Genomic DNA, 62,651 nt, shown 5'->3' with positions numbered 1-62,651 from the left:
ATTAAAAACTGAAAAGCAACTAGCCTGGCTCTGTCCTTAGATACCAAAAGCCACCCACTATTGGTATTAAGCTCACAGATTGACACCTTCTGCACCTCATTTGTTTAATCTTTACAAAATTATAAAATGGTTATCATGAGCGATTGTGGTAGTTATTCATATATATTTTGTTACATGCTAAATATAACAAAAGATATGTACAATATTTGTCACACATATCACTCCTTTAACTCAATACTGTAGCTAGCATTCAACTTTACAAGACTAGCTAGCAAAACTAGCGTAGGCTACTTAGTTTCAGTCCTAAAAGTCACCTTACTGAAGCTAAAGTTGCCTTTCTTAAAGTTTTCCCGTGTTAAAGTTGTGGTGTAAGGGTACCAAACAAGATGATTTACATTTTAGATGTGCTCTTAAACAAAGACTATAATACGTTAATAATTCAGATTTGAAGGGCGCTGAAAGTTATTTCTTTCTTTTTACTTTTGGACAGAGCCAGGCTAGCAGTGTTTCGTCTTTATGCTAATCTAAACCAAGCTAACTTCAGATGGTATTGATCTTGGCAAGTGAGAGAGTATTCTTCCCAAATGTAAAACTGCTAATTTAAACTACTTACGCCGTTCAAGAGCTTGTACTTTGATTTTGTTGGTTTGTGACAATGGATAATATTGTATTGCATATTTCACCTGCTGTCTTATTCTTTAACTCATGTATGCCTTAGAATGGAATTTGAAAGTGGGACAGTCAAATCCTCTCCGAACGAAACAATGTTGTATTGTTTTTTGTAAATTAACGTGTTGCTGGGCTTCACAAAGAGTTAATATACTTATCTGTGTTCCAGTGAAACTTGTTAGCAAAGAATGAAATACTTTACTGCAAGCTTTTCCTGATCTTGTTTTGTCTTTTGCATTGTGTTCATGAATTGATTTTCCAGCTCTTGTTCAGTGATTGCAAAGTATAAGAACTGATTATGGCTATTGTGCAATGGCTAACTTAAGAAAAATAAATGTTGAAAGCAAAAATGTTTTTTACCTATTTGTTATCAATTATATGTTGTTAGATTGACAATACTGAAACATGAATGCAGCATTTTATTCGTCATCATGGTTGCATTGTGAAGGTTGCTTTTCTGAAAGCTTAAAAGCCTCATTACATCCAAAATAACAAGCCTTAACAATAGCAGCAGTTCACCTCAAAGTATCCTTTGCATGTTGGGGCAGTTTTGTTTCAGTATGACTTACAATACTGCATGACCCATGACTTAATTTTAACTCTTACAATGCATCATAATTCATCTGTGGCCCGTGACAACATTGCATTACATAGCTGAATTGCTGTTTCAATATTTCCATCCACAGCCGGATGAAATGGAAATAGTAGGTTAATTTCTCAGCATTCCCCTAATTTCGCTCGTTGCACCTGGTGCTCCAAGCCTAAGCAACATTTTCATATTCCATTTCCATCCGACACACAATCTAATATAAAAGGTTAAACATCAGCCTTTGCTTTATGATTGTTATTTTTGCACACTTGGATACACCTGCAGAAGAGCAGTGTATTCATACTGGAGTTAGAGGTTGGGACTTCCGACAAATTAGAGTCCATTTCTAAGGGTTAAACAGCAAGAAGTCACACATGCACCAAAAGCCTCTATTATTGTCCCTAGTCACCTCTCATTGGGGAACCAAAATCATTTCATGAATAATTCATTAAATTCAATAATTTAATAGGCAGCTCTCTACCTGTGGCAACATCTGCATTTAAATAACGTGATGCATTTTCATGAATACGATCTAGCTGCCACAAGCAGAGTTCATAGTAACAAATAAATGAAATATTTGTTCCCCTTATCAACAGAGTGTGAATATGTATGTGCTTGGTGTTAGGGTTTTTAGAAATAGCAATCATAGTTCAATAATTGAAAAGGATGTCTATGATATTCAATACATGACCAGAACAGGAGTTTGTTGAGAGCTCTGCTTTTCTCTTTCATTCAAATTCAAGGACAGAAAAGACCAAGACAATGTTACAGTGGTTTGAAAGAAGGCAGGAAAAACAAATGCATATATCAATAAAGTGAATGTTCAGTTGGGATCCATAATGAAGGACAGTCATATACAGTACATCATTTCTCAGAGAAAGCATATATTTCCCTTGCAAGACATCAATCATTATGCTGTCACTCTCTGTGCTCTTTGTTTATCAAGAGCACAATCCTATCTTTGTCCACCCAATTGATACCAACTTTTCCATTTAGTCTTTTAGTATTCACATTTTTTTTTACAACACCTGACATGTCCCAAGGACATACCAGTTGTCTTTAGGTCGAAGCATCACTGCAGTTCAGCTCGAGAAAGTCGGTCTGCGGGCTATTCTTACCACATTGTACGTGTTAAGTCCTGGTGCATCGAAGCCAGGGGACAAACCACGCTTGTCAAATATGTAGAAGTTAAAAAGCTGGCCATCTTGGGCTTCCAGGGACACTGAGGCTGTGCCTACTTGCAAAACACAAGGGTACTCTTTTTCAAAAACAACTCTGAACACCCGGTCCACCAGGTAGTTCAGCTTTTTGTCCTGTACTTCTCTGGGATCAGCTCTTCAATTTGAGGCCCAAACTGTTGCATGATCAGAACGCCGTCCGGCCCGACTTTGATCTCATAGAAGGGATGTTGCTGTAGGTGAAAAAGCCGATGTAAGGTTCTGGTTTTGGCGGAGGATTAAGGACCTTTGTAGCATCCCTAAAGGCTCTTTCTATAGCTGGTATGATGTAGGAGTAGGCCTTAGTGACCAGGTCCTGCTTCTCAGACCGGCTACCAGCCATTAACACCACCAGACCGAGCTTCAGTTTTGACACCAGGGAGAAGGTGGCAGAGTACCCGTCAAGATCACCATCTTTACGAACCATCTCGTAGCCCATGAACTCATTCACCTCCCATGGCGTCCCAGTACGGTTGGCAAAGTAGTCCTTTTCGCACCTGAAGAGGGGGGTCAGCATGATCTTCAATGAGTCTGGCTCTAGCATCTTGCGGTGATATGCGCCCAGCAGCATCATAGCGAGCTTGGCCATGTCTGCAGCAGTGGAAAACATCTGACCTGAGGGCCGGTACCAGCCCAGGTCGTAGAGCGGCGCCGGCTTCCCGTTGGAGTACACTCCCACGGCCACCTGGCTCTGGAGCCCTGGGGTGATGTCGAAGCCAGTGTCCTCCATTCCCAGCCGATCCAGGATGTTGTCTGTGATCCAGCGCTGGTAGTCCACGGCAGCCACTCGCTCGGCCATCACATGAGCCAACAGTGAGAAGGCGAGGTTGCTGTAATGACATCTGTAAAGAAGCAAAAGAATGAAAGAAAAAGCTGGTTATTGATGGAGGAAGTAAGAGTAACAAACTATTTGGTAAGTATCTTGATTAAACAATTAATTGTTTTCTTTTGTTTGTATTTCTGCTTATTAGCATTAATGAGATGGTTGATACAACTCTTCTATATGGTTAACATGAAGCTGCATACAGCAGCTGCTTAGCTATTATAGAGTAAAGCTCTGTCTTTTAACATCTGCCTATTAGCGGTTCTAAAACTCAATAATAACACTGAAATGTAAAAATGTTAATGTAAAAAGGTTGACGATTTACATGGCTGAAAACACTTCCAGATTGGTTTTCATCAGGAGGTTGTCAGGTTGAAACAGAAAATTAGCTTCAAACTAACTGTTTTTTTTTACATCAAATTGGACCAAAACGCAGGACAAAACAGGCAAAACGGAAATTGAAAATGTAGCTTCTTTTTTCGAGTGGACCACAGTTTCAGAAGTTGTGGGACCATGAGAAGCTGAGCTTCTGTGACCTGTGACAGTAATACCTCCCTGCTCAACAACCTCAACGGCTTCTAGCACGCTTTGAAGAAACAGAACAACACACCTGCGCAGAAACCCCCCCCCCCCCCCCCCCCCCCACCGACGACCAGGCTTTGTGTCTTTACCAGCCAGTGTGAGGAGCACACTGTTGAGGATTAACCCCCGCAAGGCTGTAGGACCTGACAACATTCCTGGTCGTCTGCTGAAGGACTGCGCGGAAGAGCTCACAGATGTCCTCACAGACATTTTTAACATCTCCCTGAGCCAGGCTGTTGTTCCCTTGTGCTTCAAGGGAAACCACCATCAATCCAGTGCCAAATAAGTCATCTCCATCCGGCTTCAACGACTACCGCCCCGTCGCACTAACTTCCACCATCATGAAGTGCTTCGAAAGGCTGGTCAAATCCACCCTCCCCCCATCGCTGGACCCGTTTCAGCTAAACGGTCCACAGAGGATGCAATCTCCTCCACTCTCCACCCAGCCCTCACACACCTGGACACTAAGACTAAGACTAAGGACCTATATGTCAGAATGCTATTCATAGACTTCAGCTCAGCATTCAACACCATCATCCCCCAGCAGCTTGTACAACAACTTACAGACCTGGGCCTCAGCCCCTCTCTCTGTAACTGGTTGCTGGACTTCCCCACAGAGAGACCACAAGCTGTACGGGTCAACAATAACACCTCAACCACCCTCATACTGAGTACGGGGGCCCCCCAAGGATGTGTGCTCAGCCCACTTCTCTTCACTCTGCTGACCCACGACTGCAAACCCATCTTCAGCACCAACCACATCGTGAAGTTTGCAGACGACACTACTGTGGTGGGTCTCATCAGCAAACAACGATGAGACTAACTACAGGAAGGAAGTGAACCAGCTGGCCCTGTGGTGCCAAAAAACAACACCCTCTTCCTCAAACCTGGAGAAAACAAGGAGATAGTTGTTGACTTCAGGAGAACCCCACCGTCGGCCCCCCTCTCCCCCTGACACATCAACGCCGCTGCTGTGACGCAGGTGACCAGCACCAAATTCCTTGGGGTGACCATCACTGATGACCTCACCTGGAAAATAACACCACCGCATATTAGCGAGGACAGCTCAGCAGCGCCTGTACTTCATCACGGAAGCTCAAGCGAGCCGTAGCATCACCCCCATCATGCTTGTCCTTTTACCGAGGCGCCACCGAGAGCATCCTCAGCAGCTGTATCACGCTGTGGTTCGGAAGCAGCACCGCCGCCGACCGCAAAGAGCCTAGCAGCGCATAGTGAACTCTGCCCAGAGGATCATCGGTGCCTCGCTCCCCCTCCACTACAGGACATATACAACCACCCGCCTCACCCACAAAGCACTGTGCAGTAGCATTGTGGGTGACTCCACCCACCCCTCCAACAGCCTCTTCAGCCGCCTGTCTTCAGGAAGAGGTTCCGCAGCCTCAGCTCAGCACCGTCAGGCTGGGGAACAGCTTCCTCCACCAGGCAGTCAGGATGCTGAACTCTCCTCCCCCTCCCTCCCTACCTCCCTCCCCCCTCTGACATCTCTCCCCTGAACTCTCCACCCTGCCTCCAACCTTTCTCCCCTGCCCCAAATGGGTCCTGGACACACACACACACACACACACCACACACACACACACACACACACACACACACACACACACACACACACACACACACACACACACACACACACACACACACACACCACACACACACACACACACACACACACACACACACACACACACACACACACACACACACACACACACACAACCAACCTCCCTCCCCCAGCACCAGTCATTTTTCTGCCCATCTCCGCTGCTAGTGCACTGAAACTGTGGTTGAGGAGCTTGACGCTCGTCAACTATCAGCTGGAGGGCGGGGGAGCCTTGCTGCGGGGAAGCAGTGTGTGGACCTGTCAGCGCAACTTACATGATGCCAAATTTAACAAACACATTTAATAATTGGTTTAAACGGCATAATAATAATAAGACGATCGTCCGTTCTGTGATTCTCCAGAGCACACATGTTATGATATTAGGGTCACGCAGAGTGAGATGAGATCGCTGTCCGAGAGAGAAGAGAGAGAGAGAAGAGAAAGAGAAAGACGAGGAGAGAGAGAGAGAGAGAGGAGAGAGGAGAGGAGAGAGGAGAGGAGAGAGGAGAGAGAGATAGAGAGACTGAGAGAGAGAGAGAGAGAGAGGTGGCTTGTGCATGTTTGTGGATGGTTTAGAGCGACAGTGATGGAACATGTGTGTGTTTCTGGAAGTGAAACGAGGAAGCAGAAAAACAGAGGTCTGTGTGATGTATTTTGTGAAACAGAAGAACAGCTAAATAAATGCAACGGCCTCCCAAGAAGAGCTCGCCCTCTCTCCAGTCATTTAAGCTAAAGTGGGTTATTGAACCTGAAGCTTGTTGCTTCTGCCCTCCTCGACTACGGTCTGGGAGCCGACAGGAAAGTTCAACACACAGATGGCCAGTCCGCCCCTTTGTAGCATATTATTTCGATGAGAGATGAGCAGATCGCCACTGGGCTTTCAACTAAAGACATAGCCACGCAAAAACTGCGGCATTTGTACAGCTCCTTATGGGTACTGCAATTAGTGAAGTGCTTTCTTCTGTGGTGAAACGATCAGCACTGCACCACGGAGGAAAGCGGCAGAAAATCTCCTGGAGATAGCGGGGCTGTGCTGCGTGCATGGCTTCCTTCTGCAGGTAACGGGGAGACGCGCTCTGGCGGCGGTCTCGTTCAGGATCCGAAAATACAATTTAAATATTTTGCACACTTATTCCACTTATTCCTAGTGTGCCACTGGTTACGGTGCCGCGTGCCAATGCTGGCAGTGGCATGCATGGGCGCGGGAAGGGGGGTGCTGAGGGCGCTGCAGCACCCCCTAACGGCAGGCAGGGGGTGCGGAGCTCCCCTGTCTGAATTATTATTTGACGGTTATTGCTGCTCCCGCTGTGTAATATGTAGCCAATAAATTCCACATTGTTGGTAAAATAATATTTTGGCCGGCCCCGAATGTTTTTTCTGTAGCCCCGGACAATTCTACCTCAATAATATACATTAACCGTGCTTTACGTGAACCTCATCATGACACTAGAGAGGACGACAGGGCTGTAATTGTTGCATTCACCCGTGTTCAGTGAATGCAACAGAGGCAAGACACCAGACCAATCAGAGAGTTGCATGGAAATAAAAGTGTGCTTGTGTCATTCAAGCTCGGCTCTGTGTGTGTGGTGTGTGTGTGTGTGTGTGTGTGTGTGTGTGTGGTGTGTGTTGTGTGTGTGTGTGTGTGTGGTGTGTGTGTGTGCGGAAATAGCGCATTTAGTGTGTGTGTGTGTGAGAGAGGGAGAGAGAGAGAGGGGCCGGTGCCAGCAGCAGGGACCGTGTTGTTAGCATCTGGTTAGCTAGCTGCACTAACGGACACAAGGAGCTGTTGGTTCCACAACAAGCTGGAGGAGAGCTCTCGATCCTCTCAGACTGAGGGACTCAGGTGAGCTAAAGCAGTGGTTCTCAAACTTTTTTCAATAATGTACCCCCTTAGGAAAACAATGTCAGCCAAGTACCCCCTGATCAGCGCAAACACGATTTGTTAGGGAGGAAAAGCCTATATAAAGAGGTACAGTACAGTGCTGCACCATCAGTGTCTGATTTATTAAAACAACAACATTGTAACTGATAAACACTTAAATGCTATCTTTCAAATGTTTACAATCCATCACTAAATTCATGGCAAACCAATTTTAATATCATGCAATAACACTGAGACGACATTAGTTGCATTGAACTGATCTTTTTAATAAGTTGTACTTACAATGTAGTGAGAAACATGGGCTTGTGCTTCACTGAGGATCTTTGTCATTCTGACAGGGAGGCAAACTGCAGTTATTACACTTCGCGTTTTGAAATATGTGTAACTCTGTTAATATAAAACCCACACTGCTCAAACTTTGTTAATTTTCCTAAAATTAGTATATTTATTTATTTTTGGGCGTGGGGAATGAAGAGAAAAAAATATGAGCATTTTATGAGCATGGGATTTTGACCCCTCATATAAACATATGCATAATGCTGCGTTATACTTTGCAGCCACAAGCCGTTGCCAAGCAACGCTTATTGTTTAGGTCCTTTGATAAGCAGGCAGTCATATAATTAGCTAGAACTAGCTAGATCTGATAGATTTAGACATAAACGCGAGTGAAGTATAACCGGACGACGTGAGACAGAGATCAGAGATCAGATCAGCTGCTGCTGACGGAGAAAACGCAGCTCTGCATGATCACAGCTCCGCCGCTGTGACGGACCGTTGAGTGGAGCAAAATACACTAAGAGTTAGAACACACTTAGCTAGTTTATCTACTCTGGAACTAGCTAAACTAGTTATAAGAAATATATTTATTCTTTACTGTCGGGTCACTTATTACAGGTTCAGCGAGCTGCACGAGACTGACGGGCTGTCAGGTGAGGGAGAGGAAAAGAGAGCACCCCGTTTATTTTCCCCATTTTATTATCCAGAATTACTGTAAACCTTTGAATAAAGTAGTTAATCTACTATTAGTAGTTTGTTTAAATGCATTACTTATGTTGTTTTTTTCATTAACATAAAATAAATCTCACGTACCCCCTGCAGTACTCCAACGTACCCCTAGGGGTCCACGTACCCCCATTTGAGAACCACTGAGCTAAAGGACTCTCTGAGTGTTTAGATAGTTAACTTTAGTCTAAGTTATCTCAGTGGGTCTCAAACGGTTTGGTCACAAATTATTCAAAAGATTATTTCCGCGGTACACTTTCATATGATCATTATCGTTATAAAAAAAATAAGAGAATAAAGTAAAAACAGTTATGAAATACTATATGGCAGTAAAACAAGAATACAGTTTGAAAGGGGAGTGATTTGTAAAATATCCATAAAGAAAAAGAACATCTGCTTACAGTTGTGTTTCATCTGGGTGTTGAGAGATGTATCCATAGATCTCTTAATGTTGCTCTCAAAGTGCACCAGATTGATGCTTTCAACTTCAATATTTAAAAAAAATCTTCCTAGAGGAGCTGAGGTCCGCTCCCCACTCGTAAAAAAATAGCACTTTACCCCTGCCTATATGCCGTGAGCTGATTATCGAGCCTTCATTGTAACAGTCGCGGGTGTACTGTGTGGGGAGTGCTTATGTGCGTGCTCTATAGTGCCCGTAATAGTGTTCACTGGAGTCCAGCACCTCAGCACCCCCACTCAAAATACCTTCCTGCGCCTCTGGTGGCACACGTACCAGGGGTTGCCGACCCTTGGGGGGTATACTACGAAGCAGGATTTTCGCTTAGCCGGCTAACTTCAGGGAAAACTCTGGGTTTCCGGTCCTACGAAGCTGGTTCTCTTTTTAGCAGGCTAGATCTCCCATGGTAACTTATGCTGTGCGGCTAACCTGCTCCGGAGCAGGTTAGGTTGCAGGCTAAGAGCTCAACTCAGTGAAAGCACCGCCTGCTGACCAATCAGAGCTCAGTGTGTGGAGTTTAAAGCAATCAAGTCATATTACAGGAGAAAGGAAATACAGAAAAACTGCCGTTGCAGGAAAGACGGCCGGCAAAAATCACAGACTGTGTGAACGTGAAAATGAATAGAATATCACCTCCCATCGTCAGAGCAATCTGACTATTATAACATTAGCGTTAAGAAAGCTTACTTAAATATCTGCCACAACATAAGTAACCGGATCAGAGTAACATTAAGTACAGTCCGCGGCATATCACATCATAATGTATCATATATTTCCATATCTGAGTCAGCTGAGCCCTATCTGGCCGTGCAACACTCACAGTGTCACAAACTGTATGCAGAAGTATTATTTTAAGCAACACATTAAGTTGAGGAATCACTCGAGACAAATGTAATTAAAGTCAGATCCACTCGTGTTTTAGACGGGGCAGTGATATCATAAACCTGTTAATGTACGCATTCAAACAATTTTTCTTTTACCAGCTGTATTCACCTTGCAGGTGGCTATGTGGCTTTTATCCTGGATAAAGTGTTTAAGTCATGGATGTTTAAAGTTTAACGTCTTCATATTTGTCTAATTATATAGTTGACTTTTCATTCAGGAAGTATGACGCTGCGCTGTCAGTATGCTTCTCCATGTTTGTGATTGGTCGAATGCTCCAAATACCACACCTTTCATGTGAACGCACACCTAACTAAATAGGACACGGCTAGCTTGAGCGATTCACTTGATAACCCGCGTCGTAGTACCGTTTAGCGAGAGCGCGTATGTTTTGGATTAGGCCAACCGGCTAACTCAAACATATCCAGGTTAGGTTGAACCAGCTTCGTAGTACAGGCCTCTGGTCGGGACCAGGTTAGGTTGCAGGCTAAGAGCTCAACTCAGTGAAAGCACTGCATGCTGACCAATCAGAGCTCAGTGTGTGGAGTTTAAAGCGATCAAGTCATATTACAGGAGAAAGGAAATACAGAAAAGCTGCCGTTGCAGGAAAGACGGCCGGCAAAAATCACAGACTGTGTGAACGTGAACATTAATAGAATATCACCTCCCATCTTCAGAGCAATCTGACTATTATAACATTAGCGTTAAGAAAGCTTACTTAAATATCTGCCACAAAATAAGTAACCGGATCAGAGTAACATTAAGTACAGTCCGCGGCATATCACATCATAATGTATCATATATTTCCTTATCTGAGTCAGCTGAGCCGTATCTGGCCGTGCAACACTCAGTGTCACATACTGTATGCAGAAGTATTATTTTAAGCAACACATTAAGTTGATGAAACACTCGAGACAAATGTAATTAAAGTCAGATTGTGTCTTGGACGGGACAGTGATATCATAAACCTGTTAATGTACGCATTCAAACACTTTTTCTGTTACCAGCTGTATTCACCTTGCAGGTGCAGCTATGTGGCTTTTATCCTGGATAAAGTGTTTAAGTCATGGATGTTTAAAGTTTAACTTCTTCATATGTCTAATATTATAGTTGACTTTTCATTCAGGAAGTATGACGCTGCGCTGTCAGTATGCTTCTCCATGTCTGTGATTGGTTGAATGCTCCAAATACCACACCTTTCATGTGAACGCGCACCTAACTAAATAGGACACGGCTGGCTTGAGCGATTCACTTGATAACCCGCGTCGTAGTACCGTTTAGCGAGAGCGCGTATGTTTTGGATTAGGCCAACCGGCTAACTCAAACATATCCAGGTTAGGTTGAACCAGCTTCGTAGTACAGGCCTCTGGTCTAGACTATACGTTCAGCTCCCCTGTTGTTTAAACCTCTGGCGACCTCAGGAACTTAGGAAGACAGTGGCATGGTGGATATCAACTTTAAAAGAACAGAGCCATTGCTTGAACCAGTTGGGAGATAAATGTTTTTTGGCAACTCGAGCAAAGGCATGTTCAGATATCGACACACAAACCATGATATGAGTGGCTGCTTCCCTTAGCTGCAGTCTCGTAAAAGCAAAAACATTCAGTGGAACATCAGACCAATTTTTTGCCCTGCATTTTGGAGAAAAGGCTGCTTTGCATTAAAAGTATTTTTCCCAAAAACGACTGAGAGACAACTGTGACATCTGGTTTCCTTTTGAAAGTGAAGTGTCTTTATGAACAGTCCGTGTGTCAGCAACAGATACACAGAGCCAATCCCTCTCTTGCTCAATACTATTCACAGCTTTACCAGCAGGACACACACCCAGTGACCTCTTGTCCCACATGAAAGGCACTTTGCATCCTTAACAGGGCACTCATGCCATCGGGTTTGTATCAGGAGCTTTTTGGAGTTTTGCTCTGACCGCGTCTGGCTGTGCTGATTTGTCTTACAGTTATGATGGGTTATGGCTTTTCCTTTTTTGATGTGAGCCTTTAAACACTGTCCACAGACCTGGCATATATCTGCTTAGCAATGCTTGCTTCACTCTACTGCTGCTTATTCATCTCTTCTAAATTATGTATTTTCTATGTCTAGATTTTACTCCATTAGCATGCATTCTGAGAACCGTATATTAGCCAGTCCTATCACAATCCTGTCCCTGATAAGCTTGATATGCATCATCAGTGCGGAGCTAATGCATACTGGTGTGTTGACTGGTGAAAAATACATCCACAGTCTCAAATGCTTTTTGCTTCCGAACGAGCAGGTTTGTAAGCAATGCACATTTCATTACAAAAAAAGCCATTCCTCGTTGAAGGGTATTGTTACTGGTCTGCATCACTGAGTTTCAAGCTTCAGTAAACATCATCAGCTTTGTCTCCAATACAATAAATCACTGAATTCACCTGATTCTCTTTGGAGCTGGCTGTAACGCTGCTTGATATGTAGAAACTATTGAATCTCTGTATCCATTTAGCCCACTTGTGCAGCACAGAAAAAGAAAAGGGCTCCTCTGGCTCAATGTGTAACATTGCGTTGAATACTACAACAGTAAACAAAGTGTTCAACTCAATCCAGTCTTAACAAAAAGCCTGAGGTTTTCAGTCTTGACAGAGCTAGACGGATACAAATAAAAGAAGAAAAAAACCCGCAAGCAAGATAAGGGAGTCACTGTTTTCTGGCTACAAAATGACCACCATGTCAATCCACAACATGTTGACATTTACACATACAGTAGAGAGACACAAGATGTTTTTCTTGTTAATTAGTTATCTCTGGAATTATTGGTGAGTGAGTTTTCTAAAATTCTGACAGTGCCTGCTAGCGGTATACCCCTGATTCTAGTCTTTATGCTAAGCTATGCTAATGTTTAAGTTTACCATGCAGACTTTGACTGATGCTTCAGTTATCTAACTGTTGACAAGAAAGTTGTTCTAGCAAATTTCACAAAATGTGAATGTGCCCTTGTTACGGCTGCTGCCTTCCTGGTCGTCTGAGTGTTTTCAGCTGTGTGTGTTCTATGTAAATGAGCTGTGTGGTTGCCCTCCCGTCATTGGCTGCCATCTCCTGGTCCGCCCCTGAAGATTGCGATTGGAGCACGCCGGGCGCGACGCACTCCAATCGCAGCGCACAGCCGTGTAAATTACATGGAAAAGCTCAGGAAGCAGTTGCGGCTCTCACGTTAGAGGACAGCCTACAGTATGACTCAGTGAAGGTTGCCATCCTCAGAGTGTATGAGTTAGTCCCTGAAGCTTACCGGCAGAAGTTTAGACACCATAGGAAGGGTCCTAATCAAACTCACGCCGAGTTCGCCAGAGAAAAGGGAATGTTTTTTTCTAAGTGGATTGCCTCATGTAATGCTACTGATTATTCTTCTCTGAGGGAATTGATTATGTTGGAGGAGTTTAAGAAATGTTTGCCTGATCGCATTGTTATGTACGTGAATGAACAAAAGGTAAACTCTCTCTCTGCTGCTGCTGTGTTAGCCGATGAATATATGTTGACTCATATATCTGTGTTTTCCCCTGTTTCTACTGAGAGGTCCCGCCGTGTGTCAGCCGCTCCGTTTACTCAGCCGTTAGATGTGACTAACGTGAACAGAGAAGAGAGAGAGTGTTTCTATTGTCACCAACCTGGACATGTCATTTCCAACTGTATGATTCTGAAGCGTAAAGAACAGCGGCAGAATATGTACGGCCAAATAGCAGTGGCCTGGTTACACACACATGCACACAGGCAAGTAAAAGTGACTCTGATGTCTCATTGTCTGAGCCTGTGTTTGTGCCGGTGCCTTCAGATGAAGCTGTGTCCGAGGAGAAGCCAGAAATTGTGGTTTCCCCTCGTGAGGATGTCGGGAGACCAGCGCATCAAGCCGGCTCAGACAAGCCTCTCGACTTTTCGACTCTCCCGGTAACACGAGAGCGTCAGCTAGTTTATCGGATCCTAGTGTTGGTGTTAGCTCTGCAACATGTTAAGATTCATGTTGGACCCAGCCTTTGGCCAATTGTGGTGTTTAGCCTTTACGATCCCTTCATATTCTGCCCTAGCGTGTCCAAGCACAATCAGCGTCTCATGCAATGGGCTCTGATTGTGCAGGACTACAACAGTAGACACCCATCATTAAAGGGCTCAGAGAATGTGTTGGCCGATGCTTTGTCCAGGTTGAGTTTGTGATGTTAGTGTGTGTTATTAGGCAGGTTGCGTTTGTGATGAGTGTGTGTGTTATTAGGTAGGTTTGTCTAGTGATGTTAGAATGTGTGTTATTAGGAGTTTTGTTAGTGTGCTTAGGTTCACAAAACCTGTGGGTTTGTGTCTTAAGGGGGGGAGTGTTACGGCTGCTGCCTTCCTGGTCGTCTGAGTGTTTTCAGCTGTGTGTGTTCTATGTAAATGAGCTGTGCGGTTGCCCTCCCGTCATTGGCTGCCATCTCCTGGTCCGCCCCTGAAGATTGTGATTGGAGCACGCCGGGCCCGACGCACTCCAATCGCAGCGCACAGCCGGCGCACACCTGCTGGAGATTACTACAAAGCTTGGGGACAATGATCACTCAGGAGGCTCTGTTGAGTGAACAGACGCCTCTCGCTACTTGCTCCTTAGTGAATTCTGTTGAACTGTGGTTAACCTTGTGTGATTAGTTAGTGGTTAGAGTAGTTTTTGATTCTGTGATTGTCGCCTTTAGTTTAGCTGTGTTTTGTATAGATTCTTTGGTTAGTTGTACCACTTTTAAAGTGAGGTTTTGTTTCGTTCTTTATATTATTTATTTTCCCTGTATGCCATTAGACTCCTTTTTTAGAGTCCTCATTTTGTTGGGTTATCAACCTGTGCCCTTTTGGCCCTTTTGTTTGTTCAGGCTGCACGCCTTCACTTTTGTTTCACCCTGTTCTGTAATAAAACCACTTATAATTATTACCAATTACATACTGGTGTGTGTTGCATTCCTCTTCCCCTAGTTGGGACGTAACAGCCCTAAACAAACACAATTAGATGACAAGATGGATAAAATCACAATGTGCTCATAACATTAACTTCAGCCAGCTGGTGGTTAGCTTAGTCTAGCATAAAGACTGGAATTAGGGGAAACCACCAGCTGGCACTGTCAGAATTTCTCAAAATGCACTCACCAACACCTCCAAAGTGAACTGCTGGCTGTAAGTTAATGTTTACTCAACAGACATTGAGAGTTGTATCGGTCTTATCATCTAATTCTTGACAAGAGAGTGGCTAAGCATATTTCACAAAATGTCAAACTTGTACCATAAACAAGTAGAGATTACACAATATGTTGCTGTCAACACAATGAATGTCTCTGCCCGATCAAACACATGCACTTTTCATACAATTCATTATCCCAGTCTGCACAATTAAAATACATATTGATATACTGAAATCAACAAAGCATAACAAATCTTACTTAGTGCCTGGGTCTGCGACGAGGACATCATCTTGAAGCAGATTAATTGCAGTTTGTGTTTTTCCTTTCCAAAGCAGGCTTGTGGCCCGTAGTCTCCTGGGTAAGCCTGGATCAGCCCGTGACAGAAAATATAACAAATAAATTATGTTTTCTTCTTCTATCTATCCTGCTCAAAGAAAACACATTTGATTTGTTCTGATGGTTATGGTCATGATGACTTTACCGTTACGTGACAAATTCAGTTCTCAGAACGTTATTATGTTCAGGTTTGCTACCTGGATGAAACACGGACACAGGTTGGGATACATAAAGATGATTATTTTTCCTTAGCCTAAATAAGATGAACAGATAGATGGGTTGGAAAGTTGGAGAGATGATGACATGCAGCAATGTGCCACTGTTAGTATTCATCAGTCACGGCCGCTACAGATGGGACTATGCCAATATTGAAAGACTTATAATTGTCTTGTCCTTGGAGATTCTCTCATATTTTATTCATATTCATTTCAAAGATTGAAAGCCTCTTCAGATAAGCAAGTGCCTGTTTGTGAATGGCAACAGAAACTCTTTTGCAGAGTCAATATATGGATGCAACTGCTGAAAGACTCGAGCAATAAAAGTACCTGAAATTCAGCTCAGAAACCTAATGCTTAATTTCACATATCCGTTGCAATCTCTCAATACAAACTAGAAGATTGTTTCATGAGTGAGTATTAACATATGTTAATAATGTATACTATTATTATTATAGTTAGTTATAACCAATTATTTTCTCAAATAGTTGATTGATTGCAAACTATTTGATATACTATATGAAATGTTTGGCATAATGTGCTTAAATATGACCTTAACAATGATTGGAAAAGTTGCATGATCATTTTCTGTTGATTGACTGAATTATATAAATTATTTGACTGATAGTTTTAGCTCTAAAATCAATAAACAAAAGCAAAATCTTTGATCCTCTTAAACAAGAAACTGCAACCTGGATGTTAACATTTAACAAGCTAAAAAAAAAAAAACATATATCACAAGCCTCTTCTTCTTATTCGTCTTTTATTTAAATGTATTTTTGTATACAACTCTTAACTTTCATAGGTCAGCTCCTGAAGGTTTAGATGTGTCCAAACCATAGACTGTATCCAAACCTATATATATATACAGTCTATGGTCCAAACACTAAGACCTAAGGGACATACAGTACAATATGTGCATGCATCTCAATGCCTTGTGTTATATCCATAGACTGGTTATATCACAGAGGCTGGCTCTCTAACCCTTTGTATTTACCTGAGAGCTGGCTGGCCATCCTGCGCAGAGTGACTGAGGAGGAGCGGATCTGAACCTCCCCACTGTCAAGAAATATCAGACCGTCTGTCACGTACTTCAGCTCCGAGTCCCGCGACTTCCCCAGGGGGTTTTTGATGGTAAAGTTCTCCACGTATTTCTCCAGAGGGTCATCCAGGGAGCCAATCTTCCCGTCCTCCCACAGTTTGTACAGCATCAAGGTCGGGAAGATTTTGGATAGGCTTGCAATTCTGAAAAAGAGATAAAGGAGTAACGTGATTGTTTTTTTTTTATCTGACAGAACACATTTCTTTATATTTCGCACACTGCTTTTGTTTACTGCAAACACTGAACATGCAAACAAATATTGTCTGCTATACTTTTGCCATTGATGCAGACACATACAAGTAGTTCAGTACAGGATCAATAATTGGTTACAAAACAAATCGGTAACACTTTATATTAAAGGTGGGGTAGGTAATTTTGAAGAAACCAGTTCGAGTGCGCTAGAATTTGAAAATACACAACCTGAAAAAATCTGCCACTTCCTTACAGAGCCCCTCCTCCAACACACACGAACGCGCACATGACCAATGAGGGCACGAGATAAGTTTGTGCACAGATGGAAGGCTGACAGGCAGGTAGGCCATCCAGTTATTTTAGCCGGGCCGGCTAAAATGATTGGTCGTGCTTTTTACAGCACTACGGCTTCCACAGATGAACATTTTTTTAATGGATTTTTTGTCAAAGCACTTAAGATATAAGTGTTAATTGTGTCTAAATAACTCAAAATTAGATATTTATATCTCAGAATATGTTTTGGGGTATTGACAGTTCAGCTACCAATAGCAAGGTGATATTGACCTGTATGTTTCATATTTGCACATTTATATTTTTGTAAATTTGTACTGAAGGTTAGACAGGAAACCGGGTACAGGAAGTAGGAGAAAGTGAACTGAATAGCATGGCAGTCCTTATTATACATCCATGATGGCAGTAGACATCGATGAGTAGACTGCTATGTTCCCTATTACATTACATTACATTGCATTTAGCTGGCGTTTTAATCCAAAGCGATTTACAATAAGTGCATTCGACCAAGAAGATACGAACTTGAAGAAAACAGAATCATATAAGTACATCAGGTTTCATAGAGCCAAAACATTTCAAGTGCTACTCAACTGGCTTTAGATAAGCCAGTCCTTTATTAGTATATACGTGCTTTGTTAGCAATTCTTTGTTAGTAATTATATCGCTCGAAGTGGAGTCGAAAGACTTTTACTCTGCAACCTGAAGAGTAAAAGGGTCAATTCAGTCAGAAAGCAATGACTGTAAGTGTAAGTTTAAGCCTTGAACTTACACTGTAAGGATTAGTAACATGTATTGTGTTTATGTGATGACATTTGGAGATGTTTAAACACAATGAGAAAATGCGTTAGCATTCGCACTAGCGTTAGCATACACGATAGCGTTAGCATACACGGTAGCTTTAGCATCAAGCGGCAAACTGTGGGGTAGAGCCGGGAAGCCAATACGGAAGTGCCACACACTGCAGTTCATATATTGGCCGATAGGCGATGGCTGCAGAAAGGAGCAATTTCCATAGACCCCCATGTTAAAATGCCCAACTTTACAGCAGAAAAAAACATGTTTCTACCCCTGGCTCCATACATTTTATTATCGATATAGTTAGATTCCACCTTCATGATTATGGATCTGTGAGTGAATTGTTTTCTAACGCGACCCTTTTATTTATATTAGGTCTTAAAGTTTGTGCATAAAATAGGGCGTGGTCACATTGAGTGACGGCTCTGTCAAGTGCCTGCCGCTGTTAGCTTCTTGTCTCTCTGCTAGCTGCTCCGTGAAGCTAGCTACAGGGACTCTGCCTGCTCAGAGTTCATCCAGGAAACACAACTTGTAGCCGGCCGTGGTTGTTTGTTCTTCATGCTTATATATCGGACTATTGTGACTCGCTCTGCGGTTAAAACAGACGGTGCATGAATGCGGTTTTGTGGTAAGTGAAATTCTAGTGCTTTATTTATGTATTAATGATTTTAATCAGCCACGTAATGAATGGTAAGGCTTGGGTTAGCATGTAAGCTAGTGGTAGCTACATCGGTGCTAACGATTGTAATCGTAGCCTCCAAGTTAAAATCATAGACCGTATATATAAAGGTTACAACGAAATAGACAAGTGTTAAGTGGGATAATACTGTTGAACAAACGGCTTCTGTTTGAGGTTGATACAATAAGGTTACATCCTTGTAACTTAGAGATATTTTATTATGTAGGTAGAACTGTATGCATCTAAGGTTAATTTAAATTGGCTATGCTCAAGTATGTAGACAAGCTAATGTCGAAGTAGTGTATGTGAAATCAACCTCACAATAAGATGTGTGTATATTACAATTATTAATGTCATATTTCAAGATGATTACTTAGATATTACAATATGGTTGGTTGAGCTGGAGTTCATTATTGAGCTTACACGTTAACGTCACAGTCATCTGAAGAACGAACCCAAACCTTGTTGTTTTTATTAATTGCATTACCAAATGGGTATCAAATAAACAGTAAGCATTGGTAACACAACTTCCAAAGTTACAGTAAAATAAAAAGGCCCCTGACTCGGACAATACACAATCCAACATGTTCAACAGAAGAGAATCAGTTATATTGTTTGTACACATGGTACTTTATATATATACATACATATGTACTTTATATATATATATACATACATATGTACTTTATATATATATATATATATATATATATATATATATATATACATATGTACATGTGTACAAACAATATAACTGATTCTCTTCTGTTGAACATGTTGGATTGTGTATTGTCCGAGTCAGGGGCCTTTTTATTTTACTGTAACTTTGGAAGTTATATATATATATATATATATATATATATATATATATATATATATCTGTTTGTTTAAGGTGTCCAGGTGATGCAGACAGGCTGGACCAGAGAGTGAGAGACAGAACTGGACTCCTCACAGCAGTGAACTTCAACACAGGTACAAAGACTCTTTTTTCATACTGTACAAAGAATCAAGAAAGATATTGGTTTAAATGAATGAAGTATTGACTTGAATACACTGATATACATTCCATTAAACAATACTAGATCACCTACACATCAGTTAAGTTGAGGGTTTTTTCCATGCAAAAAGTTACATTTAGATGATAACAAGCAATATGACTTTGTCAGCTTTCTAATTTAATGTATTGAAGGCAAAGATATTTAACACATAGTGAGAACTGCTATTATTTATCTCTCAATATTGTCTGTAAAAAACGTGGTAAAAGTTATTCTTTCAGTGAGACAACAGAGCAAGCTTCTACAGTTGCACTACGTTTTGATAACAGTTTAATATTATTTTGATAATAACATATATTTCAATGTTGATGAACTTCATACTGTTCATTCATAATCTGATTGTCTTTGTAGCTCATTATTGAAATAAAAAAAAACATTACAATTACAAAATAATTATATCTACAGCCCCTAAACACACAAACACACCTCTTTCATAAATAACACACTTGTTCTGCAATAATACGTTTTATGTTTCCTGTCATTTTTGTTAGGAAAGGACATGCCTGAAAGACAGGACATGTTCTCCTTCTCTGAGGGTCAAGAAGAACATCCAAGAGGAACATTAAAAGCTGATGTTATGAGATTTTAAGACCAGTACAGGACATTCACTAAGAAACTACTTTTATTGTAAAAACAGTCAGCTGATCGAATGCAGCTATTTCCACATCTACACTCCATCAGCTGATTATTTCTATTTGCCTCACTTTATGAGCTTCACAACATGTACCTTGTTTTGCAACGTCACAAATAAATGGGGCCAATCTTCAGTCAGATGTGAATGTGTAATCTAACATTTTCAGTAAGAATAATGGACAAAAGGAGTGCAAATACAAATACAATTTATTGAAATGTGAACCAAAAGTTAATCAAATGTTTTAAATATAAAGCACATATGGACAGAAGGTGTAAACCTATTAAATGTATTAAACACATTTAGTCAAATAAAGTGACCGACTAGGCCTGTGCAGTTGGTATCAGCTTTGCCCAGCATGGGCTCCTTCATCAGCCCTGGTCCTCCTCGCAGAGGAAAGACCCTCAGTCCTCTCCAAACCAACAGACAGGACGTCCATCACACTGAGGTTTCTCCCTGAAGTCTCTGCAGCTCTCTGGACACCAGGCTGTCTCAATCCGTCCACACTGAATATGAGATTGGGAAAATGAAAATAATAAATGCTTTAGACAATAAGAAACATAAAGTTGACTGTTGAGTTGCTCAGTTTTTTTAGATTGTCAATACTATTACTGTATAACTAATATCTCAGGTTAAGAGGCACATTCAAATAAAGATTGGTCTTTAAATACATTTTGTCTTTTGAATTGTTTGTCTAAAGTCAAGGATCTATAACTGGTACTTAGTTTTAATGATACAGTCTGGTTATTATGCTGTTTGGAGGAGGCCTCACAGGTAAGAGCGCTAACTAGCTACCATCACATGTACCTTAGCTTGACTTAAATGTATTAAACGTATAGTTAAGTGATATCAAAATATAAATAACTAATGTCATGCAAACATATTAATATTTGCTTGATTCCAGTGTTGAATTTAGCACAATTGCATACAAACGTTAAGGGGTTTTAAGATTCTGAAGTATTATGCTAAAAGCTCAATAACTTAGATTATTATTTATAGTTTTGCTGAATAGTTTCATATCCGCTTACCTTAGAAACGTAAAATGCGACGGCAGCGTGCAGATGGGGAGCATGTTAGCTTAGCTTGGTAGCTTCAGCTAGCTCTGGAACTTCCAGCTAGGTGGCAGGAGGTCCCGCCTCGGCTCCGCCTCTTTGCCCTTATTTGGAGCAGGCGGGAGTTGAACTCTGGCGTCACTGTCGAGCCGTTAGTGGCCGACTCCGCCTACTAAGGGCTTCACGGAAACTCTGCAGAATCCTATGGGTGAAGTCACGGACCCTACGTCCATTTATATATACAGTCTATGTTTAGCATACACGCTAGTGTTAGCCATACTAGCCTAGCCTGTATACATGCGTATTGCACAGCTAGCATATTAGCTATATTTACCTTGTTTACACTTAGCGGTCCCATGTGTTAATCTGTGTATGTTACACTTGCTTGTATTAAGTGCCTTGTAACTTATTTTTTGTATAGTTTCACTCCGTTTGAATGTCAGGAGCATCATGGCTGCTCATTCCCTGGCTCTCAAAAGAGTTTGGCTGGCTGTTTAATCTATGTTCCACACTGAGACAGTACAACACAGAGAGAGAACAGTACACCTATTGTGTAAGTACATACAAGCAGGTCACACAGTATGATCATCAATACATAAACTCTGTTAAAAATAAGTTTTTATTAAAAAGTACAGGCTGCATACTGTATGTGTTCTCAGCCTTGGAGAAACTTGACATGTTTTGGTATGTGTCTGAACCTCTCTTTAGTGGTTCATTAATAAAACAGACAGTTCAACGTGTGCCTACTTTGTTCATGTGCTGTTGAGGTTAATTTCAGTAGTTGTGTACTATAATGTATTTACAAAGTGTGAAGAGGAGGCAACTTCAGAATAGGGAACCTGTTCAGGTCAATTAGAGTCAAACTACTAGCTTATTGGTTATGAACAAGACTTCACTTTAAAATAGGGAACATGTTCTTAGATATAAATACCTAGTTAGAGTCAAACTACTAGCTTATTGGTTATGAACAAGACTTCACTTTAAAATAGGGAACATATTTTTAGATTATTATTTGGCCCATATTGAGCAGAGCATATTAAGACCAAAACTCATGTACAACAACTTCCTTACTTGCAATATATAAGCACTAATTAGAGGGTTATTGAGGAAAAACTCTCAACTAATGGCCTATTACTTGTAGAATATGGTCATGTAGAATAAGGCATTAATAAGTGTTTTATAATGACTAATAAAAGACCCAATATACTGCTAATATGCATGTTAATTAACAACTAGTTGATGGTTAATTTGTGTACCTTAATATAAAGTGTTACCAAAAAATCTATAATTAAGTTGTTTTACAGGTGAATGGGAGGATAAGCTAAATTATCCTTATTTATAAGAATCAAACACCAAAATATAATTAAATTTAACAGAACAATCATATTTCAAAGATTGTTGGCTTAGTGAGTGCAATAAAACATATTTTCTTTTAGGTAAAGGTAGATGTGTAAAATTATTATCAGACGTGAGTTACATGGTAAATCAATCTCTGGCAAAAACAGATAAAATAATCATCTTAATAAACAGAAAATGCAGCCAACAATTTTCATTGCTCCCAGGCAATTAGTAGACGCACAAATATTTTATTTTGTAATTTAATCATCACAGTGTGCAGTGCCTTTATTTCAAAGAAAGGGAGCTCACGTTGACAACTACTAGACATAACATTGACTGCGTCTGCTGCTCTAAACAAAGTTGCCTGCTGCGGCAAAAATTACTTAATTTTAGCACTTTAGTACATCTCAAAGAACTCAATAATTGTTTATGTAACGACTTTTACATTTCACGTCTTTTCAAAATCAAATGTGCGCTACAGTGCACAAACCTCTTGAGACGCTTGTTATGAAACGACTGATTATGATATATATGTTTTATGTTATGTAGACTGATGTAACTATTAACCTTTACAGTATTTTCCACTCAAACATGTTGTATAACCAGAGGTGTAAGGAGTACTGAGATCTTTTACTTAAGTAAAAGTAGAAATACCACAGTGTATATGATGTGGTATAAGTAAAAGTCCTGCATTCAAAATGTAGCTTGATTCATAGTACAAAGGTACCAACATTTAAATAACTCATCATATAGAATGGACATTTTCAAAACAATCATAATAATGTCGAAATTGATGATCCTTCATGTGTAATTTTGGTGGGATAAAAAAGGTGGGGCTGACATTAATGACTTTGTATACTGACATTTTAATTAATAATGGTAAATGGCCCTAGTTCATCACAATACATCAGTTGATTTGCCTTTTGTATAAATAATCTAAAGCTACGTGTTGTGATGTCTGTTTTCGCTTCCCCTGTCGTGAGTTCTGATCGCTCAGTGGTGATACTTATATGTCTGGAATCTGTGGAATCTCAGCTTGCTAATCGATATCTTGTCTGCATGGATTTGATAAGTAATAAGGGTATTTTACCTTGAGTTCTGTGCTAATTGCGTTAGCATTTTTTCGCTCAGGGCTAATTCAGAGCCTTTGTTATTACCCTTTTGTTTGGTTTAGCTAAAATGGTTTCTTCCCGTTAAGTGAGTATGACACATTCATAGTTTATTAAATGTTAAGAATTTGAAAGAATGTTTAAGGATTTTAACTCAAATCTCAAACCCACAATCCTACGCTGTCATTGGAGGCAGTCGCAATTTCTACAGACTCGCACTACCTGTTAGCATCTGGCATCTGTTAGCATCTAGCTCTCCTGCTCACAAACTTTTAGCCATCCCTGCTTATACAAGTAGTAGTTTTAGTTGTCTGCGATCTGCGGAAGCCTACTCCCACCTGTCGAGTACGGCTGTACTGAGGTGTTTTTCCTCCGGAGACGTCGCGAAGAGACGGAGCGGCTCCACCTGTTGCTGCATGCGATCTGCGATTTACGGAGGCCTGCTCGTCGCGAAGAGACGGAGCGGCTCCACCTGTTGCTGCTTGCGATCTACGATCTACGGAGGCCTGCTCCCACCTGTAGAATACGGCTGTACTGGAGAGGTTTTTACCCCGGAGTCGTCACGGAGAGACGGAGTGGATCCACGCTTCGCGCTTGGCCTGCTTCCACCGGGCGTGTGCTGCTGTGCGGAGGAGGATTTTACCACCGCTGGGGCCTGCTTTCCACCTGTCCTGGTTCTGCTGTTGCAGAGGCCTGCTTTCACTCCGGGGATACCACGGAGGGACCGGAGCGCTTCCACGCTGCTGTTTTCGCCTGTCCTTTGCTGCTGTGCTGATTTTGCTCCAGAAACATCGCGGATTCTGTGTGCTGGTCTGGGAAAATGGCCCATATCGGGATTCTGCTGTGCCTGTTAACTGTTTTGGACTATGAGAAGATCTCTAGTCATTCTGAGAAGTCTACTGGATTCAGGTCTGTTCTGCCACCCGCAGAGGGCATCCCCTGCAAATGTTCGGATGTGTTCCTCAAACAATTACCGGTTGCCTTGTCACAGAAAATCTGCTCGACAAAATATGTTTGTCTTTTTTGTTTTCTTGCAATGATGGTTCTTCAGGACTGCTTCTTAAGCTCAAATCACACTCTCGCAGACTTTTCCGGTGTTTCTAAAGTAGATGACAATGTATGTGTGTCGTTTAAGAGGAAAAGATGCCTGTTTTTTTTGTTTATTATTACTGTCAGGAAATGTACAACCTAACCCTGGTCCGCCCAGTAGTAGTAGTCAGATCGCTACTCCTGCTGATTTTAAAGCTAGGTCTGGGTTGGGTTTCATCCACTTGAATGTGCGCAGTCTGTTAGGTAAACTAGATTTTGTCCGTATCTGGGCGAGCTCGACTGATGCTGACGTCATTGTTTTATCAGAAACATGGCTAAACAAATCTATTTTGGCCTCTGACATTGCCTTAAATTGTTTTAATGTGTATCGTACCGACCGGCCTAATAAAGGTGGTGGCGTTGCCATTTATGTTAAGAATAAGTTCAGTGTAACCACATTAGTTTCCAAATCGATCAGTAAGCAATTTACATTTTTAGCCATAAATATAGAAGTGGCAAAGGGTCAACAGGTCATGGTAATGAGTTGTTACAGACCCCCCTCAGCTGTCAAAGACTCCTTGTCTTCACTAGCAAATCTTTTATCACAACTAGACTACAAGGAAATAGTGCTACTTGGAGATTTTAACTGGGACTGGTTAACTGCAGTGTCAGAGGATTTTAAAAACCTTTGTATCTCTTTGAATGTTACTCAGATTGTTGACAGTCCTACTCGCCCTAACATTAAGTCCCCTAATAAATCCTCCCTAATTTATCTCATTTTAACTAATGTTCCCCATAAATATTCATCTGTGGGAGTATTTGCAAATGATCTGAGTGAACACTGTGTTGTAGCCACAATTAGGGACACTAAGGTCCAAAAGGTTAAACCTCGCATTATTATTAAGAGAGACAAAAAACATTTTGTGGAGCAGGGTTTTGTGCATGATCTGTTTGATTTTGATTGGGGTAAAATCGATCTGTGTGCTGATGTAGAAACCGCATGGTCTTATTTTTATCTTGGTTTTATGGAGATCATTGATAGACATGCACCCCTGCGTACATTTAGAGTAAAGGGACGAGACAATCCTTGGTTTTCTGCTAATCTGTCCAGTCGCCTTCATGAGAGAAACAAGGCCTGGGCAAAGGCTAGGAAATCAGGCTCAGAGGTAGAATGGCTGCATTTTAGGCAGCTAAGAAATAGCTTCACTTCACATATCAAAAGTGCTAAATCAAAGTACTATCTGTCAGTAACCACAAAGAATCTGAATAATCCTGGAAAATTTTGGAAAGCCATTAAATCGTTATCCACCGGCGATATCCGTAATGAGCTACCTCCGTGCATTACCACAGCATCTGGCTCTATATCGGACAGGGCTACTATGCTAAATTGCTTTAATGAGCATTTTGTGTCCTGTGGTTCTCTATTTGATTCTGACACTAACTCTGCTTCTGTGAACACTACAGTATGTGACTCTGAAAAACGTGTGTTAGAAAACCCTTTTAGTTTTACCCCTTTTACTGTTGATGTTGTTCGTGAAGCTTTAACCAAGTTAGATCCTAAGAAACCGGCTGGCCCGGACAACGTAGAACCTTTCTTTTTAAAGATAGCTGCAGATGTTATTGCTCCACCTCTCACTACTCTTTTTAACCTCTCCCTCAGCACTAACACAATTCCAAAATTGTGGAAGTCAGCGTATGTCCTGCCTTTGCTAAAAGGAGGTGAGGCCACCTTATTAAATAACTATAGGCCAATCTCTAAGTTATTAGTTCTGGCTAAAGTTCTTGAACGCTTAGTGAGTGAACAGGTAAAGGTGTTTTTATGTACAAATGACATCCTGTCTAAACATCAGTCAGGCTTCAGAAAGCAACACAGCACCATCACTGCCACAATGAAAGTGGTGAATGATGTGGCGAGTATTTTAGATAATAAGCAGAGTTGTTCAGCTCTATTTATTGACCTTTCAAAAGCGTTTGACACCGTCGATCATCGCATCTTAAAGCAGAGGCTAGCCAGTATAGGCATGTCCAGCCATGCAGTGGGGTGGTTTGTGAACTACCTCTCTGAAAGGTCCCAATGTGTTCATTTTGATGGGCTGTCTTCTGAGTGGTTGGACATTGCAAATGGTGTTCCCCAAGGTTCTGTTTTAGGTCCACTTTTATTCTCCATCTACATCAACAGTTTAGGTGAAAATGTGGATGAAGCTACTTTACATTTTTATGCGGATGATACCGTGATGTACTGTGCAGGTCCCTCCATTAAGGAGGCTGGTGTTAAATTACAGGCTGTTTTTAACATTATTCAGACTCAGCTCTCTGAACTAAAGCTTCTTTTAAATGTTGAGAAAACCAAGGTAATGCTCTTTTCTAAAGCTAAAAAAACACCAGAGCCTGTTTTAGATATTGTAACTACGCAAGGAATACAAATTGAAGTGGTTACCTGTTACAAATACCTTGGTATCTGGCTTGATGATTGTCTCACTTTTAAACTTCATGTCAATAACCTGTTTAAAAAGCTGAGGGTTAGGCTAGGTTTCTTCTACAGGAACAAGTCCTGTTTCTCGCTTGAGGCAAGGAAAAGGCTAGTCACTGTGACCTTTTTACCTGTGCTGGACTATGGTGATTTAATGTATATGAATGCACCTGCCAATTGCCTGGTCAAGTTAGATGCTGCGTATCACAGCGCACTAAGATTTGTGACAAACTGTAAAGCATTAACCCATCACTGTACCCTGTATGTAAGGGCTGGTTTGCTTTCACTAACTGTACGGAGGCTCAGTCACTGGTACATTTTTATATACAAAGCCATGTTAGGGAAACTTCCATCTTATATCTGCTCCCTGATCTCACGGAAAATTGTAAGTGGCTACTGCCTGAGATCGAATGCTGTGGTTTTATTAAATGTGCCAACTGCTAGGACTGTCTTAGGGAAGACAGCTTTTAGATGCGCAGCTCCTCTGTCTTGGAATAGTCTGCAAATTAAATGGAAACTGAACAATCTGGTGCCACTAAATGTTTTTAAAGCTCGGTTGGATGCTACTCAATCGGAAGCAATTGGTACCTGTTTATGTGGATAATTATGTAAATGATGCTGTATGATGTCCTTTTGTTGTTCTATTTATGTTTTTATGTTTCATGTGGAACTACTTGAGCAGGTCTCCCTTGAAAAAGAGATCAATGATCTCAATGGAATTTATCTGTATAAATAAAGGTTTGAAATGAAAGGAAGAAGCCCTCAGACGCTGTTTCTTGCAAGATGTTGCGTTTTGCATTTTAGTTAAGTACAGTATTTGAGTAAATGTATTTAGTTACATTCCACTACTGTGTATGACTAACTTTTACCATTTTATTTAACATATAGAAAGGGCTTTTGATTATTCGTGCTCGATTTTTACTGTATTTTATTGTGTGGCTACATAGAGTGCCACAGAGACGCGTCCTAAATAAGTGTGATATTAAATAGTAAATCATATCTGTAATGAACCAAAAAAACGTGGTACTTCAAAAAATACCCTGTTAATTGCCTTACACTTTCCCACAGATCTCCTTCGAATGAATATTTTCCTCTGGCAGGCAGGTCTATAAATTATCCCCTAAAGTAATCCATCTTGAAATATTTACAATCAGTGCCTTCGATCTGTGCCTGCAAAGATTCCTCCAATCTGAGAGACAGGCTGGCTCATTCTGACACTAGAAACCACCTAACACTGTGTCCTCGTTTTCTTATAAACATAATAATCGAACACTGAGTACTTCACATGGGAGAATACACTTTAAAAGTAAATTAGAAATGGCAGGAGCACACATGTTGTGCTTAAATGTCCCAGTTAAAGTCATTCAGAGTTCGGCACCGTCCTTTTTTCCCTATAGAGGGTTTTTCATGTCGCTTTTCTTTTCTAGCACACTCTGAACATTAAACTAAGCCTCTTCAGCGTAATCATCAGACGTCCAGGGGTAACATGATCCCTGTGATGCTCCGACATCAATTTCACATCTGTCAGGTCAGCTACTCTGCAGATATACACTGACTGAAGAATATTTATATCCAGAGCTTATGTGCCCATTACAGTGAATTAATGTGATCTAATAATGCTCATCCTATAATAAACACGCCGCCTCCTCTGCAGCACAGGAAGAAGATGTTTCAGAATCAACTACAGAGTCCATTAAAGGAAAAATAAAAAAGGTAGCTACTGAGGACATCAAAGTCAGATGGAGATGTGGGTTTTTAGTGACTTTGAGGAGTTAACACTGAACACCAGTTTGATTCCTGGCAGCAGGAGGTTTAAACAGTCATTCTCGATAATTAAGCAGAATCACTTAAAGAGGCCTTATTATGATTTTAGGGGTGTTTCCCTTCCTGTAGTGTTACAGTATATGAGTGTTTGTGGATGATAATTGTCTGCCAATGCTAATATCCCATAGTTTCTCTACACACTCCCCCTGGATGGCTAAGGGGCGGGACATCTCTAATGGCGCATTTCCACTGCAGGGCCTCGCACGGCTTAGTACGGTATCGTTAGGCCTTGGTAGGCCAGGCTCACTTTATGCTGTGTTTCCATTACAGTTTAGTAGCTGGGGCAGTAACTATAGTAACGCAGTGTAGGCGGAGCCGTGACGTCATCTTCAATGCGAACCACAGAAAACCAACATCAGCCGTTAGCTGTTAGCACTCAGAGCTCACAGCTTCTCATATCTATTCAAAAACTAGACAAAAGTTAAACAAGTACAAACCACAGACTGTCTGTGTCATGGCGAATACAGTCGCTGGTTTATTTATGTCTGTCTAGGCCGTTGTTGTGAGTGTAGACGGTCGGTGCATATACTGCGTTAGCTTAGCCGATCTCCATTCAGAAAACACGCATTGTAAAAAGGTTTTTCGCCTGCCGTCTGTCTGCAGACTTGTCAAAGCATTAATTCATGGTTTTTACTAACCGGTATCAGTATGTTGTTACTTCGGCATCATTTTGAAACGTGTAATTAAATCAAGGTAAAATATGTTCATTTTGTTGCAGTTGTAGCCCCTTTGCCAGCGATTCTCTCACTAGTTTAGCATATTTAGCCCGGAAAGAACCTGGATTTTGGAGAGCCAGAACAACTGTGAGACAGTACCCGTTAGCCGGAACTACCCCTAGTGGAAACGCAACAAAAAACGGGCCGGGTTTGGCACGGCACGCTTAAACAGTGCTACGCGCTGCAGTGGAAATGCGCCATAAGTGGCTGACTGCTCACAACAGAGGTTTCAGACAGAGGGTGAAAAGAGGTGTAGCACAGGCAGTATGAGAAAAAAAAGAGCTTTTTGAACATTAAAGCATTTAAACATGTCACAATAGAGGCACAAAATACAAATATGAAGCTAAAAATGTGTATTTTATAACATTTTAAAGTTTTCATCGGGTACCCACCTGTAAATTGTGTACTCATTTGGGGCACCTGAGAGAGGGTCACTGCTATTCCTTTTTCCAAAGTTACCAGTCCACAAAACAGTGTCGTTTAAGATCACAATGGCTGACAGTGAGGGAAGGCTGACGGGATTGACGGTCTGTCGAAGCAAAGCATCCACCTGGAAGAGACAGAGCAGGAAGTGAGGAGTTTATTCTGTAAAGGTATCCAGTTAAGATGTATTTTTGGTTAGCTACTTATTACATTTTTTCAAAAGGAAGAAAGGCTAGTTATTTCCCCCTGCTTCCATTCTTAATGCTAAGCTAACTGGCTGCTGGTTCAAATACAGACACAAGAGTGGTATTCAGTTTTTCACGTTTACACATTATTTCTTAAACATAGCATTTAATGTTGGATAAACGGTGTAATATGGAGGGGTCCTGGAGAGATTACACTGTACATATAATATTAAGGAGGAGGCTTTTTTGAAAATAAAATATAAATCATAAACGCACAATGGGTGTCAAATCAAATCAAGTTTAATTGCTGCTACAAAGGGCGTCGGAACACTCAATTCGGTAATCACCGAAAAACAATTAGACCTTCAGAATAAAAATAGTCTTACAAAGTGAGACATTTTATAATGTTGAACTAAATGCTAGAATCTATAACATGGAAGCTTTAAAATGTAATTGTCAACCTACAGCTGTATTTACCACTAATATAGGTATTGGACTTTAGTGTGGCATTGATCACTTTTCTCTCCTTCATATGAAACAATAATACCAAATGAATTTGTCACCACCATCATCAATGGTTCTGTCATTTATGTACACTTATATCTAACCTTTCCTGGTTATCTAACAACAGTTATTGTCACTGTTCGATAAATGTTCACAAACTTCTCTGCTGGCACAAGCCTTGACGTTTCCTCCTGTTTAATGCTCGGACAGCTGGATGATTCTTCATAATAAATGAAACTATCCCCAGACATGTTGTGAATCAGTGAATTTAATAACCAAATGTACTTCAATAACTTAAGAAAAGACTCCTAATTAAAGTATCTGCTGTGAAAAGATCTTAATGATTTGATTAAAAGTTCTCTGTAAAGTAATAAGTGTGACATTTCTTTAAGTTACATAAGATAAGATAAGATGAACCTTTATTAATCCCCGAGGGGAAATTCAGTTGTACAAAGCAGCAACAGGGTAAGCGTGAAAAAAACAGTACAGCAAAGATTCACACAGATCAATAAAATCTAAAATAAATTATAAATAACATAAAATCAAGGAAATAATGATAATAATAATAAAAGACTATGAAAATAAAAATAAGAGTAAAATAACTGTCAGCATATATACATGATCCAGTAAGAGTGGTACAAGTTAAATCCTATTGTGTTTGCACATTGTGTTTGGCAGGACAGTTGTGGTGGAAATAAGTGAGTACAGCTATTCAAGTATCAAGAATGTACATTAAGGCTACAGTTCAACACAAATATTGAAAAGAGAGTAGACGCCTTTTGAAATGCGTTGCTACAGGAGGATCCTCGGGGTGACGTGTTTGGACATCAAAAGAGCCAACTGGTCGCTACAAACACCACCATGCGTGGTGAGGTTGAGGGAAGAAGAGGTGCAGGAAGGCCGAGGGGAGAATGCCTGATGGACATTAAGAGCTGGGAGGGTAAGGAGGTGGCCGGTGATGTCATCGAAGTGCCCCGACGGCAACCGTGCTACGGGAGTGACCTGACCAGACCTGCATGTACAATTCTGAGGTAATTGTACTTGATTACATGTTTTGCTACTCAGAGGGAAATGTGGTACTTTAAACTCCACTACATTTATATACAGAGGTGGAAGAAGTTTTCAGATCACTTAAGTATTGGCATCAAATTATACTTAAAGTACCGAAAGTAAAAGTATTTGTTATGCCTAAAGGCCCATCACAGTATCATATGAAATATATCTATGATCAGAGGTGGAAGAAGTATTTAAATCTTTTACTTGAGTAAAAGTAGCCACCCAGCTAGCGGGGAACTTTCTCACAACTTTGGCTAACGTTACCTATTGGTTCTAATAAGGTTTTAAAGAAACGTTTTAATCTGATGTTCAAAGAACCTTTTTAGGATGTTTATTTTTTCAAATAATGTTCCTATAAGGTTAAGACATAACGTTTTAACTGCAACATTCAGAGGATGTTTTGAGGATGTTATTGAGGCCTGCGATGACAGAAAGTTTATTTATAAAACGTTCCTTTAATGCAGGGGTGGGGAACCTGCGGCCCCCGGGTCGTATACGGCCCGCGAGACAATTTGGTACGGCCCTCGAGGTAATTTATGTACACACGCAAAAAAGAAAAAAATTAAAGAAATCTAGACCGCAAAAAAATTAAACAAGCGAGTGCCTGTTTTTCCTGGCCAAGGTCAGGGTCCTTGAATACAACACGAGCCTAACGTGTCATCACGTGGTATATGTCTCGTCTGACACAGAGCCCTAGAGAGATTATCTCTCTAGGGCTCTGGTCTGACAGGGGTGTAGTGCTGACGGAGAGCACCAGAACGCGGCTCCGGTACTTCCAAAAATTGCAGTACCCATAAGGAGCCGTACACATGCCGCAGTTTTTGCATGGCTGTGTTTTAGTTGTAAGCCCAGTGGCGATCTGTCAATAACTTTGTTGTTATTAGCATCTGGTTAGCTAGCTATGCTAACGAATATAAGAAGCTTTTTCTCCAACCAGTGAGGTAAAGGCACATCTTTACATGATCATTATAGTTATAAAAAATAAGAGAAAAAAGTAAACAGGTATAAAAAAAAGTTGTTATTAATAAACACGAATACAGTTTGAAAGGGGAGTGATTGTAAAATATCCATAAAGAAAAATAAATCTGCTTACAGTTCTGTTTCATATGGGTGTTGAGAGATGTATCCATAGATCTCCTAATTTTGCTCTCAAAGTGCACCAGATTGATGCTTTCAACTTTTAAAAAATAATCTTCCCGGGGAGCATGCCCCCCGGACCCCCCTAGAGGAGGTTAGGTCCCCCCCCACTTAAATCATGTCCACATGGATAGGAAACTAAATAAATTTGCACACATCTTGTGTCCACATCTTTCTGTTTTGGTGGTCATGCCACAACCGTGCACGTGCATGCGCGAGTCATGGTGAGATATCTGGATTAAGGGGTTGCTTTTTCTTTGCACAGCATGAAAGAAAGGCCAAATTAATGGGCTGTGATTTTAGTATTTTTAAGCAGAGGTCAATCATTTGTACGGCCCTCTGAGGATGTTGGAAAAATTGAAATGGCCCTTGAGAGGAAAAAGGTTCCCCACCCCTGCTTTAATGTGATATGTTAACAAAGGTGGAACGTTTTGCCTGCAACATTCTAAGGATGTGTTTTGGACGTTGTTGGGTAACACATTAAAGATGTTCTTTATAAAACAGTCCCTCAATGTTTCATGATAACAAATAAAGAACATTCTCCAAGCAACATTCTGAAAATATTTTCAGGATGTTATGACACCTGAGATGACAGAAAGTTTATTTATAAAACGTTCCTTTAATGTGATAAGTCAGCAAAGGTGGAACGTTTTGCCTCCAACATTCTAAGGATGTGTTTTGGACGTTGTTGGGTAACACATTAAAGATGTTCTTTATACAACGGTCCCTCAATGTTACATGATAACAAATGAAGAACATTTTGAAAGCAACATTTGGATAATGTTTTCAGGAGGTTATTATTTTTTTATAAAACGTTCCTGTGATGCGAAATATTAACACTGTCATGGTCAACGTCAGATTTATTTGTAGTGCGCTTTAAAAAACAAACTTGCTGCATTTGTTTGAAAAGGATGTTTAAAAGAAATCTGATGTCACCACATTTTCCTTTTTAGAAAAAAACAAGCACGTAATTCATGATATTGCACGTTTGCGTAGGCATGTCTGAGTTCCCAGCTAGACATCGTTGGTTCTAAAAACATTCTGAGAATGTTACCATTCATTGTTCTAGGAATGGTTTCATCGAGAAGTTTTATTTTGGTTTCTAGAATGTACTTCTGAAAGGTAGGATAACGTTCTCTAAAAACATTCTTAAAATGTTTGGTGATAACATTGTTCGAACATTATACCCCAAGTGTTTTTGTTGTTTATGCACATATCTCTATGGTCATATGGATCGAATAACACTTAGAAAACCAAAGACAGACATATAGAAGAACGGACCGACTATCACTGCCCGTCCCTGAAACCCCTGTTAGTGGGTTAGTGCCCCCCCCCCCCCCCCCCCACCTGCCTGCTGGTCTGCTCGACACGGCTGGGAGCAATCTCCAATCAACCACACCTGCAACCTGCTCATCAGCCACACTATGAAAACCTGCAGCCTGCACTCATTCCCTGCCGGATTGTTGCCCGTGAACGGTTTGTTGCGTGCCGCTCTAGCTTTTTGCCAACATATTCATTGACAACTTTGCCTGCTTTTGCCTCACACTCATTTTTGTGTCTCTCCCAGGAGGAATCCAAGGCCTTCCACACTCCCAAGACCAGCCAGGCCTCTCCACCCACCCTGGAACAACTGTTTCCCACTGCCGCCATAACCAACCTCCACTCTAATAAACAAATGTTACTTTCACCAGCTGATTCCGAGTCATCCTTGTACATATGTAAATAGTCAAATTCCAATAGTTAAGTAAACTATCAAAATCATCCTAATGACCACAGTGGTCAGTCCACTTACCCAGGAATTTTGAGTTGAACAATTACAGGAATATTATGTCTTTATGTTCTAATAATGTAAACATATTTTAGTAAATTGTTACCACAGAACATTTGCATACTTTTTTTTAACATAAACCATGTTATCCTTCTCTAAAATAATAACATTCTGGCAACATAAACAATCTAACTTGCAGCTGAAAATGTTTTAAGAACAGTAGGGCATAATGTTCTAACACTGTTATCACCAAACATTTTAAGAATGTTTTTGGAGAACGTTATCCTACCTTTCAGAAGAACGTTATGGGAACCAAAATAAAACTTCCCGCTGAAAACCTTCCTAGAACAATGACTGTAACATTCTCAGAATGTTTTTAGAACCAAACATTTCTAGCTGGGCATACATTAATGTCAAAATACTCCATTACAAGTAAAAGTACAGAAGTATTATCAGCAACAAGTCAAAGTAAGTATAAAAAGTGAACATGTACTAATAGTTTTTGTATTTAATGTTTCTTGTTTGATTTGAAATGTTTTATTTATTTAATTAAAAGCTCGCTTTTGTTAATTTTTTGTTTGGGTCTTGATTTTCTTACACTGTGACAGTACGAACCGATAAAGAACACAAGGGGTGACACACACGACTATATTAAAACATGACTCATCGCAGAGACAAGACACAGCTGGAGAGCGCAGGCAGAAACACAAGGGCAGCAGGTGAACACAACCAGACAATCACACAGGCTGGGAACTAAAATACAGGCAGTAAAACTAGACAGGACTCAAAGAGGAAATACATTTAAAAATAAAACAGGAAACATTATACAAAAGCTGAGATATTTACTTTCCACCACTGTTCAAATATCAGCTATAGTTGCTTGGTTCTCAAAGTAATAAAATAACAAATAACACAACAACCATGTTTTAAGGTACTACAATTCTATCCATGGGCCACCGTATAGCCCAGTTGGTCGGGCTGGGGGCCCTGGGGCTTAGTCCATGTGCAAAGGGATGGAAACCTGCCTGGGCCCATTTGCCATGTCTCCCCCTTTCAATGCTTTCACTTAAAAAGGCAAAACAAAAGACCAGTCTATTGACAACTGACACTTGTGTTACTCCTCACCAGTGTTGTGCTAGTTACTGAAAACCAGTAACTAGTTACCATTACTAGTTACTTCCAAAAAGTTATGCGTTACTGTGAAAAGTAACGTTTTAGTTACTTACAAAAAGGGCTCCCATTAATGCCCTTATAGCCTTAATTTCAGTACTGTTATTGCATTGGAGAATAATACAATCTGTTGATCAACTTGACATGCATTATATGCAATCTGGATTGCATCGATATTAGCTGGCTTTCCATTTTTGTATATTATTTCTCCAGGTGGTTGGAAAAAGTGTTCCGTCCCATATGCCGTGTGCCGCCCGGACATGCTATCATGCTAACTAGCTCCCTGAAAGCGGGTGACTACACTGTAGCAATAGCCTGCATGTGTTCTAGTGATGTGTCGGTCGCGAACGAGCCGGCTCTTTTAAGTGAACGACGGGAGCCGTCTCTCGCCCGCGAACGAGCCATTTTTGCGGAGGGATCTAGATCGGCATGAAGGCACATTATGCAATGTGCAATGTGCACATTATCCCGCTTATTACATGGCCAAATTCTCAACAAAGTAACGACATGACTCCCAATATTAATGGAAATGCTTTTATGGATTTAGAAAATGATTTTATTGATTTAAAAAATAGTTTTATGTATTGATTTAAATTGACATGCATCCGCTAAGAAAAGTAGTCCGTTGTTACTGTTTGAACTAACGTAGCAACGGCAGGAACTGCTTCGATAGTGTTTTTGAGGAGCTTTTTGATTACATATTTGAAAACATCGTTGCTTGCTTTAAAAGTAGCACAATTCATTATGTCAAACCTTGGAAAGTATCTAGATATCCCTGCCCTAATGCCAAAGTAACTGGCAACTGAATATGTATCGCCGTTTGATGTCTATGTCTGGACCGCTGCGTAAAAAGGAGGGTTTCTGCCCCATTACTTCTCTTCTTACTTCTATAAGAATAAAACACGGAGGACGGAGATCTCTTTTTCTCCCCCTCTTCTGACAGCCCAGCAGCTGATCTCAAAGCATGCTCCCCTCTCCTGCAGGGGGGCGTGGTCAGCTGCAGCTCACAGAATCAGCCCCCTGCAAAAACAGCGCTGGAAAGAGCAAATAGAGCGAAATGAGGCATGGCTAAAATGCAGGATCTTTTTGGTATTTTGAAAAAAAAACTATATTTATATAGTTTATATATAGGTCGATACAGTTAGTAGTATTACACCTATAGTTTTTATAGGTGTTGCTATCTGTTTTGTGTAGTGTGGTTCTACAAGCAAGTCAATGCATTCATTGGGTGGTATCAGAGAGTTGCACAGGTCTGTAAATGCAATGAAAACAATTGGCCACAGCAAATCATTTATATTAAAGATGTAATTTTTACTTTTGAATACTTCAGTACAAAGGATGTATTGAATAATTTAAGTGATATATGTGTACACATATCAATCAATAGTCAAAACAGGGCTACTACATTTGATTTAATTAAAAGGTATAATATGTGGTAAACTGAAGAGCCGTTTGGGAGCCGAAAGAGCCGGCTCTTCTTGGTGAGCCGAGCCAAATGATCCGGCTCACCAAGAAGAGCCGGAATTCCCATCACTAATGTGTTCTACAACATACCGTGCAATGGCTTTATCGACTTTTCCCTGGATAGCAGTCCTTTGGCCGCTGTTGCTTAGGTGGAGGTGGAGTAGCGTCGGCTGAGTCTCTGTGGTTTTAGCTACTAGCTTCGTCCCAGCATGTTGTTTTGCAGATGTTTAAGAGATTTGAATTGCTGGTTTGGGCAGTAGATAGGACCTTTGACCCGCCAAGACACAACTTACATTTAACTAAAACGTTATTTCTTTGTGCTCGACAAAAGTGAAATAGTGAGAATATCTCCAGGTGGAGAAACTAGACTTGAGCTCCGCCGCCCGCCATGATAGTCTTGTTAGTAAACAACACAAACACGCCCACAGCCCGTCTCCGCATGTTACACAGGAAGTATCTAAGTACATTTACTCAAGTACTGTACTTAAGTACAGTTCTCATCTCTGTTCGCCTGGCTGTTGACTATATAAAAAAAACTAACGGAGTAACGCACCATGTACGGTAACTGACTTACTGAATATAAAAAGTAATGCGCTAGAGTACTAGTTACTGCGTTACAGTAACGCGTTACTTTGTAACGCGTTAATCCCAACACTGCTCCTCACAATAAACCAGTATGGGTTTAGGGCCCTGAGGTCCTCTGTCTGCTTTCAGGTGACTTACTTCCCTCAGAGAGCGAGTCACGTCCAAAAGATCAGATGATCTCATTAATAAAATTGTTCTGGTATCTAAAGGGATACAAGTATCAAATTCGTCGCAAAAAAGCCAAGATGAGGTAATAAATGAATGTGTAGCAGCGCTGGATTTATCTTGGGAACCCTTTTTTTATACTTTGTTCTGTGCGCTTTTATTACCAGCAACATGAAACCCCAAAGCAATTACTTTGATGTTGCACTATGCCAAACATATTCGTTTAATGAACACATCATATAAATGATATTGCTATTCTGGAAAACCAGCACTTTTTGTCGGGGTGTGGAACCTGCAGGCGAAACATAATTCATTCTTTAAAACATATTCAAGATTAGATTTAAAGATTATTTTTGCTTTCAAGGCTGAAGTAAGCATATCTTATATGAAATTCATAAGCTTGATATTTATTTGCAGTTTGTCTGAAACGGTTTGGTTGCAGAGATTTGACTGACTTTGAATCATTCCTCACAGTATATCTTTAATCTCCTTCTGTCAACTGCAGCAGCATTTGGTGTGAAGGATTACGGCGGTCAGCCTGTACATTTCCCCCGACTTGAGTGGGCACAGGGCCGCCCCTGGCCAACTTGGGGCCCCAAGCGACATTGTGAGATGAGGCCCCCAACCGACAGGAGTGAAACATTTAATTTTATAAATACTATATTATTTTATTATTGTCAAGACAAAACATGCCATGCTCAAAAAACTGATATTTCTTAAATCTGTATTCAAATGTAGTTCCCTCTGTCAGCAATGTATCAACAACTACACACACATTTCTATCAGTATTTCTCTGTGTTGTGGTTGACATGATGATGACTGTTAGGAGTTAAGGGGAGAGGCTGAGCATCACCATCAAATGTGCAAATTGACATAAAAATGAATAAAAGGGGAACAAATGCTCATGTTTTTAGGCTGTAAACTTTAACTGTTATGCAAGCCAACTAGACAGACAGTCAGGGCCAGTGGCGGCGCCAGAGATTTTCTCTAGGGGGTGCTGTGGGGTAGCTTGACGTTTCATAGAGGGTGCTCAAACATTAAGGGTTTCCCATTAATGCACCAGCGCTACAGTTGAATTTTCTACTGCAACAGTACTCCCCACACGCACACACAGTGTACCCGCGACTGTTACAATGAAGGCTCGGTAATCAGCTCACGGCATATAGGTGTAAGTGGTGTGTGGACCTCACCTCCTCTATACCTCATTCACACCAACGGTGTTTCAGGGCCGGTTCGGAGCTGGAGCTTGAAAAGCACCGGGTTTTCCTCTTCACACCGCAGCGGAGCAGCCTCTTAACTCCGGAATCCGGTTCGTTTCAAGCACCAAAAAATTGTCTGGCCAGAGCAAAAGCACCACATACGTCACGCTTACCTCGAGGCGGGGGCAGGGGCGGGATCAACTCCTGAACAACAACAAGAAGCCCGCGTTTTATCCAGCTTGTACCCAACGATGGAGAAACTTAACAAGCAGCAGTGGTCCACTGAAGAGACCAGCTACCTACTGGTAATCTGGTCTTCCAAAGAGGTACAGAGGAAGCTGATTTTTTTTTTTAAATATTGAAGTTAAAAGCATCAATCTGGTGCACTTTGAGAGCAAAATGAAGAGATCTATGGATATACTGTATCTCTCAACATACATATGAAACAGAACTGTAAACAGATTTTCTATTTCTTTATAGATATTTTACAAATCACTCCCCTTTTAAAAACAAACCGTTTGAGACCCCACTGAGATAACTAAAGTTTAACTATCTAAACACTGAGAGTCCTTACTCCACCTGAGCTGAGGTTATCTGAGACCTCTCCGTCTGACAGGAGATAGTTCTCCCTCCACCTTGTTGTTGAAAAAGCTCCTTATATCTGTTAGCTTGGCTAGCTAGCACCAGATGCTAACCACGATCTCCGGTAGAACCCACCGGTGCGCGAGCTCTCTCTCTCTCGCTCGCTTGCGCACGCACACAAAATGACTCGTGCCACACACACACAGAGCAGAGCTTGAATGAAACACAGAGACCCAGAAGTAAGCTACTTGTACTCACGAGGCCTATTTATGTGCAGAATCCCTCTCGCTTTCAGTTGGTTTTGATTGAGTGTCCACATGTGGACGTTTAAGGACTAAAAACGATCCATTTGTCACTTTGCTGTTAGCAAATAATGTGGGGCTCCAGCTAACAGGAAGTCACTCAAGTGTCACAAAGCAATTTAGCCTATGGGTAGGTCAAAAATCTAATGGGTGCTGGCCATTGGCCTAATCATATCACCTGTGTTGGCTTTATGTTTTTGGTCAAACATTTGTTTGTTTCACATTTGCATTGATGTAATCAATCATTTTTCTTGATTTAATTTAATAAAAATAATAATAATTTTCGGAAAAAGAAAAAAAACCACATTTTCTTTGGGGGTGTTTAGGGGGTGCTTTGGCAATCCTGGGGGGGCCAAATGCAGACACTCACTATGACTCGCGAAAGTCAGAAATGACCACCAAAACAGAAAGATATGGACACAAGATGTGTGCAACTGCATTTAGTTTCCTATCCATTTGAACATGATTTAAGTGGGGGGGGGAACTCACCTCCTCTAGGGGGAGTCCGGGGGAATGCACCCCCGTGAGGACTTTTGTTTTTTAATATTGAAGTTAAAAGCATCAATCTGGTGCACTTTGAGAGCAACATTAGGAGATCTATGGATACATCTCTCAACACCCAGATGAAACAGAACTGTAAGCAGATTTTCTTTTTCTTTATGGATATTTTACAAATCACTCCCCTTTCAAACTGTATTCTTTTTTATTAATAACAACTTTTTTGTACTGTGATATAGTATTTTATACCTGTTTTTCACCTATTCTCTTATTTTTTTATAACTATAATGATCATATAAAGGTGTGCCTTTACCTCACTGAGCTGAGGTTATCAGAGCCTCTCAGTCTTTGAGGAGAGAGCTCTCTAAAGCTCTCCCCCCCACGGCCGCTTACAATGTAAATTCCAATGTTAATAAAAGCACACAGAAGCTGTGTACGTTTTTTTGGGAGTTTGATTTAGTTTAAATGAACACAAATACAAAATTAAAACCCTATAATTGCACACTAAAACCATTATTTCAAAAAAGAACAATTTCACACAAACCTCTGGTCTTTACTGGGGCTGGGGCAGTTCAATTTGAAGTTGGGGGGGGGGGGGTGCCATAGTTTATGGGCGCTGTACGCAATATAGGCGTAGTTCTGTTAGTATAAGATAATAAGATGTATATTTTGTTGATCCAAAATCGGGAAACTGTGTTGTTATGAAATGAAAAAAAAAAAAAAAATTAAATGTCTGTCAGTTATAGTTCTGAGCATGACGAACAACTCCTCTCACCTTTTCCAGAGCCTCCTTCAGGCTAGGGATAGGATGCAACAGCTGGAGAGGCTCGGGGAAGCGAGGACACATCATCTCTGACTCTGCATTGCGACCCCTCCCTTCATCTAGGCGGTGGGTGGGAAATGAGAAAATGAATAGGGAGAAAGAGCGAATGGATAACAGCGGGACAGGCTTTTGTATTTCCCACTTGACATTTGATATAATAATGTATCAGCTGAACAAAGGCCGACACATGCACTAGGCTTTGGCTGGCTAGTGGGTGAGTTAATTATTCTCCCTGCCTCCTGATGAACCCCGTTGATCTTTCACCATACAATTTGACAGGATTGATTGTATACAACCTGCGGATTTCAAAAGATGCTGCCAGATCCCAGAGTGAATTCTGGATGAATGTATAATATTTAAATATGTTTCATTGTTGCTTAAGGCCACCATTTGCATTCTCATTCTAAAGCACATGTGAAACTGTTATTTAGAATAAAAAAGATCCCTCGGCGGTACATCAGAAAATCATAACCTCATGTTACCTTACTAATCATACACAGTCATGGAGATTATAAAACTGGACTGTACTTTAGAGAAGTGTTTTTTCTCTGAATTAATTGTATTAAAGAGTCTGACCAGGCGTTTTAATTAAGTTTTAACATAATTAAAACAAACTAATGAACTAAAGCACCACTACGTGACATTCTGGTGCTGTGTTGGACTGATTATGGATTAAAGGGACTACAATCAAAACCTTTTAAATATAATTTAAACCTACATTTTAAAGAGGACATATTTTGCTAACTTTTAGGTTCATAGATGTATTTTTGTATTTGACAAGCTTTAATGTTCAAAAAGGTATTCATATGTTCTCATACTGCCTGTGCTGCAGCACCTCTTTTCACCCTCTGTCTGAAACCAGAGCCCAGTCGGCTCTGATTGGTTAGCTAGTCGGCTCTGTTGTGATTGGTCAACCACTTTGAGATGTACCGCCCCTTAGCCCTTATCACATTCAATGTTATGGAGCGCTAGCAAATAGAAGTGTGTCTTACAAACTCCCTCTGGCGTGAAGACACTACAGGAAAGGGTAAAAACCCAAAAGCATATAGGGCCTCTTTAAAACAAAACCCATGCAGTCTGAGAAATGATCAACTTTCTGTGTGTTTTAATTTGACAATGCCTCTGCAATTCTTCACACTTTCAACTGTGCGAGAATATAATATAGGAGATTGCTTAATGTCCTAATTACAAAGTGTGTATCTCCATAATTATGAGAGAATAATCTGTTGATTTTCAATCAACTAACTAAGGTTGTAGGTTGTTGCCAGATTAGTTAAGAATTAGCAAAGCTGCAAACTACGATTTAGCGTTAAATGTCATAATCAGGATATTGAGCGCCATGTTCAATGTTTCACAGACTTTCTTCTACCAGAATAAGAAATCATTGAAATGGAAACTAATTTAAAATGATATTTTGCTTTTTCAGACTAATGCAGCACCTCAAAAGATCATTTGATGTTTAAAGATGAGTTAAGATAACGATTTCTCAGCTTTAAGAAATTCCTCTCACACATCCTGTTACTAACTACAGTGCCTCACCTGGCAGAAGTTTTGGCATCTGATATTGCCAGAAGAAGCACCCTGTCATCACCAGGGACAGCACGATGAAGAAGGCCAAACCCAGATCGCTCCATTTCACCTTCATCTTGTTTGTTTTAGTGAGTCCTTCAAATTTAACAGAAGCAGGAGCAGGGACAGGGACAGGGTCAGGGTCAGCAGGAGGGGGAGGGGGAGGCTGGAATGCAGAGAGACGGGAACAGAAACACACATCAACACATGAGAGAATGTTAGAAGAACAAATGCAGATTATACACGATAAATGTTCCCTAAATTCTCCTCCATGCTATGAGTTAGTTTAGTTGTAAAAGTCATTAGATCCTTATCGCCTAGTTCCCTTTGAACAAGTGATCCCTGTAGCATTTAGCGGTACTTACCACCTGATGCTTCAAAGGCCAGAGCAGGAAGTACTGGAATACCAGGGACACAGAGATCTTCTTTATCACACAATTACCATCCTCAACATCTACTCATAGTAAATTCTACCATGTAAGTGTGTCGCACTTCCCAAAGGCAGTAAAGGGTGTCCCACAGACGTTTTCCTGAGCAGGAGAAAGGCACAGACATGAACTCCCATCTCTGATTTCTCACTGACTGTGCTGTAATCCTGGGCCATCGGCACTCCCGTTCCTCACAATTCAATTTCCTCTGCTGCAGCCACAGGCTGTTGACATCATAATCCCCAGATTTACTCAACCAAAGCGGCGGGGGGAAGTCTTAATCCCTAATCCCTGTGAATCAATTCACTTCAGTCCAGCCTTAGCCTTGTGGAGCCGGCCACCGAGGCACACAAGCCGACAAAGATGGCACCCACTCAGTCAACACAGGTCCAAATGGGGTGACACGGCGGCTTTTAGCATCTGAATGAGCTGAAAACTCAACGAGGTCACTTGGGTGCAGCAAATTTGGATCAACTGGGAGAGAGAATGACACTTTGTGATGTTGATGGTGATTTAGAAAATGACAGAGGATGTGTTGTAGTGCTGTCAACAACTTATTTGGCCACTGCTGCCCAGAGTGCACAAAAAGACAAGAGAGTCCAAGAGCGTGTGGTTTGGTGACATTTTACATTTAGAAACACAGGCAGAGCAAGAACAGTATTCTGCTCACTAGCAAACAATGTGTTTACTTTAGAAAATGCGAGAAAGGTATTTTACTATGCAAAAAGGAAGAGTTGACGGAACATAAACACTGTGTTTGTGGTCCTCAGAGCTGCAAATATTCTTTGACTACCTATTCATGTAAGTCATATAATGTCAGTGTAAATTAGTGGCAGCCAATGGTGAAATCACATGGCATGACAGCCTTCAGATTTAAGGTGAGAAAATAAGTGGAAAGGCTTAAGGTGAATGAACTACATGAGCAGGAACACTTTAAAAGGATATATATTGAAGTGAGGTGAATTTAACTTAATTCATTGAATTCACTTGACTAAATCCTGTTTTGTGGATATAAGATTAAAATAAATATGTAGTTTCGCCACAAAAAGACAGAGCAGGAGGGAATCTGGTGATTTAATCCATAAATGTTCTTTCAATTGAATTACGCCATGACTATCAGGGTTTAAAATGATATTAAACTTATTGAATATAATATTTGTATCTCTATTTACTTCTAGTGGGAAGCTTAAATATAGTAAATTAAACCCTCTCTAGAACATCTCGGCAATAGATAGCATTTATATCCATCAAAAGGTACATCCTGATCGTTCTTTCACTTTGCTTAATCACAAGATATTAATGGTCCCTCCAAAGCTCGGGAATGTATTTTGATGATTATGGATATCATGTTGCGATGTGGGAAAATCAAGTGTGAATGCAATCTGCGGCTGATCCTGATTGCATAATCAGTGATAGAGAGCATTTCAGCTGGCACACACCCACACACACTCATCAAATCCACACAGACACACATTGTACATCCTGCTTGTGTGTGTCTGTGTGGGTTTGACTGTGGCTTGTGTGTGTGTGTGTGTGTGTGTGTGTGTGTGTGTGTGTGTGTGTGTGTGTCTGTGTGGGTTTGACTGTGGCTTGTGTGTGTGTGTGTGTGTGTGTGTGTGTGTGTGTGTGTGTGTGTGTGTGTGTGTGTGTGTGTGTGTGTGTGTGTGTGCTTTTACCTGGTCTGGAACCCCGTCCTCTGAGGTCTCTCTCAGGACTTTACTCCCCGCCTTACCCATGGTTTTGCTGCACAAACTGTTAACATAAAAAAAGAGGGTTATAGCTTGCTATAGTGATTTGCAGAATTTGCATTCTTAGCCGCGGTTCGAGACTCTAAAACAGCAGTTAGTGTCATAAAATGTTGTGCAACGGATAACATGTAATGGGATTACGTAATCTGGACACACAGGTTACTGTATTCCCGTACAGTTACTTGAGCAAAATACGTAATCAGATTACTGTTACCTTTCCTAAAATTGAGGATATTAAAACTGTAAAACGAGCAGATTTTATTTCTTGTTTCTTTACTGTTCTGTATAGGCTAATACTTTAAGAGTGAATCAATGCGCCTACTGCCTGAGTTTGCTTTATGGTTTTTACTTTCTTTGGTTCATTTGCTATTTGTTTTATTCAGTAGGGTAACCTATATGTTCATAATATAATATGTGTGAATTGAACAGTATTTATAAAACCAAAACAGAGCATTTTCTGTCAGCTCAGATTTGATTTCTGCTTTTTAAACTGTTCTATGTGCTCATAATATGCTTCATTGTTGGTGTATGGCTACTGCCTGAATATGCTTACTGAAAGGTAAGTTTTCCTATAAATAAAATCTCTGAATAGAAGACACAATTCTGATACTTAATATCTTCAGTTCTTCTTTTCTTAGGTCACATTGTTCCGTTGTCTTCCGTAATAAACTCAAGCTAAATATTTATAGGTAACGAGTAATTGTACTGGAATACATTTGTAAAGAAACCCTCCCTGCCCTGGCAGTCTGTGCTGCTGCTCTCAGAGGATCCACAGATATCAAACGGGACAGCAGTAGGAGCTGACAGGAACAGGATCATTTTGTGGCACTTTTCATATTGCTGGAGCACTGCTTTGATAATAAGATGACTACATCACTGAGAACATTGCATGACTCATTGTGAACTCAAAACAACCAAACACTGTATTGGGGTACCAAGCTTTGTAATACTTATCTCTAAAATTAATATTACTTTTATGCTACAAAAGACAGTAAGAATATGCAGTGTTGGAAAGTACATTTACTCAAGTAATGTAATTAAATACAATTTAGAGGTACGTTTACATCATTTTATTATTTTCCTTTCCTGCTACTTCATACTTCTACTCCACTAAAGGGCACAATATGTTTACTCCACTACATATATTTGATTACTTTAGTTACCTTGAAATGTCAGGTTAATAGAAACATAATGTAGTCTACAAATAATAGATAGTCCAACATATTTTCCTTAACCTAACCATGTACCAACTTCAGTTAAACATATTGTTAGCCTGTGGCAGAAGCTGACACGTGTAGCTAAAGATGCAGAGGAAAAACCAACGTAACTTTTTTAAAACATCATACCAACTTTGTTATGAGGAGACATTGATTATGTGTGGCTGGTTTTAATCTTAATAAAAAAATTAGAACACACTTGTTAACATAAATCTTCCTAAGCTTCAATTTCTTTCTTTCTTTTTTTCAAAAGGTAACGGGATAGTTTTTTCTTGTTTCCTCTAAAATGCATATTTGTTGTTCCCCAGTCTTGCATTTTTTACACTCAGACTACAATGAAGTAAAAGTCCATATTTTTTTAGTACCTGATTCATACAATTCCATTAATTATAAAGTGTCAGCAACTATAAATAACTTTGACAAGCAGCACACCACTATAGATTAGCTTGTTGATGTATTTTTACATGTAGAGAATGAATTGTGTCTTCAGGCTAAAACGATCTATCACAGCATGTTTTCATAGCTCTCTTTCTGCCTGTCTGCCCTTACAGCACCTTAAAACATTAGAGTATTCAAAAAATGTCAGCAAACAGAACTTTTATTGAAAACCTTGTTCAAGCTTTACACTGCATGCAAGCTAAGTTTAACTATCTCATTGTATAAACTTTGCAGTTATGTTAATACATTCGAAGGAGTCTCTGAGTCATTTTAATCATTTTCCAAGGCCTCTACTGCTTTTCCTTTAAATGTAAAGCCCTTTTCTACCACATGAAGTTGCTTCTGCTGCCTTTGACAAACTCACCATGTCTAAATGTGGAGTGAATTCCATACTTCACCATTGTTTTCATTGACATCAGAAAAAAATCTACCGTCATAATTTCTTTCTCTCATGAAGGCCTGCTCATTCAAGGACTCAGAATAACACGTTTCTAAGAACTTCAGCTGTTGATGAATGAACCATTGTGTAAGGCAGCATTCACAATTATCTTGCTGACGGTAATTATGGTATTCACACCTGTATACCAAATGCGTAGGAGTAGTTCACATTATGGATAATTCATCTGTACTTATAATTCTACTGCAAAGACACACATTGAGAAAAAGCTGTAGTGTGCCCTACATTTCAAGTCCTCCCAACCAATTAAAACAACATCAAATATTCAGAACTGAGCTGAAATATGACCTGGCATGCTGGTACTTTTTCAGCCCGCATCGTGTGCCAGCGCTTATGAGCCGATTCTCTGAAAGCAGCTTCTGAAGTGCTGATCAGGCTCCTTTACAGTAATGCCATTCGTTTTTGGAAGTGAAGATGCATTTCTATGATGTATCGCAGCGTGAGACATTAATTAAGTTAATGTATAGTCCAAGAGTTTGCAGGTCATGAGTCATACAAATTATTAGTTTGCCCAGCCTGAAAGACCATAGCTTTTGAAAAAAGGTGAGATTCTTGGAAACAGATGAAGGGTCTATACTGTACAGGCATGCCAGCAGCTCAGTGAGGATGCAGCTTAGACTATATGCACCGCACTGCTGTCACTTAATGGCTGACATCAGCACATCACAAGTGTCTATGTACAGTAGAGATCCATGATGTCATTAATAATCAGAGGTGAAGACTCGAGTCACATGACTTGGACTCGAGTCAGACTCGAGTCACAAATTTGATGACTTGAGACTCGACTTGACAACATCACAAAACACTTGCGACTCGACTTGGACTTGAACACCAATGACTCGGGACTTGACTTGGACTTGAGCCTTCTGACTTGATACTTTAATTCAGAGGTCTCCAACACGCCGATCGCGAGCTGCCGTTAGAAGAGCAGACTCCCGTCGGGGAAAGCAGAATCTTCAGCCGCTCATACTCTTGCTGAGAATCCTTGCAGGCAGGGGCGGGTCTTTATTGAGCTGGGCCACCATGCGGCCAATCATATGCGAGGACACACTAGGATAATACCATTATGGGAAAGAAGGGTGGGGGGCACAGCATGTGTAGTGGTACAGGCCAGCTGCACAGAGCGACGGGGGAGACGGGGAGCCGGATTTAAATGCAAGCGCGTCGGAAAAAGTCAAGAAATGAGCGAAAACCGAAAAAAGAAGCAGCATCTGGCTGCTTTTCAATGATATTGGAGAAAGCAAAGCTGAGTGCAGGATTTGTAAAATGAAAATAACCTTCAGAGCAGGGTTTTTTTTTGGTAACCACTCAGGATTTATTGCCAGAGGTGGGAGAAGTTCAGACAATTAAAAAAGTTACAATCGGGGTTCCCGCGGGGTCTTAACAAGTCTTAAAAAAACCTTAAATGTGATAATCTGAATTTAAGGCCTTAAAAAGGTCTTAAATATGATTTAGAAGGTCTTAAAAATTATCGGATTTGAAAGGTACTTCTGTGTTGCGATAGCGTCTAAATGTGTTTTGGGGGAAATGTCCGGGCTGCAAAGTAACCAGTACGGTAAGAGCCTTTCAGTTCCCCCCAACAATTTGTATTGAATTAAATCAACATGGAACCAGTAATCACTAACTTTGTTTCTCCCTGCCCCTTATTCGAGAACACCCAGCTAGTAACCTAGCAACCAAGCTTCAGCTCATGTAGCCAATCTTCGAATCTACTTACAAATTAATATGGGGAAGTGTAAATTCAACCGTATTTGGTTGGAAACATCTAATTTAGTGTTTGGTTGAAACCAGTGGAGGGGAACGTGTTTGAAGCCCGCTGCACCTTTTGCAAAAATAAATTAACATTTGTTTTGCTAATGTAGCGTTAGCTAGTGGAGTGTTAGCTAGTGCAGCAGCTCCCGCAACAACACCGGGGGACCTCCGGGCGAAGTTTGGGTCAACGTCAACCCTAAAAGTGGAGGTGCTGTAGACGCTAAATACCGTAGCTAAACACCAATCATACAACAGCAACGATGAAATAGTGTAGCCAAGGCAGCAGAGCTCTGGATATAGCTCTTGTCACTCTCTCTCAGACACACACACACACACACACACACACACACACACACACACACACACACACACACACACACACACACACAACACACACACACACACACACACACACACACACACACACACACACACACACACACACACACACACACACACACACACACACACACACACACACACACACACACATACACACACACACACACACCACACACACACACACACACTAGGGCTGCTCGATTAATCGATCAATAATCAAGATTATGTTGGTCAATAATTAATATCATGATTATTAAATACGATTATTCATTGACTTTGAAAACATCCATTTATTGAACTTTAAAACAAATAATAATTTGAACAGTATCTTTTTAACTGTTGATTACCCTGAACGTATAATTCAACTGAAAAACCAATACAAACTATTAAATAAATGATACATTACTAAAAAATTAATTAGATCAAATATGTTGTAGTGCACTGTCACAACCTAGCAAAGCAAAATAATCGTTTTTTTCGATTATGTTGTTTTCGTAATTGTGGCAGGCCAAAATCGTAATTGCGATTAAAATATGATTAATTGCACAGCCCTAACACACACGCACACATACACACGTTTTGTCTAACACGCTAACACAGTTCTGTTATGCTGTTATGTTCAGTCATTGTTCTTATGTTGAACATGAATACATTTACTTTGTAAGTGATTATGGGACGTATTTCTTCTTTCATATACATTTTCCTTCAATAAAAAGTCCTGCATTCAAAATGTTACAAGTAAAAGTAGAAAAGTATTAGCATCAAAATATGGTTAAAGTACCACCTGCAGAGGGATCTAGATGCAGGTGTTCTTTTCCCCATAGCCGCACTGCACATTATCCCTTGCATACAGATAGATTGTGGGTCCCTTACAACATGTTGTACACAGTGGAAATAAACATTCTGGTTACCTCAACATCAGGGATCTTATACATTAAACTCCTTCTGAATCAAACCGTCACGGTAGCCTTACCTTACTGATCCCTCTTAAATTAGAAAAAAACACGTTACTTTACCAGCAGAGAGAAAATGGATTATTACATTATTATGACTAATAAAGAGCAGTTTGATTATTAAGAATTATTCTGTTGATCGATGTCATTACATTTGGTGAAAAACACATAATGACTTGTTTAAGACTCGTTTTGTCAAAGTTTAGGACTTGGACTTGACTTGAACTTGCCCAACCTAACTTGAGACTTGACTTGGACTTGAGCGCAAAGACTTGAGACTTGACTCGGACTTGAGCGCAAAGACTTGAGACTTGACTCGGACTTGAGCGCAAAGACTTGAGACTTGACTCGGACTTGAGCGCAAAGACTTGAGACTTGACTCGGACTTGAGCGCAAAGACTTGAGACTTGACTCGGACTTGCAAAACAATGACTTGGTCCCACCTCTGTTAATAATAAACATGCTGTTAAAATGTATTTACTAAATAATACATCAGCCATTTTATTGAATGCATTAACTGTACTGTCTTTGCAATTAAGATGCAACATATTAAATAGATAATATACATTATGCATAAAGTGTAACATTATTTTGTACTGATGTAAGTGAAATGTGTTAATTGATTTACACTATCTTCTTCATTGGCCTTGCTACCATCATTCTATCGGACATCTTTGAAATGTAATTTCATAGATAAATCTAACATAATAATGACAGCTGGCGTTCCTAATCCTGTCACAAGGTAACTTTTTATAGTGAGACAACACAGCATTAATGTTTTGCATGCTGCAGACAGAGATTATATTTCTTTGATAAATACTTTTGGTATGTGTTACCCTAGATGTTTTTTTTAACTAAAGGTTTATAGAAGATTTGCATAGTGCATAACAGCACAACCTTCAAGCTATAGGATACTTCCTGCAGTTCAAATTCTGATTTATGTGTTCTCAGTGCTGCTAATCACTAAAGTGTTTAATCTTGTTATCAGATGTAGATAAAATGAGACTATAATCAAGCGCGTGTCGACTGATAAGCTTTAACACAAGGGTTGTGATTAGCCATAGGCCTTAATGTCTTCCAGTTTGACAAAAAGAAAAGGAAATTAAAAGTAACTTTATCACTCAATATGCCTTGTCAGCATAAAATGTGATTTTCTACAAAAAATAAGCAATGTAGTGATGTATAAGAGCAACAAGTATTTATTATTACATCAGTATACTGTTCTGTTTTCAGACTGGGTAAAAATTATTTCCTAAATATGAACCCTATTTGATCTTACTTTGTCAAAAAAACAAATAAACCGACTTGTGAAGATGCAAACAGCCCTCCATATTCAATATCATATCCAGCCTTGTGTTCATGTATAAGACAGGCACATCATTCGTGGATGCGCCACATCACAAGCGTCTAGCATCGAGGCTGTGGAAAAACATGTTACATAACCTGCAATGAATCGAGCGTCTGTTTTTCTAGGCCATGAAACATCCAAAAGTCCATTGATTAATTCCACGTACACTTACCTCAGGTTCTGAATCTACTGACAGCGTCTCCCTCCTCTTTTATCCAAACAGAAAGACAATAATATTCCGCTTGTGTCCCGTCTGGGTTTGGGAGCTTGCAGCAGGACCCTGACAGATGTTAGTGTCATGGTTATGTCTAAATCCTGCTTGTATTTAACCCAGCGTTCTGGATTAACTATCAGCCAATGGCCACATCTGCCATGCCTCAAAAATGGGTGCCCTCTTATGTGTGCAGAGTGTGTTTGGTGTCTATGTCTATGTGTGTGTGCGTGTGTGTGTTTCCATTCTATTTTTCTTTTTTTTGCATGGCTTTGGTTTTAATAGGACATGTTCACTCAACAAAGCAAAAAGCCTACCGGTGCTTATTGCTGAACTGAATACAGTTTTGACCAATGATGGGTGTTTTTCACTGTGTGGGGTAAATCTTATAGGTGAGATTTTCAACCTTTTGGGGGCTCAATTGAGTTACAGACGTATCACCTATAGTTCATGAATCTCTTTCTAAAAGCAGTATATTGTTTTCTTTTAACCTTTTAACCTAGAAGCATCATTTATTGACTCGTGTTTTGGGAGCTGTTATTCTCTGAACCCTCAAAATATTGTTTCGACCTACGCATAATCAAAATCCACTCAGGCGACCCCTCCCTCCCTCGACTGAGTTTCGGATGAGGTCCGGCCTTATTATCTGCAATGTACCCATTCAATGTTAAATGGGAACACGGCACACAGCCACTTGTTGGTCAAATGCATTTAAGTAGAAACTGATGAACACAGATATAGGGGTTCAGACAGGTGTTGTCTGTGACACACCATTTTGTTCCATTCTTGTATAAAAGGAGCAAACATTTGGATTTCTTCCGCTTTAAAATAATGAATTTCCTTTGGGAACATATGCCAGAGATGGTGAATCAACAATATACGAAGGCGGCTCATTTCAATGTGTATGGCTTATTGCATAGAGTTGCTGACTTAATGCAAGCTGCTGCGCTCACCAGGGCTTGTGTTATGCACAAGATCCCAGATGATATGAGAAGGTCTGCTGAATGTAATGTTCACTATAACATGAGCGTTACACAATCCCCTTGCCACACTAATACCTTATCTGGTTGAAAGGTATGTTGTTACACAGGGATCAGATCAGAGGTTTTGCAAAGGACTTAGGACTCAAGGATGTAAAGCAGAATATCATTAATTATATCAAATATGCTGAAACGTGTGAAAAAGCTTGTGAAAAATGCAGAGGGAAATTTTAATATGAAGTGAAAAATGTGACTTTCTCTCTATTTATTCATTGTACATGGCATTTATATCATCTATAATTCAAAGTGTCAGACAGCATGTAAAACTGCTATCAATTCATTTCCCTTGCCACCTTCTTCTTAGCAAAAACATCCAATCCACCTCTGATCTCTCCATTTAATTAATTCTATGTTCGTTATATGCTGCATGTATGGTATTATTGCCAACCACTCGTTCCATCATTACTGTAACTGACATCAGTAATCCTTATACTTTGGCATTACAAGACTTAAGCTTCTTTTGTTTTCCATCAACAATCAGACACAGTGGTCATGTGCATTAATCAAATGTGCTACACTTCATCTGACCTCTGCAGTGGTACACATGCAAATACATCATGTAGACAAATCAGGTTCCTGCAGAGTTGTGTAAACTCTTGATAAAATGGTGCTTTTTATAAATCTTACTTGATAAAACATATATTTTCTAGCAAATGTTACACATACAAATAAAACAAAAAGATAAGCAATTCCTGTTTATTTTCCACTTCTACACATGTACACCTCACCTAATACCTTTTTGTATAAGGAGCAGTGCAGCTATTATACAAAGCCAATTAAGCAGAGTGGTGGTCTGGTGCCTTGCTCAAGGGCACATTGGCAGTGCTCAGAAGGCGTGGCACCTCTCAAAGTACCAGTGGACGCTCCAATTCTGGGACTTGAACCTGCAACTCTTCCAAGCCAAGTTCCTACGGACTGAGCTACTGTACAGTGGAGGAAATAAGTATTTGATCCCTTGCAGATTTTGTAAGTTTGCCCACTTAAGAAACTAATGGTAGGTTTATTTTAACAGTGAGGGTGAGAATATCAAAAAGAAAATCCAGAAATGTACATTATATAAAAGATAACAATTGATTTGCATTTAACTGTGGGAAATAAGTATTTGATCCCCTTTGCAAAACATGTCTTGTACTTGGTGGAGAAACCCTTGTTGGACAGACAGAGGTCAGACGCTTCTTGTAGTTGGTCCCCAGGTCCATGCACATATCAGGAAGGATTTTGGTCCACTCCTCCCGAAGCTTCAGCTCCCTCCACAGATTTTCTGTGGGATTAAGGTCCGTAGACTGGCTAGGCCCCTCCATCACCTAAATGTGCTTCTTTAGCCACTCCTGTGTTGCCTTGGCCATATGTTAAGGGTCATTGTCCTGCTGGAAGACCCCTCCATGACCCATTTTCAGTGTCCTGGCTGAAGGAAGGAGTCCAAGATTTTCACGGTACATGGCCCCGTACATCATTTCCTCAGTGCAGGAAGTCGTCCTGTCCCCTTAGCAGAGAAACACCCCCAAAGCATAATGTTTCCACCTCCATGTTTGATGGTGGGGATGGTGTTCTGGAGGTTAGTTAGCATCTCTCTTCCTCCAAACATAGCGTGTCAAGTTGATCACAAAGATCTCGAGTTTGGTCTCATCTGACCACATCATCTTCTCCCAAGCCTTCTCTGAATCATTCAGATGTTCATTGGCCAATTTCAGATAGGCCTTTCATGTTCTTCTTGAGCAGGGGGCCTTGCGGTCGCTGCAGGATTTGATCCATTATGCAGGTGTAAGGCAAGGCAAGGCAATTTAATTTATATAGCACTTTTCAGCACGTGGCAATTCAAAGTGCTTTACAGATTAAAAGCAAAATACATTTAAGAACAAATACAGCATAAATACATTATTAAAAAGGCATTTAAAAACAGGCATAATAAGCAAAGGTAATGAAATAAATAAAATAAATAAACACAGCAGGTACAGAATACATGACTAAAAAGGCATACTGTAGTGTGAGTATGCAGCTCAATTAAAAGCAGCGTAATAATAGGTTTTAATAGGTGCGTTTTTAGTCGGGATTTAAAAATAGGAAGTGTTTCGGCGGACGTGCATGATTTAGGCAGTTTGTTCCAAATTGTTGGGGCATAATAACTAAAAGCTGCTTTTCCATATTTAGTGGTTATTCTCGGAACAGAGAGCAGACCCGACCCAGAAGACCTGAGACTCCTGGATGCTTCATAGTGATGGAGGAGGTCATCTATATACCTCAGTCCTAAGCCATTTAGAGATTTAAAAACTAGCAGTAGTATTTTAAAATCAATTATTTGGCAGACTGGAAGCCAGTGTAATGATCTCAGAACCGGACTGATGTGATCCACTTTTCTAGTGTTAGTGAGGACTCGAGCAGCAGCGTTCTGAATCAGCTGCAGCTTTCTGATAGATTGTTTTAGTGAGCCCTGTGAAGACACTATTGCAGAAGTCGAGTCTACTGAAGATAAAAGCATGGACAAGTTTTTCTAAATCCTGTTGCGACATTAGTTTTTTAATCCTTGATATATTCTTCAGGTGGTAGTATGCAGACCTAATAACTGTTGTAGTGTGTTACCAATAGCTTTCTTGGTGACTGTGGTCCCAGCTGCCTTCAGATCATTAACAAGTTCCTCCCGTGTAATTATTGGCTGACGCCTCACCTTTCTCATGATCATCAATCAGAGATCTTGTGTGGAGCCCCAGACCGAGGGCGATTGATGCTCATTTTGTCTTTTTTATATTTCTGAATAATCGCACCAACACTTGTCTCCTTCTCACCAAGCTGCTTTCTGTTGGTCTTGTAGCCAATCCCAGCCTTGTGCAGGTCTACAATGATGTCCCTGAGGTCCTTAGACAGCTCTTTAGTCTCGCCCATGGTGGAGAGGTTGGAATCTGATTGATTGATTCTGTGGACAGGTGTCTTTTATACAGGTATCAAGTTGATATAAGCAGTACTTTCTTAAAGGAAGAGGACTTATGTAACCGGTCTGTGGGAGCCAGAATTCTTGTTGGCTGCAAGGGGATCAAATACTTTCCCACAGTTAAATGCAAATCAGTTTTCATCATTTATATGATGTCAATTTCTGGATTTTCTTTTTAATATTATTACTCTCACTCTTAAAATAAACCTACCATTACAATTATAAACTGTTAATTTCTTTGTAAGTGGGTACACTTTCAAAATCTGCAGGGGATTGAATAATTATTGCCTCCACTGTACCTAATCTCTTCCTTAATTTAATGTCATTCTTAAATGGTATGTACCTTAGGCCTTGGGATCCAAATGTAAAAGCAATGACATTTATTTGGTTGTTACATAATTTTGTCAGACATTTTGTCGGATCTGTGACCAGGCAAATACTGACACAAACCTTTCAAACCCATTTTAAATTCGTATTACAATATTATCTGTCAGTTTCTATTAGTTGCTTTTGTTGTGTTTAAGCCACTCATTACGTTCAGCGTATACAACTTAAATACACCTATACATTTAACCATTTTCCCATTTTCTCAACTCATATTGTACAATTCGACTACTGTTGTGCATTTTCCCATTTTGACTCTTATTCCTGTGGACTCTTACATACGGATAATATAGGATGTTGTACTTCCAATGTTGAGCATAACTCAACATTGTCGATGACAATGATTACATTTCTGTTATTTTCTAAGAAGAACAATTATATTTAGGTTATCTACTTGTTTTTAACATTGGATCTGTGTTTAGCTCACTGCTTGCATATCTGTGCACTTACAGAGGAGTGCAGAATAATTCTGTTGACAACAATTTGCTTTACAGGTTATGGCGGTCTCTAGTGGATAGTGCGGAAACTACGACTGACTGTGTGCTATCCTAAGAAATTATATTTACATTTCTAATTATAATAACATGTAACGGGTGGTGGGTGAACCAGCTTCAATGATGCAGATACTTTTTAAAAGTAAAAACAGAAACATGGAAAGCAGTCTGGTCTGATATTTCTAGATTTCTTTTTAGATGTCTAAAAGGTTTGAAAGGATGACTGAGTTGAGGAAGCTTTCATGGCCTGGTCCCTCTGATAACTTTGATGAACTTCAAAGCAAATGTCAGACCCGGTGAGGAGGAATCTGTTTGAATTTGCTCATTATTTCTACTCACTGATTGGTTTCTGTTCAGTTTGTGCTTGGCTTTCAATTCCTCATCTTTGTAAGTACAACAGATTAAAGGTTCTATATTACGTGAATACATTCAAATGTTAACCATGGGGAGGGGAAATGTATAATTTCTAAGGCATATTTCCTATTCCTTTTTTATAAATACAGGCATTGAATTAGACCTTATTCACACATGTGATGTAACTCTTTAATCAAAAGTTTGTATCCAGCAATATTTAACCAGATGTCTTCTTTATGTTTTTATATTTTCTGTTTTCAGTTAAGATTTCTACATACAAGGAACATTTTATTTGAATAAAGGGTTGAAAGAAACAAGTACAATTCATTTAAAATTATATTTTCTATTCTGCTCATCCATGCATCTTGCTTAGTTAAAGAGCAATATACTAATGAAGTCTGTATTAAATATACAGCACACTGTTAGCTTGACTAAAGACTAGACACAATGAGAAATGGCCAACATTCAGAGGTGCTTGGAGGATCTTTAGTATGTTTAAAGAAGTGTTTGTGTTTAAAGTGAACTATTCCTTTTAGCACATTATTTGTTATCTTTCCTTGTTTAAGCATGTTGTGTCTTTAAGTGGGCAATTTGAATGCATTTCAACCATATGCTTCTATTATAATAAAATAAAATAAAATCAAGTTTTATTTATATAGCACATTTTAAAAACGATTTTTGGTCGAGCCAATGTGCTGTACATGCAATACAAACACTTTACTAGCAAACAGAAGACAATAAATTACAACAGCAAAAATAAAAATCACACACAGGGAAATGTCAGGAGTTGTACTCCGCTCTGACCAGAAGGCCAGAGAGAAGAAGTGAGTCTTAAGTGTAGATTAAAAAACCCCTAGGGTCTGGGCCGACATCACATGGAGGGGCAGAGTGTTCCAGAGCCTAGGGCCAGCTGCTGCACTGCAAAAACAGCCCCTCCAAAAAGAAGCAACAATATTCTTGAATCAAGTCTTAAAACTAGAATTAAAATATAGCTACTGATAGACCGTAATGGGCCTTGAAACTAGACAGAAATGCTTATTACAAGCAATGATTCCTGCATTATTTAAGAAAGAATAACTTAAAATGAGTATTGCATGCGAAGGCTCGGTGCCCACCGGTTTGAGCCTGGTCTTGGGCACTACCAGCAGCAGCTGGTCAGCAGACCTTAAAGCTCTGGCTGGGGTGTAGCGATGGAGGAGTTCGGCTATATGAGCCGGAGCCAGCCCATTTAGGGCTTTGAAGGATAATAAAAGGAGTTTAAAATCAATTCGGAACCGAATTGGACGCCTGTGCAATGAGGCCAGAATTGGGGTGATGTGGTCACGCTTTTTGTGGCCAGTGAGAAGACGTGCAGCTGCGTTCTGCACTAGCTGCAGGCGTCTAATTGACGCCTGGTCCATACCCACATACAGAGCATTGCAGTAATCCAGCCTTGTGGTTACAAAGGCCCTTAACGCCCTTAATAACCCTTTCTAGGTCTTTAAAAGATAAAAACGACTTGGTCTTGGCCAATAGTGGTATTTAAAAAAAGCAGGTCTTGACTACGGTGCTGACCTGCTTATCACATTTAAAAGCGCTATTGAAGGTCACTCCAAGGTTCATGACAGAGGGGAGGATGTTTTTATTGAGGGAGCCCAGAATATCAACCGGGGAGGCTGGAGGTCGGGGTCCAAAAAAGATGACCTCGGTCTTGCTCTCGTTGAGGTTGAGGAAATGTTGGCTCAGCCAGGATTTGATCTCTGTTAAGCAGTCCATCAACTGCTGTAATGAGTTGACATTAGAATTGAGAGGCAGATAGATCTGTACATCATCGGCGTAACAATGGAAGGGGATGTTGTGTTTTGTGAGAATTGAACCTAGGGGCAGTATGTACAGTAAAAAGAGGATGTGATGCCTGCGGACTGTTCGAGCCTCGACAACAGGATGCTATGGTCCACACACAGTGTCAAAGGCAGCTGTCAGGTCTAACAGCATCAGGACAGCTGGGCTACCTGAGTCGGCGGCTAGGAGCATATCATTAAAAACCAGTGTTGTGCTAGTTACTGAAAACCAGTAACTAGTTACCATTACTAGTTACTTCATTTCAAAAGTAACTCAGTTACTTCACTAGTTACTTACACCAAAAAGTAATGCGTTACTGTGAAAGTAACGTTTTAGTTCGTTAAAAAAAAAAAGTCTCCCATTAATGCCCTTATAGCCTTCATTTCAGTACTGTTATTGCATTGGAGAATAATACAATCTGTTGATCAACTTGACATGCATTATATGCAATCTGGATTGCATCGATATTAGCTGGCTTTCCATTTTTGTATATTCTTTCTATAGTTGGAAAAAGTTTTCCGTCCCATATGCCGTGTGCCGCCCGGACATGCTATCATGCTAACTAGCTCCCTGAAAGCGGGTGACTCCACTGTAGCAATAGCCTGCATGTGTTCTACAACATACCGTGCAATGGCTTTATCGACTTTTCCCTGGCCAGCAGTCCTTTGGTTAAAATCCAGCCGCTGTTGCTTAGGTGGAGGTGGAGTGGCGTCGGCTGAGTCTCTGTGGTCTTAGCTACTAGCTTCGTCCCAGCATGTTGTTTTTGCAGATGTTTTAAGAGATTTGAATTGCTGGTTTGGGCAGTAGATAGGATCTTTGACCCGCCAGGACACAACTTACATTTAACTAAAACGTTATTTTCTTTGTGCTCGACAAAAGTGAAATAGTGAGAATATCTCCAGGTGGAGAAACTAGACTTGAGCTCCGCCGCCGCCATGATAGTCTTGTTAGTAAACAACACAAACACGCCCACAGCCGCGTCTCCGCATGTGACACAGGAAGTATTTAAGTACATTTACTCAAGTACTGTACTTAAGTACAGTTCTCATCTCTGTTCGCCTGGCTGTTGACTATAAAAAAAAACTAACGGAGTAACGCACCATGTAATAACGGTAACTGCATTACTGAATTTGAACAGTAATGCGCGAGAGTCATAGTTACTTCCAAAAACTGTAACGCGTTAAGGCCCAGACACACCAAGCAGTCACCAGAGGACTCGCCGACGCTGACGTCGGCTGTTGCCTGGCCGTGTTCTCCTGCGTCTTGGCCATGTGTCGCACGGGAACACACCGCAAAGACTTCAGTGCGTGAGTGGCAATAACTCCTCTTACCAGCAGGCGGCGGTAGTGTGTATTCATCATTCAAAAGAGGCAACAACCGGAAGACAGAGAAGAAGAACAGACCGTGATATAAACAACAACAAATAGCTTGTTCGTTCCATTTTCCCTCTCGTCCATCTAAAACATGTTTCGTGCGGCACTGGAGCTATCAGCCATTGCAGTGTTACTTGTGGAAGACATTCTCAAGCAACAGTCTCTCAAGAAGCGGAAGCGAAGAATTCGAGAAACCGCACTAAATGGGTGAAGTCATGGATACTACAGCGAGAAGCTCACGGTGCTTTCCCGAACCTGTGTCGAGAGCTGGAATTCAATGAAGTGCCAGATTTCAGAAATTTCGCTCGGCTTTTTCCTGTGCAGTTCCACACGTTGGAGGAACTCATCACTCCAATCACCCAGAGGGAAAACACCAACTACCCGGATTGCATCTCCGTGGGGACACGTCTGATGGTTACGCTGCGATTTTTGGCAACAGGTATGCAAGCTAAAGATGTTGCTATATTTAAATATGAATAGCCGTCTGTGTGTGCCTTCTTCTTAAATCGTTTGTTTACGTCCCTCACTTCCGTATCGCTTCTCATGCACTGATTCGCTAGCTGAACAGCCAATCAGAGTGATTGTTTGGTCCGACTGCCAGACCCGATCCATGGCCGATTCAACATGTTGAATCGGGTCAGGCAGTCCAAATAAGGCGTGTCACGGTCGACGGTTCGGGACACACCAAATTGAGTTTGGGCGACAGGACACGCTTCGTCTCCCGACTTACGAGAACAGCCGATATCGGCTTGGTGTGTCAGGGCCTTTAGTCCCAGCACTGTTACAAACTCTTAAAAGGGCTGTTTCAGTACTGTGCATGGGTTTGAAGCCAAACTGAAACGTTTCATGAATGCCATGCGCGGTTAAGAAAGACTGCAGCTGGGCGTAGACTACTCGCTCCAGGACTTTAGATGAAAAAGGTAGCTGGGAGATGGGCCTAACATTTGCGAGAATGGAGGGGTCGAGATTTTTCTTTTTAAGTAGTGGCTGGACCATGGCATGTTTGAAGGCAGCTGGGACACATCCTGAGCCAAGAGAGGCGTTTATTAGTAATACAATACTTGCTCCAACTGAGTCAAAAACATCTCTGAGGGCAAGAGGGAATGCTGTCTGAGGTGCAGTTTGTCGGCCGCAGGTGCTTGACTCAACAAGTCCAATCACAGGGCTTGATGACTAATCACAGGGTTTGTAAAGCAAGGCGGATGTTGTAGTCCCAAACGATAGCTGGGGATTCTGAGTGTCTTAACTCCGAAAAAACTATTTTTTTTCTCTGACTCGAAGGTTAAAAACACAAAAGCATTGTACACAATTTAAACCAATCAATATTGTGTAATTAACAAGGATAAACTGATGTTTTTCAGTGGATGAGTAATGCATAATCACTGTGTAATCATTTGGCAGTGAGGGGAATATATCCGGTTTTATTATGAAAACTTCGAGACCGGAAAAACTGTTTTCACCCACGCTAACTTTACATGGAAACTGCATCCACGTTATCCTGGTGAGACCTCAAATCATCTTCGTAATATATATCAAACTATAGATCCTACACATCGACTGGACGTGGATTCTAAGAGTGAAATATACACTTCTCGCCAGAAATCGAATCAAAAAGCATTTTAATGGCCAAACTATTCCACAATTTAGGATTTTCCAGAGAGGGTTGTTTGTGAATAAACGTCACTCCGGAGCGTTTGCAATGAACGGGCCGGGAGCATGTTGTTTCTTACACCACCACTAGAGCACCTCTAGTGGTGGTGTAAGAAACAACACACTTTAAAACGTGTCTCTGAGTCGTAATAAGGGCATGAACAATCTGCCAATATGGTCGATTTTTGTAGGAGGACAGGCTGTCTTATGGGTATTGTACTTGAAGTTTCTGGGTTTCATATGGTGATTTACTGTGCATTGTTATATTTAAAAAAACATTTATTAGGACCATGAATTAGGTCACTGTACCACTCATACATGTTATAATGTGACAAATAATATACTGTATATAGGATACACTGAAAAAACTAAAACGTTGACTTTAATTAAATGTAGTATGTCAACAAATTCCACAACTGTATTAGGTTAGTTGAAAGCATTGATGTACATTTTAAGGTTCATCTTAATATTATAGCTTTCAGCTAACCTAATAGTTATGTGGAATTTGTTGACCTCATTTAATTAAAGTCAACTGTTTAGTTTTTTCAGTGTTTATCAACTCTTTTTTTATGCT

The 62,651-nt window shown here is 40.5% G+C and overlaps 1 protein-coding gene across 1 annotated transcript; it reads right to left on the bottom strand.

Moving 5' to 3' along the window:
* Window positions 1-1,990: 1,990 nt before the first annotated feature.
* lactbl1b (lactamase, beta-like 1b) lies at window positions 1,991-43,570 on the bottom strand. The gene is given in 9 exon segments (XM_034205663.1): window positions 1,991-2,567; window positions 2,570-2,662; window positions 2,665-3,317; window positions 15,139-15,244; window positions 16,429-16,676; window positions 30,107-30,264; window positions 41,528-41,634; window positions 43,115-43,310; window positions 43,510-43,570. Coding segments are annotated over 8 exon segments (1,698 nt in total). The 5' UTR covers window positions 43,221-43,310; window positions 43,510-43,570; the 3' UTR covers window positions 1,991-2,340.
* Window positions 43,571-62,651: the final 19,081 nt, after the last annotated feature.

The sequence above is a fragment of the Gymnodraco acuticeps genome, unplaced genomic scaffold (assembly GCF_902827175.1).
Source record: "Gymnodraco acuticeps unplaced genomic scaffold, fGymAcu1.1, whole genome shotgun sequence".
In the NCBI taxonomy this organism is placed as follows: domain Eukaryota; kingdom Metazoa; phylum Chordata; class Actinopteri; order Perciformes; family Bathydraconidae; genus Gymnodraco; species Gymnodraco acuticeps.
Note: the sequence above shows the minus strand (reverse complement) of the source record. Positions and strands in the feature narration are given on the sequence as shown.